Source organism: Liolophura sinensis, chromosome 6 (genome assembly GCF_032854445.1).
Source record: "Liolophura sinensis isolate JHLJ2023 chromosome 6, CUHK_Ljap_v2, whole genome shotgun sequence".
NCBI lineage: Eukaryota > Metazoa > Mollusca > Polyplacophora > Chitonida > Chitonidae > Liolophura > Liolophura sinensis.
In genome coordinates, this window is record NC_088300.1 from 54759309 (window position 1) to 54831397 (window position 72089).

Genomic DNA, 72089 nt, shown 5'->3' on the forward strand with positions numbered 1-72089 from the left:
TATATAGTCTTATGAGAACTTACTTCAACTCGCATAGTCTCCTGAGAACCTTCTTCAACTTGTCTAGTCTCTTGAGAACCTTCTTCAAGGTGTGTAGTCACATGAGGACCCTCGTCAACGTGTGTAGTCTTCTGAGGACCCTCTTCAACTCGTGCAATTCCCCGATGACCCTCTTTAAATTGTGTAATGCCCCGAGGACCCTCTTCGGCGTATGAAGTCTCGTGAGCACCCTCTTTAACTTTCTTGTTTCTGAGTTTCATAATTGCGCTTCGCAGTCCTTCTAACTTTTTGAATCTAGGTTTTCTTTTGACTGGCCTCCACTGATATTTCCTCGAACCGCATCTGTCTTGATGATGGCGTACCTCATTCACTAGTCGACATAGAAGGGCAGGGAACCAAGGGATACGAGCTTCCTCAGAGGGAACACATTTGGCTCTTGGACCAAACTTGTACAGCTTGAAGGTCAGCCTGAGCATCTTATCACACAGCGCCAAGTAGAGTCTGTGGCGAAAAAGCATCGGAATTCATCATCAAATAACACAAATACCTTCCTTCTCCCGACGAGTCATGAATTCATCAATTTTATTTTTACCAAGTCGAGCTATATTTAGTATTTACAAACGCGTATCTTGTTAATATACACAAAAAACACTTGTCTTTCTAACACAACAACAAATGTGTTACCCCAGCACAAACATGTTTTAAACAAATGTGAAATACACATTTTTAAGTTACAAAATAATACTCTGACATAACTTTGTGTTCATACAACATAAGTGTTTTCTGGGCGTATTAAAGCGTGATAACGAATTTGTATGTAAGCCAATAGCGTCTACTCGCTATCTGGCTATTCCGACTATGTCAAAATCTCAAAAAACATGCTTGTCGTATCGGCTTCCATAGTCGCGGTCATATTTTAATCCATTAATCATGCCTCTTCAGTTTGTCATTCACACACAGCACAGCCAAAAACGAAAACTCAAGCCTCTAGAACTTACTGATAGATGTGGGGATCACTTTTCTCAAGGTACTCCCAGACAACCCCCAGACGGTAGACGGAATAAAACTGTAGACCTCTCATCACATTGACAAAGCTGTTGAAATTCCGGATTATCAAGCAAAATTCGGCCACCTGTCCAGCAAAGGAGAGTAAAAGTAATGGCAGGAATGCATCAATACATTCGGGCTCAGCGTTGTAATTCACCTTACATTTGGTATCTAAAGAAGCACTTTCAGAAGCACATAAAGGCTTTAAAATGAACGTTTTTGATGCCAACATTTAAGTTTTTCTGATAAAAAATTCATCCAACTTCACAAAACACTCTCAGTGGCAGTATAACGTGAATGAATCAATCACAATCAAGCAAAAAAAGTGTCACCTGAAAAATGCTAAACTTTAGGTGAAATAAAGTACATCTATATCGTCAGGCATGAATGGCAATTTCAATCAATGACAGAACGAAGTTACTGAAACTTTGCATTGGCCAAAAGAATTCTCCAAGATTTTCACAAACTTCATCATTCCTATATATGCACCTACTGGAGACCGAGAATGGCTGTTCAAGATAATAATCAACATTGCTGTTTTCAATAGATATGCGACGGCATTCCCACGAAAGTCGGACGTCATATCCCCTTCTTTACTATACTAGTACTATATACTACTGAATGATTCTGATTTCATCAAGACGTACATTTCATTAAACGGCATTTGTGTTTTTATTTTACCTTGATGAACAATTTGAGAGTTTCCAAACAGTTCTCATAGCTCGGCTGATCCAGCACTTCGGTGGCCACTAGCCGGGGAACTCGTTTCGCCCAAGCCGCCATCTTCTCTAACGCCAAGCATTCTGTGCTCTGTGTTTAAACATAATACAATATATGAAAACAGGATAAACGTAGATTTCAGTTACATATGTAAATAATGGTAAACTATCATAATATTACAAATGAAATTCTAAGCTTCACGGTCGGGAAGGACATTTATATTGTTGACCATCGATGACTTCACAGGATAACGCACTTTTCTGCCTGTGCGTTTGATTGTTATAAAAATCCAGTGAAGTACATAAATTATTGAGTACTAGTACATATAACAGAGCTATTCTGAGTGTTAAATATTCTTATATTCTGAATTTAGTCTTTTTTAAGTATATTATATATCAGATGGCCATGTCTTCATTTTATAATGCTTTTCTTTTAATACCAAGTGTTAAATTTTCTGAGAAGAAGCAAAGTACGCCGTCACAAGCTTCCGACAGAGAGCAGCTTCAATACGTACATTTGAGAATTCGAGTTTAATTGCAGTCTTATGTTGACGACCTATTTACCTGTATTTATGAAATCTCTGAAATTGCAGACAAGTAAAAACTGTCTGGTGAGAGTGCACATCCAGGAAAGTACACAGCCCAGTGTACAGATAAGATAGTGCCCATGCAGTTAATAACCAGGCAAGTTAAAACACATGATTTTATTGCTGTTAAACTTCATACTTAACTTTTCAAGAATTATACGATGACGGTCAGATCGGTAGCTGGAGAAACCTGGATTGCAAGGCTTTAAACCATCGGCCTTTGCTAAGAAAGTGGCAAATAACTAAGAACTTCCCCACATGTTGCCGACAGATACACGGTATTGATAGAAGACAGCCGGTTAACTAACATTAAAGTTCGCAATCGGCCACATGAGCGTGTGCGACCGCTTTTGTACCCAGGACGACGTGTGGTGGGGTGGGGTGGGGGGTGGAGAAACCGGCCAGCGGGCAGGGGAAACCCACGACCACGCGCAGGCTTCTGGAAAACCTTCCCACTTATCACCGGAGAAGAAGCCAGTATGAGCTGCACTTGAACTCATAGCGACCGCATCGATGAGAGGAACACAGGTAACTTAGAGCGCACGGGTAAGTTAGTGTACAGGTAACTTAGTGCACAGGTAAGTTAGCGCACAGGTAAGTTAGTACACAGGTAAGTTTATGCGCATGTAAATTACTGTACAGATAAGCTATTGCACAAATAAGTGAGCATTTACTCGTATGAAGCTAGGTGCTGAGGACAGTGCCAGCCTGGTCAAGTTACTCTGGGTTAACAGCCACAGAAGGTTCCTGTCCCTCACGCTCAGCTGCATGGCGATGTCACCGGCGAGAAAATTACGCACATCACCAGGTCTGAAATGTGACAAAGGAAATGATGGACCAACAATAGGAAATACCTATGCATAATTATTATACCTCACAGAGCGATTCTCGATTTCCATCGGTCGAGAGATCACATGATCTTGCGCAATATATGATGTAAAACGATCACGCGGGTTAAAGTACAACCAGAAAAGGTACACTGATTTTTCGGTATAATAAAACTATAATTTCGGTATATAATGTGCATGCTGTGGGGTGAGATAACAGAAAATGTCACTTCCTTCAAGCTGATAATTTCTGATACCCCCATCCCACAGCATACACTATCTGTATCAAGTTACACGTTTTCAATACTCTGCTTTAAGTTTGGACAGAATTACAATTTCGCGAGTGCGTATAGACATTAAATTTCAAAGTGTCCTCACCCGATGTACAAAACGTCCTGACGTGAGGTGCCAAAGGCCCTGACCTGATGCACAAAACGTACGGACATAAAGTGCAAAAGGCCCTGACCTGGTGCACAAAACGTACGGACATAAAGTGCAAAAGGCCCTGACCTGATGCACAAAACGTCGTGACTTTATATGCAAACGACCCTGACCTGGTGGACAAAACGTCCTGATCTAATGTGCCAAACGTTCTGACCTGATGTGTGAAACTTCCTTGTGGGTTCCCGTAGGATTCTGCCTTGGTCTTACGCGTTGTCTTTGCACTTCTCCACACTCCGGACATGGTGTCAATGATTCAGTCTCCAGCAGATCAGATTCTATCATTAGCAATGATAACCAAAATGTACATTGATCGTTTATATCATGACTTCTGTAATAACAACAATACCTCACCATCATGTGCCAGATGATACAAATCCTAGGAACACACATTCAAAATGGTTTTCGGCGCGAGGTCATCATGAAACCGACGCAGCTTAATTTAGCTTACAATATTATATCGTTGATAACATTACTTGGTTTTTCCAAATACCACCATATTCATAATAAATCCACCTTGCCGATCACAACGCCTTACCCAGGGCCAGCGCTCGCTCTTTTATTACTCAGTAAATGCATCATGAATATAACTCTTCATGAAAACTGATTTATTTGATTGTTGTTTAATACTGTAATCCAGAATATTTCAATCATACGCGGCGGTCAGTTTTGCGCATCGAAGACAGAATATGTTTGAGTGGGACTTAAGTACCGGAAGAAAACTATTAGGATTTGGCAAGAAACTGTAACACTTGATTTTCACCCACACATCTAACTCAATCTGTATAGCATAGTGCATGATTACCAATCTTTTTTTGAGCTTCATCCAGGAGTTTGTTCAAATCTTCTTCAGCCTCGCTTATTCCATCGTCCCAAATCCATCTGAACATAAAACTCAGTTACAAAAACTTATCTCTACTATACTTTATTTTACATTATTGTCCTCTACTCAAATACATGCCAATAACAGTGAAGTTTACGGGTAAGAGAAAAAGGACAGACTAGAGAAAATTGACCAGAGAAATCCTGTCAGGAAGGTCGTCAATACGTCCATATTGGTGTCAGGCGGATATCTACTCTACATAAGACGACACAGATCCTGCACAACCAGTAGAAAAAGACAGCTCTTGTTTCAAATTTCGTTTTATGATAGACAACGAACATGGTCCATGCACTTGAAAAAGAAATACCCACGTGTATTCGGTATCCCATCCTCCTGAAACTTTTGGGGCTTTATCCTGTCTTTTTCTGTAGTGCAGCATCTGTATAAAAAAACCACAATGCATACCACATGTTAAATGAAGGTTATGTCTGGCTTTACCGCATTTTTAATGCAAGCCTTTTCTTCAAAGCTTTTATCGCTCATAATCCTAAATAGACCTTGAAGATTGAAAACCAACATTATGTATTTGTATTTGTATATTAGTCAACTGGAGTTGCATCGTATTCTTGATTCAGTGCTTTTAAACATAATTATCTCTTGCGGATGTACTTAAATTATCAACAAAAGATTTGGTCGAAAACTTTGAAAGTTTTGCCAGTGAAAGTACATTCAGGATAAAGTGCTTGTGAGATATAGGCCGACTGTGGTTATATGAGAGGTGATTCGGCGATGGATTGACCAGATGTTCAGGAGGACTTAACAGAACGCTCTCAGGAGGGCTAAAAGAAGCACTGGCCTTGTGTGAAGATATTTAAGAAAGACTGACAGTACCGCTTACCTTGCCTCAGGATATTTAGAAGGACTGACAGTTGCACTTACCTTGTGTCAAAATATTCAGGACTGAAAGCAGCACTTATCTTGTGTCAAAATATTCAGGAGGGCTGAATGTAGCACTTATCTTGTGTCAGAATATTCAGAAGGACCGAAAGTAGCACTTACCTTGTGTCAGAATATTCAGGAGAACAAAGCAGCCCTTACCTTGTGTCAGAATATTCAGGAGAACAAAGCAGCCCTTATCTTGTGTCTGAATATTCAGGAGGACCGAAAGTAGCACTTACCTTGTGTCTGAATATTCAGGAGAACAAAGTAGCACTTACCTTGTGTCAGAATATTCAGGAGGACCGAAAGTAGCACTTACATTGTGTTAGAATATTCAGGAGGACTGAATGTAGCACTTATCTTATGTTAGAATATTCAGGAGGACCGAAAGTAGCACTTACCTTGTGTCAGAATATTCAGTAGGACCGAAAGTAGCACTTGCCTTGTGTCTGAATATTCAGGAGGACTGAATGTAGCACTTATCTTGTGTTAGAATATTCAGGAGGACCGAAAGTAGCACTTACCTTGTGTCTGAATATTCAGGAGGACTGAATGTAGCACTTATCTTGTGTCAGAATATTCAGGAGAACAAAGTAGCCCTTACCTTGTGTCAGAATATTCAGGAGGACCGAAAGTAGCACTTACCTTGTATCTGAATATTCAGGAGGACCGAAAGTAGCACTTATCTTGTGTCTGAATATTCAAGAGGACCGAAAGTAGCACTTACCTTGTGTCAGAATATTCAGGAGAACAAAGCAGCCCTTACCTTGTGTGAGAATATTCAGGAGGACCGAAAGTAGCACTTACCTTGTGTCTGAATATTCAGGAGGACTGACAGTTGCACTTATCTTGTGTCAGAATATTCAGGAGGATCGAAAGTAGCACTTACCTTGTGTCTGAATATTCAGGAGGACTGAATGTAGCACTTATCTTGTGTTAGAATATTCAGGAGGACCGAAAGTAGCACTTACCTTGTGTCAGAATATTCAGGTCTGGATAGGCTACACCATGCAGTTGAGACTACTCTAATGCTACTGCACAGTGATTAGTCTCTTCTCGTGATGAATAAGATAGAAAAGCTCGGAATGAAATGATGTCGAATTTAGTCAAGCATTTAGACTATATTCGTACGGAATTTATGGAAGTGAAACATAATGCAAAGAGTCAAGCAATTGTAATAATACACTTTAACAGTTAAATAGCTATAACCGGGAAACTTTTCAAACGTCGTGTGAAGATTGTGACCATGGAAACCTCACCTCTTGTATAATCTTGAGTTCCTTCACACTCAGGTCTCTTCGAGCATAATGACGATCGAATAAGTCGTTGTCATTCGCGAAAAGAACAGATGCCGGCGGCTTCCATAACCAAGGACAAGAGGATGACTTGCGGGGAATTCTGCTCTGATTTCTGTCATCAACCACGGTGGTAGATTTACTTTTCAAAAAACCAACATGGTGTATGGTTTTACATAGGGCTAAAATTTCCTCGTCTTCGCAGAAAGACACCCTCTCCTTAGGCACCACGTACTCCTGAACAACAATCGGGTGTATCTCGTCCAGACACGTGCATATGGTGGTAGACTCATCGCTGAGGTCAGATAACGGCAGTGGGTCAAGCAGTGGCTCTGTCTGAACAGCTGATTCCGTCACCTGACGACACAGGAAGGGATACGTCACGTATTTGCTGATGCATCGTAATTCTCTGCCGTCTTGCCTTCACTTTGTCTGTGTTACTGTGTTTATGGTGCAATTTGGTTGCAGCATGTTTCCACCGGCCCCAGTCGTTTTAGGCGTACACATTTCGTATAAGGTAATGTTTTTTGGTGTCAGTGGTCACAGCCATACGTTTGAGGCGATCATCTATCACCAAGATCCGAATAAACTTCATCGGCAATGTTTTCCTCAACTTCAAACCGGCGTGATCAAGTGGGCCTTGTTTTCCGACCCCCTTATCTCCGTCATTGCTCTCCTTAGCGTCACTCAATGAGTCTGCATCTACTCCTTCTGATATCTGGGCCTCATTTTCTATGTCACTTATAATCAATTCGTTCTTCGTCAGCCCAAGCCAGACCTGACTGACGGGTTTCCCCGATGAGTTTATCTGCAAAAAGCGTCCTTCCACTAGTACTTTGTGTTCTGGTGTATCCAACGTCTTGTATTCGCTGCTCAGCAGACTGTGTAAACTGGGTTTGCTCATCTCTGTCTTGTGTTACTTTTCGCTCACCACGAAATCCTCCATCTCCACGGTGACGTTAACAGTGTCGTCAGAGCACTACGTCACAAATGAGTGTCTAATCGTAACGTTGTACATCTTCCATATGGGGCGTTAGAAACGTCACAGTTCATGTGTGATGAAAACATTTTTCACTATGACGTAAAATGGCTTTTTACTTAAAGTCGAACATTGTCGGCAGCGCCTCGGTATATCATACAAAGTAGAACTTTGTGACGTTATGCAATTCATTTTACTCCGCGAAGGTGACGTTTTGTACAACATGTATAGATCTATACATTCATAGATGTATGAAGACTACCCCTGTAAGCCCAATTTCACAAACTTTTGTAAATCTTTCAAATCCAAATTGATATGCTTTCAAGTTACGGTAAAGTACTCCTGAGACTGGTGTCGCAACCCCTAATGAAATAATATTTCAATAATTGTTGCAACTGCAACCCTTACTGAAATAGTTTTTCATTAGTGGTTGAGACTGCAACCCCTATTGAAGAAAAATTGTTTCAATAAGCACTTTGTTTTACATTTATGACCCTTGTTGAAATAAGTCGACTAGACACCAAGTTATGTTCGTTTGAACATTTTACGTGATAGTACTATGTAAAACTGTAATATTGCTAGGTATATAGGGTGATAAGTATTTTTATACGAATTCTTTTGAAACAGAAAAATATTACAAAGTTGTGCTGTGTAATAGCGATGTCCACATACATGTGGTACCATTTTTAATACTTTTAGATGTGGTATCTTTGTTTCTTGGGTCTCACTTGTTTCTGTCTTTTTAAAGAGTAAACCAGTGAGGTGCATGCGATCAGTGAACAAATTCAATATTCGCCCTTCCATCGTCTGCTCCTTAGCATAGAGTAATTTCCACTTTAATATCCAATGACCTCTAATACCCATTGAATGACTTGCGGTAGATCTTATGCTTTCCAGAGATTCCCACTGCAAATTTGGCCCTCTTCAGATTCGATTATGGATTATCTGTTGCATTCTGTGTAAATAACTATTCTTGATTGTTGATGAGGCGAATCTCTTTAATGATCTCTTCTAATTTGTGAACATCATCAGTGATGACTGTTTATTTGTGCTAATTAAAAGGTGACTTGATAGCAGAAATACTGTACAAACGATGCAAATCCTTTGAACTTCATTGTTAAGTATAAATGAGCATGAGGTTAAAAGGCGTCAATAGCGCTGTGAAATTCAGTTTCTTTAATTCGTTTTATTTGTTCTCAATAAAGTACCCCTTGCTTCAATGCATGCAAAAACTCTCCGACGCATAGAAAGTCAGTCGTTTGATGAGATGACATGGGATTCGTTGCCATTTATCTTGGAGAGCGAACGCTAGTTCTTCTTGGTTGGCTGCAAGGTGTGGCCGTTGTCTTACTCGACGACCCATGATATCCCTAAGGTGTTCTAGGGGGGACATATCTGGGGAACTCGCAGGCCACAGCAAGACGTTGACGTCCAGGGCGTTCTGCACAACTCGAGCTGTATGGGGTCTGGCGTTGTCATGCTGGTACAGGACACCACATGGCTGCTGTTGAAGGAATAACAGGACAACAGGACGTACAATTTCATCCACGTATTGTTGAGCTGTTAGGTTCCCGTAGATTATGGCCAGTTGTGTCCGTTCCTCTCCACACATCCCACCCCACACCATCACGCTGCCGCCACCACCTCCTGGACGCATGATGCAACCGTTAGTTCGCCTCTTCGACGGTGAATTCACTGTCTGCCATCCGCTCGGAACAGGCAGAAACGGCTTTCATCCCTGAAAACAACACGTTGCCAATCACGTCGCACAATTCGAGCCCATCGCAACCTCTAGCAGCGATGTTCGGCTGTCAACAACTACCCTCTGAATGTCGATAGGCCAAAATTCCGAGAGCCACGAGTCTCCTGGACACGGTCTGCCGACTGACCGGGTTAACTAAGGCAATGATTGACGACAACGTCACTGTCAGGAAGTGGTTCCTCAGGTGTAAGGTGCGCAGGTACCCGTATTCTCTGGGCGTTATTACTCTAGGCCTGCCTGTTCTTGGCCTGTCCGATTTCTGCCATGTCCGTCTGTAACGTTGTATCGTTTGACACAGTTACACAAGAGCAGCCGAAGGAACTTGCAATATGGGTATGGGTAGCTCCCATGGACACCATACCCAGGGCCCTCTCACGTTTGTTCTGGAGTCAATCGAGGCATTACTTTGGTCGTTTTTAGTCAGTGTGCAAGTCCAGCACAGTGTGTGCAACGTTTTTACACACTTATTGCAAGTGCAGTTGTGGCCATCAATGGGTCACGTGATTTTTCAACTTTCTTTGTTGTCTTAAAACAAATTCGTGTGGGTGTCTATGGCGCTTGTCGCACATGGGAATATGCTTCGTACAATGTTTTCCTGCAATAATTTGGTATTAATGCGCTGAAAAGGCTGGTTAAATTTAACTCATGGAGTCGTAAAGTTTCTTTTGGCTGTCAGTTTATTTAAGCCACCCCTACCCAAAGCCACTAACGTGTCGTGGAAAAATCATCTACAATTCAAAATATTTGTAGAAAATAAAACGGTTTCTGATATTTTGAACACGCGATATTCTATCAATTAGAGAGATAATGTCTTTGAAACTATAACATTACAAAGGTGTAAAATATTTCAAATGGCGAGTAGAATATGCGCAAAAGTGTCTCATTGAAATAAATCTTCTTTACTTCAATAGGGGTTGCCGTCGCAACTGCAACCCCTAATGAAATAATGGTTACGACTGCAACCCCTATTGAAGTAATTGCTTCAATAGGGGTAACTTATTTCAATAGGGGTTGCGAAAGACGGGTCGTGGTTTTGTGAGAGTGTGCCATGTGCCAGTTGTGGTTTTATGTCCAGAATGTAGCACTTAACGTTCTTTTTTGAAAGGTGTCATATCTTAATGTCCAGAAAACAGCGTAAAGTATACTTAGATACGTGGTGATTTTGTGAAAGTGTCATGGGCTGGCTTTGGCTTTACGTCAAGAATACAACACATACCATACCCTGAACATCTTCTCGAGCCAAGGTATGATAGAGTAGAGTATCTGATTTATTTCACTTGACTGGCGGAGATGTACTCTGAAAGGCGTGGTTTTGTGAAAGTGTTTCAGTTAAAGCTTTACGTCCATAATACAGCTTAAGTTGGTTTTCTACTCCAATAAGCCAGACAGCAGCATAAACAAGTGCATTCATGTACGAGGAAACTATAGGCACACGGCTCGCTTCCACGGTTGTTACAATTTGCTTGGCCGGTATCATAACTTTGCATTAAAGCATCATTTTGTCCATGGACAACATTTACTCAGGAAAGCCATATACGTGTACAGCATAAAGAAAGTTTTCATGTCTAACGCATTTTGTTTTGTTAACGTCGAATAACTTTCACCCGATTTTTGGTGTCTGTGTTAATCTATATTAAGTACAGACTATTGTATGTCCAAGATTGCGTTGGGCTTATATTAAGATTTGTTCTTGACCCGAGATTGCACAAGTTATAGCTACCATTTCCCAAGTTGTTGAATGCCATTGTATCTTTTGATATAATTGGTATTGTCAAGGTAGGACTTACTGGTCGTAGCCGCGTGTATAGTGATATATTTACAGACAATCTTGAACAACCCACGGGGATTTGTTTGTTTAACTGGGATTAGTTCGGTCATAAGACGATCCAGTGCTGGCATATTTATAGTTCTGTCTCAGTGGAACGCTGTGCACGAATTCCTCATGCGTCCACCCAGTCACATTATATGTTGACGTTAAATCTTTTGTATGACTCGATTCAGGATTGAACCCGGGACCCCCGTCAGCCTGTACACATGGGGACAATATAGAATACACATGTATATTCGATCCTGGTACAGTAAACTACGTCATCATATTGTTATACAGAAGTATTGTGGAATAAATGTACATCTGCTGTCTAACACACAATTCAAAGTTCCTGGCTGTCTACCAGGGAGTCAAACTTAACTGATGACGCTATAAAACATACATGCAGTTACTATACATGTACACATAAATATGAAAAATATAACGGATAAGTATAATGATGTGAAAATTATCTGTCAATGCTTTAGTACAAGCAAAATGTCGCTCGGTGTCAAAATGTCGCTTGGTGTCAAAATGTCGTTAGGATTTATGCTCCACGTGACTTTCCTTACAGCAAATCTCGTCGGACGACAAAATGTGTTATTAGGACAGCCTGATGACATTCCTATAGTTTATGACCTCATCCCTCACGGTTTTTTCTATAAACTGATAACTGTAATGCTGTTAGCAAAGAGAAGAAAATTTAATATTTACAGATCGAAGCCTCATTATGACAAACATTAAAAACTTGGGGAAAAAAATCGAACAAATCATATTACAACCGATCTTCTGGTGGTAAAACATGGAATTTTATAACATTTATTTCTTAATAAATTAATATTATCTCGCTCATTAGGGCCAGCCATGTTCGAACACAAGTAATCAAATATTACAAAGTAGCCTTCTACAATATTTTTAAACAGAAAAGATGGTTTCATTTACAAACTTCATGTAAACTATATTTGCTCTATTTACAAGATATAGTCTTATTAAAAGGGCTATTCACGTGAAATGTAACACTAACACCTTAGAAACCGCTGGGACTCTCAAAGACATCATTCCAGTTATACATTCCCAAAAAGATACAGACTTATCTCTCCACAATCTACCTACACACTGTACAACTGAAGCACAGAACAAATGAATGATTTGCGCTGAACGCCTCAGTTTAAGCACTGTTTCTATGTATAATTACCTAATAGTTTGAACGCCAGTTTCATCTATCATTACATACATAAAGCACAGCTTCTATCATTATGTAACAGTTTAAGCACAATCTCTGTCTATTATCATGTAACAGTTTAAGCAGTTCCTGCCCATCATTATGTAACAGTTTAAGCTCAGCTTTTGTCCAATATTATGTAACAGTTTAAGCAGTTTCTGTATATCATTATGTAACAGTTTAAGTACAGCTTTCGTCTAATATTATGTAACAGTTTAAGCAGTCTATCGTTATGTAACAGTCTATGCACAGTTTCTCACTATCATTATGTAACAGATTAAGTGCTGTCTCGGTCTATCATTACACGACAGTTTATTAAGGCATAGTTTCTATCTATCAATTACATAACAGTTTCTGTTTATCACTAAATATGAGATGTTCAGGTCAAAGTGACTGTTAGAAGTGTAAATGAAGGCAGTTGCTATTGGAGGTAATTAAATCTGTCAGCCCGCTGCCCAACACTGTTATAATCTACGGAGAGAGTCCGATTGCGCAATATAGGAGGTCGAGGAGGCTGTTTGCTCTCTAAACGGTCTAATACAGAGGTGGCACTAGGTGTGTCAACAGAGGGCAGACATATCTTTGCTTCAGTGGTACCCATGCAGGCCACAGATGGGCCCATGCAGGCCACAGACGGACTTAAGGACACAGACTCCTTATCTATGTGCTTAGTTCGTCTTAAGGAACCCCCTGAGTGTTCACTTTCACTAGTTCCATGGAGACAACCCATTGGCTTATCATTGGAATCAGTATCTTTCTTATCCTTGCTTGCTGATGAGGAAGTATTTTCAGGGTCGATGGTCCAACTTTCATTCTGCCTGGAAGATGAAACAGAGACTTTCCTGCAACAAATGTAAATTTTTTTTTTCACATTTTAACTTTAATATATTTGAGTGAAATTTTCTTAAAGATAAGATACTACAGCACGATGACCAGCTTTATGGTTATTTTCAAACTAGAAGTTATATGGTCAGGTAGGTGTATACGGATTATGTGTTCCAGGACAGATCACCACACCCACCACACAGATAAGCCAGCATATTCCACGGGATTCTGTTAATATGCTCTTCAGTTTTCTTGTGCTGATGAAAATAAAATGGAAAAGTGATTTATGATTATCAAGTGCTAATTAATTCATACTTTGCTATGGCGTCAGCTTCCTGTTGTGTTGCAGTGAATGCGCCTTCTTCTTCTTCCTGCGTCTTGGAATCATTCTTCTTCTGCGGAAATAACCAGTACAAGTCAAAACCCACAAAAAAAAACTCACCTCCCACAAATACTGCTGCTTAAACTAATACACAAGATTTCCAATATTGTTACAACACTGATAAACAAAGTGAGACAACACATTCTGATGATTAAACCATTTTCTTTAAAATGCACCATCCATAGTCACACTCTTTAATCCGAATTGCGACAATATTCTACTTTTTTTCAAATTTATAATGCTATAGTAGTATTAAATTAGGCCTAAGTTAAAGTGTGAGCCATTTTGCTATATCGATCCCACATGTTTTAGCACTAACATTTCTTTCTTCCAGTTTTAGTTTGGATGCATGCAAAAGACAAAGTCCACTGTTGGCTGCTTTCGTCTGTTTCTGTGGCACATTACTATGGTCCTTGGCTGTGTTTATGTTCTTGCTAGCTTCGTCTCCAGGTACCACTAATATAACAGGCTTGATATCATCTGACTGCAAAAACCAAAAAATAACTTCACTCATCTTGACACTTGAGAAACTTAACTTGTACACTACCAATGACTATAGCGTTCAAGTTTTGGAGCCAATGGTTTGTGGTGCTGGACTTGACAGAGTATAAGTTGCCAAGCCGTTTCATGAAAAGATGATTTAAGTCCTTGACCAATAAGGTCAAATATTTACTTATTTATTTTGTTGTTGCTTAATGCCATACTCAAACATCTTTCACATACTTTGACATTGCTACTGAGTTGTGTAACTGTAAAGAATGCCTCTATTGTAGCTCTTCAGTTAGAAGAAAAAACACATTTATACAACCTCTACTTTAAATGAAAGAGCTGTACAAACTGTGTGGCATTCTATTTGTTTTAGATTTTTTGTGAGGAAATAGCTGTTTTAAACCTCATCATTTTCTACAAAAACCAGCGATTCAGGGCCCACTGAAAGTCACGCCATGTTTTATGCTTGTCCAAAGAAAAGCCTCCTTTCCTACTTTTGAATACTCATTGTGACATCAATGTGCTTAAAGTTTTACAGCTACCATAAGATTAACGTGCATTTCCAGTCTCAGTTATCATGATAATCATGCATTTTAAAGTCTGTGAAATTCTGAAAAGGTTACACATTCACAATTCAAGGAACTGGGTCCAATATTTGCCTCCGAACTGAAGAGCAAAGAAGCAATGATTGGGTAATACTGCCACATAGACATTTTAGGTTGTTGACGCACTATAAATCTCTGCACTGTTCGTTTGCACCTAGTTGAAGTCTATAAGAATTTTTTTGGTTGGATAGAACTGAACACTTTTTTGCCAGTGTAACTTCCTAAACCTCTGGAGGTTATCAAGGAGACAAAATGCTATGACTAAACTAAAATCCAGCAATCACAGTTCAAAAAATGGCGGTCATGCTAGGTTGATTTTTTGATATGTCGTAGAGAAAAGTGCAAGCTACATGTGGTAATATGGCACTGTACCATGCGAAAATTAGGAGGCATATATTTTTGACAAATTTACTACATAAATAGTAAGTAAAATCAAAGGTGCTTGTGTGACCTTTGATTTCTAAGGAGATTTCTAAGCCTTTTGATGTTTAATCATTAAATACTCAAATAAGCACCACTGGCAGAAAAATGAGATGCTTTATTTAACCTTAAATATAGCTCTTGCATTTAAAAGAGCAAAAAGTTTAAATATCAAACAAATACCACTGAAAGGAGTATGCATTTCCTTGCAGGTGCATGCCATAAAAAAATTCTAATATTTACCTCAAGTTGATAAATTATAAATAAAGTCAGCGCCTAAATCCACTGTGAACGACTCCATTTTGCCTAAGAACTAGTCCTGAAGTCTTCCGTGTTTGGAAGAGAATTGCTTTCGGAAACCGCCGAAGTGCAGTTTGTACATTTCCTTCTTCCCAGAAAGTAGCCAACAGTACCGTTTGTTTTCTTTCCTCTTGATGATCGGGAAACCGCAAAGTTGGATGTAGGTTCCGAGTTTACACGAACAAGCCGGCAGTTTTAACGACTCTCATTGGCTGAGAGGTAACACACCCCCAGCTTAAATTACAGGGTGTTAAAGATGGAGGACGCGATGGACTCAGTGATTTATGTCAGCTCTGCCGTTTTCAGGCTTTACTTGTATGGTGAGGAAAGATCGCAACATTATGCAGCAGTCACCATGAGATGTACTCTTTTCAGCCTTTAGTGTCATTTTTTAAAGTTTTCTTCTACTTTAAGGCATAGGTTGCATAAATGTGTTTTTTCTTTTAAGTCATGGGGTCATCTTGCGAGGAAACATACCACTGCAGTCAGTCTTGTGGGTGGAGGCAGAAAAGCCTTATAAGATAGAGGGCAAGGAAAAGTCTCCTCAGGGCTCTTCATGGCTTTGTTCACCGGTAAACTTAATACTGTTATGTACATGTGTGAAACTTTATCCAGATTGGAGTTGATTCTATTAATTATTTAAAGTGTTGAGGCAAATGTTTCTTTAAGTCATTTAATGTTGAACATCATATAACTTCAGTCATCGTGTAAACCTGTAAATGGGTACTTACCACAAACTCCAATTCTGTTGCTGTCCATGGGATGTAATATGGTCCTACATATATCTCTTTCGTATAGACATCTTTCACTGTTCCTGAATATGAAAAGTTCAGAGAGTTCAACATCACGTTAATAAGTAATAGTTACTGCGTGTCTCAGGATATGACACAAAATATAATCTTTATAGGGTGGAAATCTGTAAATCTGTAGTAATGATCAGGAGGGTTGGATGGTTTTGGGTTTCTCCCACCGTTCTCTGCCTGGTTTTCTCCCACCATATTACTGTCCTTTAAGTGAAATATTATTGAGTGCAGCTTAAAACGCATAAAATAATAGATAGATAAATAAATAAATAAGATACACCTAATATCAATCAACAGCAAGGAAGCATTTAATGACATGCACTGTATTTGTAACAGACACTGACAGGATGTATGAAGAGGTTCACCTGAAGGAGCGGAGAAAGCCCCAAAATCGGCTACACTACATCAGATGAACATGATACCAGGTATTTCGAGAATTTAATATGAAACTGGCAAACCATTAAACACAGATATATTAACCTGTATGAAGCAAAAACAGTCCATCACATGTGACTTCATTTTTTCAGCTCACCCTTCTGTACTACAGTCCATCCAGCAGGGTGATTTGTTAGTGAAAAATTCCATGAAATAAACGTGATCGACTCCAACTGTTGTAACATGAACCTGCTGTTTTTTAACGATGTGACACACAAGAATTCAAACTAAAGTGTCGGGTAAACATTGCGACTTTTGTGCCACAGATAAAACATACTTTGTCAAAAATCCACTACAGGCGTTCATTATAAAACCAAACTGGCCAGCTATGAACTACACAACATTGTAGTTGGAAAGTAGGTATGTTCTCACCATAGATTAGGATAATGTCTACCATGGATGAATCTACTGTAAAGGTATCCAAGCCAGCTGTATTCACTAAATATGATGGTTCAAGATGCATCTGAACCTTGTCCTTGGACAGCCCCTAATTAGAGATAGAAAAAAAAGACGTAAACCACCAGGATGACTGATGCAGCCCTGCATATAAGTACAAATATATAAACTTCATTGATAAGAATAGGATGTTCGAGACTGCAGTGAGAATACAAATATGTGGCAAGTTGAGAAGGCTCATTTGTTTGTATTACTATCACCTCTTCACATCAGAAAAATCCTCCTTTAACACCTATATATATGTACATATGTTTTTTGATTGCGGCTCAACTCGATTCTCAAAAATTTTCATTTCTTGGATGGCAATCAGTTTATTGATTGGAGGACGCTGGAGTGCCTGCCCTGCATACCACTGGTAACTTTTCCACAAAATATGCAAAATATGCACACCATATTGGTGAAAGACAAATGTGCTTCAAAAGAACTGCACAGTCGAGGAACACTGACTGTTTCTTGTCACCATTTAAAAGGTTCTAGAGCAGTGAGCGTGAGGGACAGAATTTATATCATCTCTGTTCAACTCTCAATGTAAGCGTACTTGGATCTGCATTGCTGAATGGAATGCAATGCTGAAACCTAACTTAGTCATCACAAAAGATTAGACATGCAACTCTCACTGAAAAGCCACAGCTTTATTTTCAAATTAAAATGACAGCAAGCTAAAAGTAAAAAATGGTCGACATGACGGTATTAAAATCTGTACCTTTTCAGACTTTGAATAATCTATTCAAACCTATTGCACATGAATGGATAAGAGAGCCAGAACAGACATATTATGCAGGAGTGGACCCTTGTATTAGGTGGGCTTACGTAGTAAGCTGGCTGTTCCAGTAGGACACCCGTGGCTATTCTTATAGCACACACTCTCCACAGGCAATACTCCAGGGATGGCTCTTTGTCCTGAAACTCCACAAACGCCTCCAACATGTCAGCCTTACTCACAAAAAATGCCTGTGGTAAGTGAAAAGAAGAAACAAAAGGCACTACATGAAACAGGGTAACAGTACAGAAAGATTACTTTGTATTAACAAGTTTGACACTGTTGTAAGATGGATTATTTATTTATTTATTTATTTGATTGGTGTTTTATGCCGTACTCAAGAATATTTTACTTATACGACGGCGGCCAGCATTATGGTGGGTGGAAACTGTTCAGAGCCCGGGGGAAACCCACGACCATCCGCAGGTTGCTGACAGACCTTCCCACTTACGGCCAGAGAGGAAGCCAACATGAGCTGGACTTGAACTCATAGCGACCGCTGTGTCATCATGCTGCGCTAGCGCGCTAACCAACTGAGCCACGGAGGCTCCTAAGATGGATTAAAATCAACACTTAAAAATGTTTGTACTACAGGCAATTCATATTCTGCTTGTCCTCAGCCCTTACTGTCAAAACTGCCCTTAGTCACAAACATGCACCAGTACTCCTCAATTTTTGTTCCCGGGATTCACATTTCATGCTACCAGAACATGTACGCACCTGACAGATGTTGGGGGTATTTCCAATACATCCTGATGCTGATAACCACAAGAAATCGATACAAATAATGTTTATATGTCAACTAGAACGCTCTAACTTAGTTTCTTATCCCTACCCCAACAGCTATATCTCCTTACTACTTACCATTATACAGAACTACATTACATCAATGGTACATGACATTATTAAATGTATTTATATACAGGCCATGCAGTCTGCTACACTTAACCCTCATGCTTACTTGCCAATCAGTTAGCCCCGATGTTTATGTGCCAGTCAGTTCGTCCTGATGTTTATTTGTCCATCAAGTAATCCTAATGTTTATTTGCCAATCTGGTAGCTTTAACATTTACGTGCAGTCAGTTAAGCGCGGATGTTTACTTGGCTGTCTCTTAGACCTGATATACATTTGCCAATCTGGTAGCTCTGAAGTGTATATGTCAATCTAGTACCCTTCACATGTCAAACTGGTAGCCCTGATGTTTTTATGCCAATCTGGTAACCCTGATATTTATATGTCAATCTGGTAGCCATGACGTTTATACGTCAAACTGGTGGCCCTGATGTTTATATGTCAGTGTGGTAGCCCTAATGTTTCTACGTCAGTCTGGTAGCCCTGATGTTTATTTATTTATTTATTCATTTGACTGCTCTTTCTCACCGTACTGAAGAAAATTCCACTTATATGACTGTGGCTAGCATTATTGTGGGAGGAAACCCACAATCATCCGCAGGTTGCTGCAAGACCTTCCCACTTACGGCCGGAGAGGGAGCCAGCATGAGCTGGACTTGAACTCACAGCGACCGCACTGGTGAGAGGTTTCTGGATCATTAAGCTGCGCTAGTGCGCTAGCCAATCTCCGATGTTTATATGCCAACCTAGTAGCCCTGATGTTTATATGCCAACCTAGTACCCCTGTTGTTTATATGTCAACCTAGTAGCTCTGATGTTTATATGCCAACCTAGTAGCCCTGATGTTTACATGCCAATCTGGTAGCCCTGATGTTTATGTACCAATCTGATAGCCCTGATGTTTATATGCCAATCTGGCAGCCCTAATGTTTATATGCCAACCTGGTAGCCCTGATGTTTACATGACAACCTGGTAGCCCTGATGTTTATATGCCAACCTGGTAGCCCTGATGTTATGTACAAATCTGGTAGCCCTGATGTTTATATGCCAATCTGGCAGCCCTAACGTTTATATGCCAACCTGGTAGCCCTGATGTTTACATGCCAACCTGGTAGCCCTGATGTTTATATGCCAACCTGGTAGCCCTTATGTTTATGTACGAATCTGGAAGCCCTGATGATTATATTCCAATCTGGTAGACCTGATGTTTATGTACCAATCTGGAAACCCTGATGTTTACATGCCAATCTGGTAGCCCTGATGTTTACATGCCAATCTGGTAGCCCTGATGTTTATATATCCATCAGTTAGTCCTGACATATCTATGACTACACCACCAATCTGGTAGCCCTGATGTCTATGTGCAAATCTGATGGCCCTGATTTCTCAATGCAAATCTGCAAAGTCAAATTTCATTACAGTTCTAATCTTAAAATCAACCATTTCTGCAGGGAAAACTGTTTAAGTATTACTGGAATCAAGGTACTTCATACGCTCACCTGAACTGTTGTTTCACACCATATGGTAACATGACGTTCATGGCGAGTCAGAAGGCCAATTTCCCCGAGCACATTTCCTGCAGACAGGTAATCAACATTCATGACGGCAGAGCCTTTATCGGTCACATCTGAGGTCAGATTTTGAGGGGATTCCATCTGCAAACACAACAATTGTTGCTCGATGTGTAGCATCTACATACACACTGTATATGGGGAAAGTGACAGTCGATGACAACCATGCCACATGAACCACAACAAACACAGGAGGTGCACATACAACAAGTACAATGTAGAAGGTAAGATGATTGCCAGTACAGTGAAGCCTCGCCCTAGGATGCCTTGATATCACGTGACCCAAATCTTGTCCCCCCAAAACATGCGGTCTACTTTCATGTGAGAACGGCTGAAACCATAAATGGATCAAAATTTTTCACATATGTTTGAAAGCATATGTAAATAATGCAGCATCATTTGCTTCATTTCCTACAGTTAGTGTCTGATCCATGCGTTATTTGATATTTTATGCTTAAGCTTTTGAACATCACATGAGTGTAATCGAAATGAAATGAATTTTTCTAATGGAATAATGCAAGAGGTTATACCTGGTTACATTTCCTTGCGACTGAGTTGAATTCCAAACGCACATGCGTGTGATGTTGTTGTTGCAGCATTACTTCTGCGTGTTTGGCCTCGTCAGCAATAAGAACACAATTTGCTCACTGTGACAGGCATACCTCATAAAGGGATTAATATAGCTTTAATCAGCTTATTGAATGGCTATAAAACAAGGTGTGAAACTGTAGGGAGTGAGATTTGGCTTACCAGCAAACTGACATGTGAGAGCTGAGATGAGCTCACTCAAACATTTGAGAATGGCTTCCTAATGTTTTCCTCTTTCTTTATTTAATACATTGATTTAGCATGATATACATTAAAATAGAATTTTGAATCTGTGGAATCTAAGTTCCAGGAGTTACTTCTGATACGAGCAGACATGGACGAATTGGATACCAAATGCACTGTAGCTGTTTCTATTTAAAAATGAAGTGGATGAAACTACGTTACTTGAATTCATGCAGCTTGTGGAAATGTTTAACATGCACCCAGTTCTGTAGATCAGCTCGGGCCCGTGATTGGGTGATGCGAGGCTAGCTCCGTAGGATGACTCATAGAACAGTGCTGAGATATTTGTGGTCTGTATGTGAAAACTTGTGTACCGTAGAATACTAGTTGAATCTTCAGGAAACAAAAAATCTCAGGCGTTTAACTTAATAGTAAACTAATTAACAATAACAATGCATCTAAAACTTCGTTCAATGTCAAAATCATAGCCTATAATATAGACTGTACATGTAACCCTATTGTATATACTGGATCCCAAGGTCATTTCATCATAGCGATAGGTAGCCTATAATGCGCTCAGGAACCTGTCCCCCATGCTGGGTGCTATAGTGAGGTGATACTGTAGTAGGTACCTCATTCATGAGTTCTTGTAATCGTTTAATACCGTACCCTAACTAAGCCACAGACAAGGATGTAGATCCCTTCGGTGAAATCTCCTCGCCGCATGATCACATCACCGTAACTAAAGTTCACCATGACAGCTCGCTCCTGAAATAACAAACAAAAAACAATTCATCAATGTAGCTCACATTAAATCAATAAGACAGCACTTCAGGTCATCCCGCATTGAGAGATGGAGTAGGGTAAGAGAGGGTAGGCAGAGGTGGAAGGTAAGGCGAGGGGGCTGTGCATATAATTCTCCTTCGTTTCCTTTTTGATAATGTCAAAAATGATTTGTCAAAACGATGTAACAATGTAATTCACTGGTTTATCCTTCTACTTTAGTACTGAAGCACCATATAGGTCTACTTGTGTGGAACAGCCACAGGAATGTATAACTTGGACACTAGGAAGTATAAGCTAAAGGAAAGTAGATATTTGGGTGCACTGAATAGGTCAATGTGACTGATAATGGAGGCAGATTCAATGGAAATAAGAGGAGGGTGTGTCTCAAATTTTAACAACCAGAACCTCAAAATGGAGTTTTTTTCAGGTCCAGACTGAGTTCATTTATATTTAAAACGCTGACCATAACCTGGTATTGAGTTTAATTCCACTTAAGCGACTGGTAATTTTGTGAACGTGAAAGTATATATGAAGTATATATACAAAGTTTAATTTCATTTGAGGTTCATTTCTGATCATGATTTTACTGTTGACACATATGTGTACATATAGTATTACAAGTATATTAAATTATCCTGGTCATAGATATACATCATTATATCAATGAAAAGAAAGGAACTCACAAAGAGTATATCAAAAGTGAACATGTTTGAAATAGAGATAAGGCTTATCCCATGTAGATTAGAGGTGAAACAGTTATAAACGATGTATGTTTGTTATATTAAAAGAAAGAAAGAAAGAAAGAAATATTAAGTAACAAATAAACAACATGAGCAAAAATCAAAGACAGGACTTATAATGATCAGGGATATATAATAGTTATAAACAGTTATAAAACATCTATGTTCAGTTGTCGGTTATTATATTAAAAGAAAAAAGGAACTGCAGTGTAACAAACATTATATTAAAAGTAAACAAACAACATATGCAAAAAACAAATCTGTTACTCTGAATATACTAAAAGTAATGAACCTGTCTTTTCAGAAAAGCCAAAGGAGCCTCGACTCAGTTCAATGATTAGCTTTGACCTAATTTATATACATTATCTGTAAATACACTTATGCTTCAGGAAGAGGGAAGTAGGTGCATTTTCCAAATCAGTTTACAATGTAACAGTAAAAGGATACATTTTTCATTAACCAAAGTTCCACCAGGCTCTGTCCGGTTTCCTCCTATCATAATGATGGCCGTTGTCGTATAAGTGAAATACTCTTGAGTACGGCGTAAAACACCAATCAAATAAATAAATAAATATCCACCTAAGTTTTCATGGCATTATCTATTTTTCACGGATGCATCCGTTGATGATCGCAGTCAACTGCTCAATGCTACACAAATATTTTCAAATTAAATTGTTTTTATCCAAAAAATTGAGTATTTGTACTAGAAAAACACAAAACTGAGTGTTTATCATTGCATTATTCCACCAAATATCGAGGTCTAAAATCGACATGTATTAATCCCTGCACCCATAAAACTGATGATCCTTGCAAAAGAGAAAAACTTTTGCTGTGAATATGGCCCTAAACACCAATCAATTAACCAAGCATTCTGCAAGTATTGCAAAAACAATACATGTGCATGTACTCTACCGGTTAAAGCCATCAGTGATGTATCTGATGAGGGAGTGCCAGCTGGCTGTGATGTATTTGATGAGGGAATGCCAGCTTGCTGTGATGTATTGATGAGGGAGTATTAACAGCGTACCCTGCTATATCTGATGAGGGAGTGTTAGCTTGCTGCGATGTATTTGATGAGGGAGTGTTAGCGTGCTGTGATGTATTTGATGACGGAATGCCAGCTTGCTGTGATGTATTTGATGAGGGAGTGTTAGCTTGCTGCGATGTATCTGATGAGGGAGTGTTAGCTTGCTGCGATGCATTTGATGAGGGAGTGTTAGCCTGCTGTGATGTATTTGATGAGGGAATGCCAGCTTGCTGTGATGTATTTGATGAGGGAGTATTAACGGCGTACAGTGCTATATCTGATGAGGGAGTGTTAGCTTGCTGCGATGCATTTGATGAGGGAGTGTTAGCGTGCTGTGATGTATTTGATGACGGAATGCCAGCTTGCTGTGATGTATTTGATGAGGGAGTATTAACGGCGTACAGTGCTATATCTGATGAGGGAGTGTTAGCTTGCTGCGATGTATTTGATGAGGGAGTGTTAGCGTGCTGTGATGTATTTGATGACGGAATGCCAGCTTGCTGTGATGTATTTGATGAGGGAGTGTTAGCTTGCTGCGATGTATCTGATGAGGGAGTGTTAGCTTGCTGCGATGCATTTGATGAGGGAGTGTTAGCCTGCTGTGATGTATTTGATGAGGGAATGCCAGCTTGCTGTGATGTATTTGATGAGGGAGTATTAACGGCGTACAGTGCTATATCTGATGAGGGAGTGTTAGCTTGCTGTGATGTATCTGATGAGGGAGTGTTAGCTTGCTGCGATGCATTTGATGAGGGAGTGTTAGCCTGCTGTGATGTATTTGATGAGGGAATGCCAGCTTGCTGTGATGCATTTGATGGGGGAGTATTAATAGCTTACCCTGTTGTATTTGATGAGGGAGTGTTAGCTTGCTGTGATGTATTTGATGAGGGAATGCCAGCTTGCTGTGATGTATTTGATGAGGGAGTGTTAGCTTGCTGCGATGTATTTGATGAGGGAATGCCAGCTTGCTGTGATGCATTTGATGAGGGAACATTAATAGCTTACCCTGTTGTATTTGATGAGGGAGTGTTAGCTTGCTGCGATGTATTTGATGAGGGAATGCTAGCTTGCTGTGATGTATTTGATGAGGGAGTGTTAGCTTGCTGTGATGTATTTGATGAGGGAATGCCAGCTTGCTGTGATGTATTTGATGAGGGAGTATTAATAGCTTACCCTGTTGTATTTGATGAGGGAGTGTTAGCTTGCTGTGATGTATTTGATGAGAGAATGCTAGCTTGCTGTGATGTATTTGATGAGGGAGTATTAATAGCTTACCCTGTTGTATTTGATGAGGGAGTGTTAGCTTGCTGTGATGTATTTGATGAGGGAATGCCAGCTTGCTGTGATGTATTTGATGAGGGAGTATTAATAGCTTACCCTGTTGTATTTGATGAGGGAGTGTTAGCTTGCTGTGATGTATTTGATGAGGGAATGCCAGCTTGCTGTGATGTATTTGATGAGGGAGTGTTAGCCTGCTGTGATGTATTTGATGAGGGAGTGTCAGCTTGCTCTGATGTATTTGATGAGGGAGTATTAATAGCTTACCCTGTTGTATTTGATGAGGGATTGTTAGCTTGCTGTGATGTATTTGATGAGAGAATGCTAGCTTGCTGTGATGTATTTGATGAGGGAGTGTTAGCCTGCTGTGATGTATTTGATAAGGGAATGCCAGCTTGCTGTGATGCATTTGATGAGGGAGTATTAATAGCTTACCCTGTTGTATTTGACGAGGGAGTGTTAGCTTGCTGTGATGTATTTGATGAGGGAATGCCAGCTTACTGTGATGTAATTTATGAGGGAGTGTTAGCTTGCTGTGATGTATTTGATGAGGGAGTGCCAGCTTGCTGTGATGTAATTTATGAGGGAGTGTTAGCTTGCTGTGATGTATTTGATGAGGGAGTGCCAGCTTGCTGTGATGTAATTTATGAGGGAGTATCATTACATGTAGCTTACCCTGGTGTATTTGATAAGGGAGTATCAATACATGTAGCTTACCCTGGTGTATTTGATGAGGGAGTGCCAGCTTACGGTGATGTACTGGATGAGGGAATGCCAGCTTGCTGTGATGTATTTGATGAGGGAGTGCCAGCTTGCTGTGGTGTATTTTATGAGGAAGTATCAATACATGTAGTTTGCCCAGGTGTATTTGATGAGGGAGTGCCAGCTTGCCGTGACGTATCTGATGAGGGAGTGCCAGCTTGCTGTGATGTATTTGATGAGGGAGTGCCAGCTTGCTGTGATGTAATTTATGAGGGAGTATCAATACATGTAGCTTACCCTGGTGTATTTGATAAGGGAGTATCAATACATGTAGCTTACCAGGGTGTATTTGATGAGGGAGTGCCAGCTTACGGTGATGTACTGGATGAGGGAATGCCAGCTTGCTGTGATGTATTTGATGAGGGAGTGCCAGCTTGCTGTGGTGTATTTTATGAGGAAGTATCAATACATGTAGTTTGCCCAGGTGTATTTGGTGAGGGAGTGCCAGCTTGCCGTGACGTATCTGATGAGGGAGTGCCAGCTTGCTGTGATGTATTTTATGAGGGAGTATCAATGCATGTAGCCTACCCGGGTGTATCTGATGAGGGAGTGCCAGCTTGCTGTGATGTATTTGATGAGGGAGTGTTCACTTAGCCTAAAATATTTTATGAGGGAGTATTAATAGCTTACCCTGATGTATTTGATGAGGGTCTCATCCCCCTGCAGCCAGGCGACATTTTTCAGCAGCCTCTCTGGGGGTGGTGGAGTCATAAGTGGTGGGGCTGTGAGTAACCTCTTCATCTTCATCTCAACCATCTGACAACAGATAACAAACTTGTAAGTCAAACCATATTCCTGCCCAACCTGTCTCCTGTTGGCTTTGCAGCATATACAGTGCCTCAGGTTAGCTCTTTCCTGCTTTAAATGAATTTGTACACTTAAGGCAAATAAGAATTCACAAAACTGGCAGCTACTTCATGCCATAACAAAAGTTGAAAAGCTTCAAAGAGCACCTACATGTAACTAGACCACTTTGGCTCCACTTCAAAAAGATTTCATTTTACTGTGCTCAGCATATATCACGTTGTTACTGTCAAAACACACAATGCTGCCATGTGGATCTGTAATCTGAATTTGGTTTCTGTACCTACTGATGTTTACTTACAGTTTCTAGCTCTGTGCTTTCTGTATCATCCAGTATGCCATCTTCGTGCAGTCCTCGTATGGAGTCTCTCAGGGTGTTCAATACTGAGCGTACTGCCTGTCGACTTTTCACGGACATAGCCACATCAGGATGCTGCTTCTGAAGTAAACCTGGCAACATATGACATATTCACAACATCAGGATCGAGGTTCTGAAGTAAACCTGACAACATGACATATTCACAACATCAGGATCGAGGTTCTGAAGTAAACCTGACAACATGACATATTCACAACATCAGGATCGTGGTTCTGAAGTAAACCTGAAAACATGACATATTCACAACATCAGGATCGTGGTTCTGAAGTAAACCTGACAACATGACATATTCACAACATCAGGATCATGGTTCTGAAGTAAACCTGACAACATGACATATTCACAACATCAGGATCGTGGTTCTGAAGTAAACCTGAAAACATGACATATTCACAACATCAGGATCGTGGTTCTGAAGTAAACCTGACAACATGACATATTCACAACATCAGGATCGTGGTTCTGAAGTAAACCTGACAACATGACATATTCACAACATCAGGGTCGTGGTTCTGAAGTAAACCTGACAACATGACATATTCACAACATCAGGATCATGGTTCTGAAGTAAACCTGAAAACATGACATATTCACAACATCAGGATCGTGGTTCTGAAGTAAACCTGAAAACATGACATATTCACAACATCAGGATCGTGGTTCTGAAGTAAACCTGACAACATATGACATATTCACAATATCAGGGTCGTGGTTCTGAAGTAAACCTGAAAACATGACATATTCACAACATCAGGATCGTGGTTCTGAAGTAAACCTGACAACATATGACATATTCACAATATCAGGGTGCTGTTTTATTTATTTATTTGATTGATGTTTTATGCCGTACTCAAGAATATTTCACTTATACGACGGTGGCAGGCATTATGGTGGGAGGAAACCTGGCAGAGCCTGGAGGAAACCCACGACCATCCGCAGGTTACTGGCAGACCTCCCCACCTACGCCCAGAGAGGAAGCCAGAATGAGCTGGACTTGAACTCACAGCAACCGCATTGGTGAGAGTATCCTGGGTCACTAGCGCGCTAACCTACTGAGCCACAGAGGCCATCAGGATGCTGGTTCTGAAATTCACCTGAAAACATAACAGATTCACAACATCAGGGTGCTGCTTCTGAAGTAAAGCTGACAACACAACATATTCACAACATCATGATGATGCTGGTTCTGAAGTAAAGCTGACAACATGACAAATTCACAACATGAGGATGCTGGTTCTGAAATAAACCTGACAACATGACAAATTCACAACATGAGGATGCTGGTTCTGTAATTCACCTGAAAACATAACAGATTCACAACATCAGAGTGCTGCTTCTGAAGTAAAGCTGACAACACAACATATTCACAACATCATGAGGATGCTAGTTCTGAAGTAAAGCTGACAACACAACATATTCACAACATGATGAGGATGCTGGTTCTGAAGTAAAGCTGACAACACAACATATTCACAACATGATGAGGATGTTGGTTCTGAAGTAAACCTGACAACAGGACAAATTCACCACATGAGGATGCTGGTTCTGAAATAAACCTGACAACATGACAAATTCACAACATGAGGATGCTGGTTCTGAAATTCACCTGAAAACATAACAGATTCACAACATCAGAGTGCTGCTTCTGAAGTAAAGCTGACAACACAACATATTCACAACATCATGAGGATGCTGGTTCTGAAGTAAAGCTGACAACAGGACAAATTCACCACATGAGGATGCTGGTTCTGAAATAAACCTGACAACATGACAAATTCACAACATGAGGATGCTGGTTCTGAAATTCACCTGAAAACATAACAGATTCACAACATCAGGGTGCTGGTTCTGAAGTAAAGCTGACAACACAACATATTCACAACATCATGAGGATGCTGGTTCTGAAGTAAAGCTGACAACATGACAAATTCACCACATGAGGATGCTGGTTCTGAAATAAACCTGACACCATGACATATTCACAACCACAGGGTGTTGCTTCTGAAGTACACCTGACAATTATAGAATTACTAGAATCAATTTTCGATATATGGATTTGTGAACACGAGAAAAACAATTAAAATCATCCATGAACCATAATCTGACAAAGATACCATTTTTGGTGGTTAAGCTACCTTAACATAACATACATGTAGTGTTTACATATCTCTAATAGAAAACATCACACACTTTGATGTTGCTATTATGTGTCTGTCAGTTTAATACATGTGAATGACTGGCAGTCGACTTCAAAAACCCCATTTTACAAACATCCATAAAATGGACTCTCATTGTACAGGTAAAAAATTCTTAAGTAATGCACTAAACAGTAATCAAATAAATAAATTCTAGCTATTATGGACCTGCATGAACTAGACTATAAACTTGCCCAGTGTTTTGATGACCTCCAGCTGCCCAATTCTGGACCCATCCATGAGCTGTTTGGCAATCTCGCTATTGTCTATGATGTGGTTGATCAGCTTACTGACCTCCTCCTCCCCAGTCACATATCCACGGCCCACATCGTAGCCGAAGTTCAACCGCTTGTGCACCACATGTTTGATGTAAACTAGCAACAGGGGTAAAACTGGCTGCCGGTAGAAACACAAAAACAACACTTAATGTTACAAACTTGTAACATATGTTTCCATTAACGCAATATATGAAAAAATATACATGTATGAATGCTTGGGGTTTAACCTTTACAATTTTTCAGTCATATATCGAGGATGAGCCATTTGGTGGGTGCGCATAGTGTGTCTTCTTGTGGTAGGGTAAGTCCATGCTGCCAAAGTGCTGCTGCCACTGAATTATCATTCCGAAGACACCACACATGACACCCCACCCGGTTACATTATACTGACCAACCAGCCCTTTTGCCTTGCTCTAACCCCTCAGTGCTGAGCAAGGCAGTAACAAGTACAATTTTTATGACCCAACCTGGGACTGATCCTGAGGTCTCAAGACTTCGAGGCAGCCGCTCTAACCATTAGGCCACCGAAGCGGTGAAAACATATATAACATGATACTTGTAAAATGAGGGATCACAGAGCACAATCTGACTTTTCCACATTCATCAGCACAAATCTGTCACCCATAATTCTAATTACTCATCAGATCACAATCAGAGAAGAGTTAATTGTAATTTAGGGTTTATAGAGAAACACCTGCATGTAACTACAGCAATTCCATGTATATAAAATATATATGAATAAGCACAACTAAAAACTGTGACGCTTGTTTTGCATTTCGTCATCACTCGTGTAAAATGGGTTTTTGCTTTGTCACCTTGTAATACGCACTGTGATATCTGATTAATTATTTCTCAAATGTGACAGCAGCTAATTTCCTCCAGTGAACAAAATTGTTTGTTTCAGCTCCTTTTTCAGAAAGTGATTTACTGTTTGAGTTATTTTAAAATTACATGTAAAATAATCGTGATTGCTTGTAACAGAATTTTTGTAAGCTGTTAATAATTTTCTGGGTACTGTGTATCCCCTGAAGTCTGCCCACCTCTATGAGACGAGCTAAGCGAATAGTCCTGAACAGGCAGAAGCTGTAGAGTATGGTTTTAAATGGCTCCTGGCTGTGTGTCCCGTAAAAAGCCACATGAAGAATCAAGTCAACCACACCCTCCACTATGATAAACACACAAAACTGGTTCCAGCGTGATGAGAAGTAGGACAGTCTCTGATCAATGACCTGTAAACACAAAAACATATGCTCTGGAAACTGGCAAATATATACACATTCAGGTCAACATACACAGAAACAGTACAATGGCTTTTAATCAAATGGCTTTCATCCAAATTCAATTTTGAACATAAATAAATCACAACAATTAAGTTGTTAGGCCCTAACTGGGTTGGTGTATTCTGCTCACTCACACTATGTAGCTACATATACGAACCATGACAGGCTAAACAATCTCTGAGCACCACAAGCCCACCAGCAGTTTACCTGTGGTGAGATTTTGTGATGGTTGTGGAATTTTACAGCTGGCCATTCATCATGCCCACATATCACAGCAGTACAAGCATATACATAATTCTCCACTACCTATAAACAAAAGCTATACTAGAATACATGTGTTAATTAAATGCAAAAAGGCCTGCTGAAGGAGCACTGGAGACAAGCATGTATATGTTACTGAGAGTCCTTAGCCTTGTCAGCCCAGCTGGTGTTGTAATTTATGTTTGTCCCTATTCATTCCTTGATGAGAGCCTACCTTTAGAATGAACTCTGTGATGTACAGAGCCATGATAAAGACAGAGCCTATGGTGATCTTCATCTTGTGTTCTTGCAGTCCCCCATCCCAAAACACCTCGTAGACTTCCAGCACCATTAGACCCATGTCCAGAAGAACCACAATGCACACAGCCATAGTGAAAAACACAGAAACTGTTATTTCATGCAGAACCTGCAGGATCCGATTGTCTTTCACTGGTTGCTCTGGTCTATATGTCCAAATTTTCAATAGTCGCTTCTGAAACCACCCAAAAACAGGGAACATGGACACATAGATATTTGATGCCACATGCGAGCAGTTCACTCACATGACGGTGGTCAATTTTATGGGTTGAGAAACCCAGAGTCTCCAGAGTAAACCACTGACCTTTGTTGAATATCTGACAAATTCGTGTGATGGAGAATTTTCTCCATGTGCATGCCACACTGGTGGATAGCAAGTGATTTTCAACTTTCATGTACAAGACCACCTATGTGGCGCTTACAAGCCTTGTTGGCCACATATTGCCACAAATACCCCAAGAACAGTGGAACTAGGTGCACTATTGGCTTTTCACGCATTATCACGCGAGATTTGTTATATTGGGGGATAGATTGTAAACGTGAATTAGCGAGTCACATGGTCTGTCTGGCTGAGAAAAGCCAACAGTGCGCCACAATGGTACAGTGGGGACAGGGCCGGGAATCTTTGTCCAAAGTTAAAACAAATGAACCACACCTAGTGTGTCAGATTGCATGTTTTAAAAACAAGCATCTGTACCATTTGGTTATTGCATCTCTCTTCCACATGTTCAATTAAACTGAAAGTAACCAGTTATGCTTCTTATAATTATCAGATGTACATATAAATTCTAGAATTTGGAAGTTACATGTACGTGTGCAGCAAAATATAACAGCAAAGAAAATCTTGAAACACTTTTCAAAACAATATGTTGCCTAACAAAATGTGTGCAAGCCTGAAGACGGCCTTACCATTTTGATGATCCAATTTGGCACGCGCCAACTCCCCTTGATATCAGCTACGTCAATAAACCTGAGATCAGAGAACCCTTGTTTACAATTGTTAGTAAACATTCCCAGTATTGATATCATCATAGGAACATATTCCTTATCAAATGAAGTGTAACAACAACTTGTAAAATATAAAAACTTACTAATAAATAATTTGTGTTTAGTATTGTGATGAACTAAAAATCTCATGATATTGTCTTTCCTGCTGCACGCTGTCAAACAACAGCCCCTTATCAAACTGCATATGTGGATTCTTACATCAGAGCCTGATGTTTTCATGAAGCAGGGACAAACATAGGTGTATATTTAGAAGTACCTCAAAGGCTGACTTTTGGTTCTATTTGGACAATGTTGAACAAATGCTCGGATGAATTTATTTATTTCCTGGTTTCCTAGAAATATTTCGCTGATGAAATGTAGGTCAGTTTATGTTTGGAGGAGTGTAACTGACATTTGGCAAGTTGCTGAGGAACATTCAAAAATATTACCTACAGACAGGGACACCATATTGGTGGAAGACACATGGTCTTTAATGTATGATGGTTATAACATAAGCTTATTGTCACAGAGTTTTCTCAAACAGTGAGAGATGGGAATGCACAAATTCTCTGTCCATGGCAGGGATTGAACCGCCAACTTGTGTGTCCTAACCACCACTCCTTGTTCTGACAAACAAGTGTCAATCAACAGTGATCAATGTGAGATTAAGGCATGTGCATGAGCACACCTCACCTGTCCTTATCCTGGGCTACTTCAGCACATTCTTTCAGTTTACGCACAGCTTCTCTAGACAGCATTCCGTTTAGGAACTGGCGTCTGTAGCTCATCTGGAGAAGGCAAGCAAACATGGATTCCATCAAAACAATTGTATTTCCCATTTTGATATTTCAAATTCAATATACATAACAGAAAAAAAAACAGAGATTGCATCAATGTATACTTTCATTAAAACAATTAAGTTTATGACAAGTTCGTAAAGAAAAGTTTCTTCAAGAGAGAAAAAATGAGGTTAATAGCATAATAACACAAAACCAAAAATATCAGGCTCCATTTTCTCTTTGTCTGAAGCAGCCTGCCACTATTCAAAGGCATGGAGATGCTTTTCAACAAGTTTCCAGACATTCATACTTCTGCCCTCCTTCAATGGGCTTCAGACCTGCATACAATCTAATGGTCATAACAAGAATTAAAACTACATGTAACTATGAAATAAACCAATGAGTCGATTTACCTGCGATTACAATTACTGATAGGTTTAACAAGTAGTTGCCACGGATAATAAATGCATGCACCTACAAGAGGCCAACGTTTGAACAAAGCACACTTCACATAAGAAAAGGCCTTGATTTTCAGATCACAGGCTTCGCAGCGTCACAATTTTTTTGAAACACAAAGCGATCAATTCTAAAGCATTTTATACTGATACTGACTATAGTCAAACAAACCAATACGTCATTCAGGTGGATTCAAAAGTGATGGATTTTATTTATCTTTGTGATAACCTTGACACACTGCCATCTCTTTGATGACTTCCAGTTTAGATGGCATTTCTGGTAAGTATTTTTTTCTCTGTGTCAGAGAATAGGTTGTAATTCCATTACAAAATGTAGGAACTGAATGGTGGAACTCACTTACACTAACTTTCCATTTCAGAGCACCTAAAACTCAACAGCAGAACTCTAAAATTTAGTTGTCAGTGAATGATATATGAATGAAGGCTCTTTAAACTTCAGTTAAAGCTGACACATTTTGGGGTTTGGGTTAGCTGTCAAATAAATGTGAGCTACCTTCTCAGCCTTCAGCATGCGTAGGGTTGCTTCTCTCTTCATCTCCTTTAACTCCTTGGGGGTGGGGTTGGGAGGCAAAGAAGTTTTACACTCAGGGCAAGTACTTGCAACACGAATATCACTTGCACCACTCAAGTCAGCCTGGAATGCAAGAGGTTTCAACATAACCTGAATCTTGATTTGTCCAAAATTCATTGTTTTAAAAGAAAATGGGAGTATTGTTGATTCCACAGATTAGCTTAGCATAGTAAAGTAATTGTAGCAACACCTCTGAGAGAAAAGAAGACGATGCACTGTGATTCAATATACAGATTATCTTGAAAGTGGTCAAATATTTACAGAAATACTGTATCCGTCACTGAAGTTGCTATGTACAGCAATAGCATGTGTATAATCTGCTCTTCTGTATTCTTTTCAGGAAACATGCAGTTGGCTTCAAAACACAACACAATTGAAATAAAAAACACACAAAAGATTCTAATAAAACAAATTCGAGAATTATAAGGCATGAAAAATTCTTTTTTTTACACTGGAAAACAGAGTGATGCTTTTACTTTATAACAAAACACTTAGCCATAAGTATGTAAACTATAAACAGCAACTTATACAAAGTTTTCTAAAACAATTATATTCTCCCACATGATGAAAACCAAATCATTTCGTTCCACCACAATGTTGGCTGTTGTCATAAAAGAGAAAATACTCTTAAGTATGGCATAAAACACCAAACAAATAAATAAATGAAGAACACAATGACATAAATTCTTCAGATCTTTTTTAAAGCATAAATTTCAAATGGTCAGCAGATGAGCAGTATGTAATCTAGATATGTATTTTGATTGATTAATGTATTTATTTCATTGGTGTGTTATGCTATACTAAAAAATATTTGACTTATACGACAGTGGCCAGCATAATGGTGGGAAGAAACCGAGCAGAGCCAGGGGGAAAGCCACGACCATCTGCAGGTTGATGACAGACCTTCCCACGTATGGCCAGAGAGGAAACCATCATGAGCTGAACTCACAGAGACCGCATTGGTGAGAAGTTCCTACCTCATTGAGCCGTGCGGGCACACTCAAGATATATTTTGACTGCTTGTGTGTAATATAACAATAAAAAAAAACAATCCTCCTTACATTCTGAGAGATGTTCAAATGTGCTGCAAGGCTACATGTACAAAAACATGTAATTGTGAGAAGATAAGCTGTTAACAAGACTAACCTCTCTGTCTGTGGTTTCATAAGGATCATCAATCTCTGAAGCCTTTTCCACAAACTCCCAGTCAGCATCTGCTAAAAATCTGCAACATACAAACATTTTCATACTTTTACAAGTGTCTTGCCTGTTGCAATGGTTTACAGTATTTCTGTACATTTCTAAGTTAGGCATCTAATGTCTTTCAATGATTATATACATGTATGTCTGTATTTTAAACAGCCAAAGTATTTGGTAATTATATTTCATTATCACCCCCCCCCATAAATTATCACACAATATCAGATTTTTGCAAATTACCTCACTATACCAAGTGTGTAAAAACTGTAACATTAAAACACCATACCAGGTATTAATATCCAACTACACAAGGCATCTGTGTTTGCAGTATCTGTGCTGGCCTTGGAGACACTATGTTACATGTCATCAGCATATGCTGAACATGGCAGAATTGTGACTGGGTAAATACCTGGATGTTTTCAAGATATTAAGACTCTTCTCCCTGCGGTCCTTCAGATGACGTACAGCACTGGCCATGGCCATACGCTTTGGCTGAGACACATCACTCATACCTGAGCCAATACAATAAAATGTATTGTGCACGATTGACATTTTGAGGTCAGGCCACAGAATCATGCAGCAATCTTAGACTTTAGTCAAAATTTCAAATCACTTTAAAATAGTTATTTCTAACATTACAAGGTCAAAATATGGCTTGACGACATAAATTCTGGATAAGTTACTGTAAAACAAATTTCAGTTAAATTTTCAGTTTAATGATTGAAATTTTGACTTAAGTGATCCCTTGGCCAGAGTCACTTGCAAATTGTTCCTTTCACTTCTGGAGCTCATACATTAGCAGTTTAGCAGATTCACTGACATCATCATGCATTTACATCCATAGATCATACATTAAAATGAAGGTCAGAATCATAGACATTTTGTTCTAGTCACATCAGGAGTTCATGCATTATCCGAAGGTTACGCACTGATAAACAATATATTGTTCCAAATTGAAGAGGAGACATACCCAGTAGTTTTAGCAGCAGTTTGATGGTGGTGCCATTGATGAGCAAAGTGAGTACAACAATACCCGAGACTTGGATCAACACCTGGCATGAGATCAAATAGGAAAGAGGAAAAAAGCAATTTTTAATAAAGGACTTTTCACTTTTAGTTTTAATTTATTTATTTACTTAGTACATTATTGTTTACTGCCCTACTCAGGACTTACATGATGGGTGTCAGTTTTATAGGTGAAAGAAACTGCAGAGCCAGGGGGAAATCAGATCTTTGGCAAATTAATTACTGATGAACTTTCCAATATGTGATGTAGAGCTAGGCATGCCATATTAATGGAATACTACACACACATCCAAAAGATGTGTGGTTTACCACTTATTGCAAGCAAAGCCCTACAAGCTGTGAATTTGCTTTACAAAGCAGTATGAATGTACACCTTTTAATTGTGCATCCTAGCGTCTGAAAGGCACTACAAGTGCATTGATCGATCTATAACCACTAAACCACAGTCCGCTCCCTAAATGTAACTGTGTTACAAGAGTTTATCAGACAAGTTAAACACCTAACACAGGCGTTAGGTCCAAATGGTGTTTCTTAATTCGGGCGCTCAATTTGCATGCCATGTTTGAATTAGTTCATGGGCCAAGGCCCAAAATTTCACATATTTGTACCACCCAAGACGGCCAAATCTCCTTGTTATTTTTAAGTTGGTACATGTCTTTAGTTCATGTTTTGATACGATAGCCCTCGTAGATGGGCAGCATTGTATGGGATATGCCCCCCTACATAAACATACTTATTGTTCAATGTGCTAACTCATATATTGCAAACAGTCATACAATAACAGTGCCTTTTGAACCCCTCATCAACTCAGGAACAGAGGGTTTACCTTTAGGAACACTTCCTTAACTAATTCAAGCTAACGTTCTCAAACAGAATAGCAGATTTGCTGATGAAAGATGACATTTTAGCCCTATCTGGGTTGGGAGGAAGATAAACTACAGAAGCCAGAAGGACTTCATCAGCAGTTTTCTTTGCAGTCAGAAAACGACAGAAGACACAAAGTTTATGTTTTATAACATCTTAGAGCATTCTGTCATGGTTGTGTTAACAATTAACTATTGACTTCAAGTCTAAATATCCAAATGGTAAATTCCAAATGGCACGCATGACCCCAAACACCAAAGGAAACTGCAAGACTTTTGATTCTTCCAGCGGGACATTAACACTCTCATTTATCTGTCCGTGGGTGCCATGGATGTTTAATCAACATCTTGATTTGATGTCTTAATTGCATGGTGGCTTTAATTACAGAACCCTGGGTGTTGGCAGTCACTGGTTTGTTGTATAGTCAAGCTGTCTGGATAAAGGAGAAGACTACTCTTCTCTTCCGAAAAACAAAGTAAAGTGATTCATCCAACTCACTCTGAAACATGATTGTTTGTTGACGTTTTGACCTTGATGTTACATGTACATCTGTCAAGAGCAGCACTTTTTGATTTAGAAGAACATTCCTTATAAGAAGAATTTTTCATTGTACATTTTCATTAACTCCTACAGTGTGTTTCTGTTCCTCCTGTGCTACTTCTGGAGGAATTAATGAATGATTATGGATTAACACCGCTATTTCTGGAGGAAGACTCTTCTTTGTGTACATTCTAAAGCTTCTCATGCAGCAACAAGGTCCGTCTTATGTAGGGTAAAGATTCTTTGGTCAAGTTTTTGGTTTGCTGTTCTATGCTGCTATCTTCACCAAGCGCGCTCATCTCTAAAGAGAGTGTTTTACGCCATACTCAAGAATATTTCACTTATATGACGGCGACCAGCATTATGGTGGGAGGAAACCAGACTGAGCCCAGGGGAAACCCACAACCATCCACAGGTTGCTGCAGACCTTCCCACATACGGCCGGAGAGGAAGCCAGCATTAGCTGGACTTGAACTCACAGCGACCGCATTGGTGAGAGACTCCTGGGTCACTACGCTGTGCTAGAGCGCTAACCAACTGAGCCATGGAGGCCCCTAAAGAGATCATGAGTTCTATCAAACAATGTTTGAGTGGAAAGTTCTGGAAGTAGCTGATCCCTAGAAAATCTACAAGTGAAATTAAAGATTAATCACAAGCATCTTTGGATAGTACTATCAAGTCTGTTTCATGGTAAAAATGCTACTAAACTAGCATGTTACATGTTTGAAATCTGTTTGTGTTCAAGTCCTGTTGTCTGATATCCATCGCCCTGTACAAGTATGTCTGTGCATTTTAATGTTGTAGTTTAGCATTCTGCATCTGTCGCGTGGCAAAAGCCCTTTGTGACATCACTGTTCACAATATGATCAGAAAAAAAACACTCAAGCATCCAGTGATTTATAGGCAATTTACTAGATTGTAAAAATTTAATAAAAATAGTATATAGTCTGACATATGCTTCAAAACAGTGTTTTTTTTTTATCTTTTTTTAACTTCAAAGTAGACATTTACACTATGCAAAGAGTATTACAGAATAATTTAGTCCTTAACCTTAGTGTTTGGCTGAAATTTCATTTACTGGTATTCTGGATTGAAAGTACACAAATCTGTTCAAAGGTTTGCTCTGATATTGTAATTTTCAGACTTGTAGATAAGGAACTCACATGAGCATTTACTAACCTGAGCAAATCTACCTTCGCCCACCCTAATAATGGGTGTACATAAAAGAAGTACACAACTGGGCATACAAATATTACATGTAAATGTACAGGTCAACTCAACATTCAGCTATTAGCGTACATGAAATGTAGACAAAATGTGGACGGCTGAAATGTAGACAAAATGTGGAAGTTTCGGTGCTTCAAAAATACAAACCACCCTTTTAAACTGGTCTTATTATATAAATAACTGAGAGTCAATGATATATATTGACATTTTTCTTCCATTTTGTAAATTGCACACTGCCTTATAAGGTGATTTTTTAGTTTTTTTTTGTTTAGAAGCTCCCATTCAAGAAAGGCTATCATGTCTTAATTTACTTCTACTGATCCTATAAACATGTTTGTACCAATTAAGTTTGGCCACCTCAGGTGGTATATGTACCAATATCACGTCTGGCCGATGGACTAAATGTCATAATTGTGGCCAAAATCAAAAAACGCAATAGCAAAGAATTTATGCATTAAATCATATTAAATTGCATATTCTCAACTCCTTATTTATTAGTTACCAGTGACCAATTTTTAAAACGTCAGCATCATCTTAATTTGGCTTTCTTTGGCCATATATTGAATTTGTCAGTATTTTGCCTGCATTTGATGATATGAACAAAAGGCAAGACCTGCAGACCTGCCATCCTTTAAAATGAAACTTACCAGAATGTTCGGAAGCCACAATTCATAATTCAAGTTTCACATTCACATGAACCTAAACAGAATCCAATATCTGATTTTCAGTTTCTAAACCTAATTACATCCTTCAGTTCAAAAACTGCATTTTATGTTTATCTACAGTGCACTGCTCCAGTGCTGGATGACACACAGCACAGACATGATGTGGTGTTATAATGTGTATTTGGTAGTCCTCTGTACCTCACCTTACTCTTGACATGGGGGTGTATATTAGGGTCCTGCAAGACCAGCAGTCCCATGGCTAACCCCACAGCTCCACGTACTCCACTCCATGTCATCACAACCATCTCCTTCACGCTCAGTCCATAGCCAATGTGCCTCAGGATGGGCATAAGTAGACCCAGCACCATGAAACTAGACCATGAGTAAAGTATTACAAATAGCCAATCTGTCTCAGGATGGGCATTAGCAGATCCAGCACCATGAGACTAGACCAGGGGTAAATACTACAAATAGTCAATCTACCTTTAGGATTGGCATACAGTACATGTAAGTAGAATCGAGCAGAAGCAGGAAACTAGAACAGAAATGAAGTACCACAAAAAGCCAATCTATCTGAGGACGGGCATATTAGACTCAGCACCATGGCCCAGTTGTTCAAAAGTGTACTAATTTAGCCGTTAAGCCCAGCATTAACTTTACTCACCCAAGCATACATAATTTAACTTTACTCTGGACTAAACTAAAAGTACCACTAGCTTTGCATTAGGTCAAGACTGGTATTAAGATTTAAGCCTTAGCTTAACTTTTAGTACATCTTTGAACAACCTGCCCCAGGAAACTAGGAGTGCAGTATTATAAATGGCAATGGCAAAAATGTGCCTCAGTATGGGCATACATGTAAGTAGACCCAGAACCCTTACCATAAAACAAAAAGTAAAAGTAGAGCATTACGGATAATCAATGTGCCTCAGGAAGGGCGTAAGTACACCCACCACCATGAAACTAGAACAGGGGCATATACCTAATAACCGGTATGCTTCAAGTTGGGCAGAACTAGCCCTATCACCATGAAACAGGAATGAAGCACCACAGAATTGACGACTGTGATTCCAGATCGAAGGGCATACCATGCACCATGAAACTAGAATAGCAGTATTAAAATATTGCAAAGATAACCACTGTGATTCGATCAGGGTGGGCATGACAGCAGACCCAGCACCATGGGGCCCGTCTTACAAATTAACCTGTCGCAACATGCACCTGACACAAGGTCCATGGAAATTAACGTACGCTGAAGAGATGGTAATTGGTAAACCATGGTAAATTCCCTTTACTGTATTTCTTCAACATTTTTGAACATTTGCAAGGTGTTTATTCACTGATATTCTGAAGGCATCAGTCTTTTACACTTTTTGAGAAGCCCTGAAAATGTCCAATCCAGCCAATGCAGTTGGCAAAATCAAATTAAAAATGTGCACTGAAAGTTGATCTTTCACATGCAAAAAGGTTGAGGACTTAGGGTATTGGTATGTTGCATTGTGAGGGCTTTGAAAGGCAAAAGTAAGAAGAAACTTGAAAGTAAGTTATCAAAAAAAACCAATATACTTCATGGTTATCAGTGGACCTACATATGGCACCAAGAAATTACAGACAAAGAGTGAAGTATTACAAAATAATAACCCATGTGATTCACGAGGATGGCAGAAGACCTAATACCAGGAAATCAGACAGGAATCAGTGATATACCAGTATTATACAATAATACTGAAACCACAATAAAAGATTAACAGAAAATGTGCAGATACTGAGGGGAAAAAAAACACCTCACCAGGTACCTGACAAACCTAAAAATTCAGGCTTACAGCAGCTGCTGCTGTAATATTTATTGATTTATTTGATTGTTGTCTTCTGCCATTGCTCAAGAATATTTCATTTATACAAAAGTGGCCAGTATGGTGGGAGGAAACTGTGGGAAACCCACGAGCATCCACAGGTCAGTGGCAGCTTGACCTTCCCACACACAGCCAAAAAGGGAGCCAAAAACCATGCATGTACATATACACAAAACCCACTGGCATTGTAAACACTGTCTTTCTGGCTCATACTGCTGTAATGCATAATAACTGAAGTTATTTCACATACCGTATAACATTGACACCAAAATAGAGAACAACTCCATAGAAGGCATCCATTTCTTCTATCTCTCCATCATGAATGGCCTTCTCTTGAATCACCAGTCCAACCAGGATAAATATTAGTGTGTTTGCCAGGTATGCCAGCACTTCCCAAAATCTGCTCAACCAATGTAATGAATGAATGAATTCTTGAGGTTTCACATCATACTTAACAATTTTTCAGTCATATATTAAAACACGGAGTCATTAGGAGTGTGTAAATATATCATGTTTTCTACCTTGAGGCAGGATAAGTCATGTCTTCTACCTTGTGGCAGGATGAGTCATGTCTTCTACCTTGTGGCAGGATAAGTCATGTCTTCTACCTTGTGGCAGGATGAGTCATGCTGCAGAAGTGCTGCTGCCACTGAAGTGTCATGCCAACCCACCCAGTCACATTATACTAACACCGGACAAAAAAGTCCTGGTCATTTGCTCTTACCTCTGTGCTGAGCACCAAGCAGGGCAGCAAGAGGTCCATTTTTTTGATATGATCTGACACAGGCTTTGTCTCGATACTCTACCAATGAAATGGCATTGTAAAACTGCTCATTGCCAATCAAATATCAGTGTACAAGTGTCATACGTCAAAACTTAAACTGGTCAGAATACTTTAATAACAATAATGTCACTTGGAAGTACACTGTAATATGCTATACACTTACATTTTTTATTTTTTCCTACATACATGTATCTTTTTTTGGCATGTTTGATATGTTTGTGTATTCTATTACATGGACCATGAGTCTGAAATTAAGTCAGGCATAAAGTACACATGTATCAAAGATTTAATGAATTTTGAGAAGACTCAATAGCCTTAAAGTAGTGAGAGTGTAATACCTGTGCAGAAAGACCTCCACCTCTGGGCTGATATTGGCCTTTCCACCACTGACGACAACGCCCAGGACAACCACAGCTATCACAACCTGAGACTCCTAGAAACACGTCCCCTACAGGGAGACAAGTACAGACACAGTTATCAGTGTAACTCAAAGTATAATTGAGTCTGTTCCATTCCATATAATTGAGTGGCGGTGCCACTGTTAGCATTTACCTTCAATTTATTATTTATTTATAATTAGCTACCCCAGTACATATTGTTAAATTGTTTAGGACCTGTTTACCTATAATAAAGTTTGAAGTCCCATGTGAATTCCTATTCATGGTTTATATTTCAGTTGTTAAATTATCAATAAGACTAGTTTCTCATAAAACTATGTATACTGTATCTGCATTATTTGCAAATACTCTCTGCTAACAGAACAAATTTTAATTTGGACATTTTTCTTAAATTTCATTAAATACAGACTTTTCAAGAACACCTAAATAAATTAACAAGAAGTGTAGTCAGTGAAGTACACACAATCATCTGCGAATTTAACAGCTTTGTATGTAAGAAACTCAGGAATAGTTATTGTTACCTCTTCTATCTATTTCAGTTGGTTGTTTTATAAATCAGAAAACTGATCGGCACAGATATAGTTTAAATAGGAAGTACTTTGCCCTACACATGAAGGCCTGAATGCCAAAAATGGAATCTTTGATTGAAACTGCATGATTTTTAATATATTCACATTGTTGAAACTGGCTAAATGCACTTTATTTCCATAGAAACCAGAAATTTGATCAAAAAATTATGAGAAGACTTCTATTTAAGTGACCTTATCGAAACTTCACAGACAGAGTGACAGATGGACAGACATCGTGCTGACTTTAATCATCTCTTAAATTTAAGACATTATAAGGTCATGTTTTGAATTTTCCAAATTGTGTTTCAAGACTTTTGTGTTTCAAAACCTGTGTGAACGTTCTTTAAAGCATTACATGTGGGTCTAAACTGAACTGAAAGCCAGTTTTCTAACTGGAGAGTATTATTGAATATTATTGCAGAAGTACAACATGAACCACCACATTTCCAATCTTTTTATACTGCAAAGATTCTGAGGCAAATAGTCTATAAATCTCACCTATGTAATATGTAATATAGGTGGACGCCAGAGTGATAGTTATCTCAACCAGTGCATCGTTGAAAATGCGTGACAGCCAGAGTAAAGTCAGTCGCGCCATGACATAGCCAAAAACCGGGCCCCCAATGGATACTTTTAACAAATGTAACACAATCTCTCCTCCTACGTTGGATAAACAGAGGAAAATCAGCTTAGACACAGGTTTGGGCAAAAAACAAGCAACCAGTAACGTTATACTGTGGGCTGAACATTACCATACATATTAGGCGCACTACAATAGCAAAGATCAAGGCTTCAGTTTTTGGCCAGATCACAAAAACATATTATCTGTGATCATTGTTACGGACAACATATTCAGGCTTTTAAATATTCACAAGAAAAAGTAATTTCATTTATACAGAAATGAAAAGTGCAACTGGTAATGAATTATACCTCCCATATAGTCCTTTGGAGAGAGAATCTTTTGAAAGACAGTAAAGAGAACTATGGCTGCTCCATCATTCAGTAGAGATTCACCTTCAATAAGCATGGCCAGCTGCTTAGAGGTACCTGTGTAAGAGTATTACACAGCGTATGCATACATGTAGATTACATTTTGGAATTTAATTATTACATTTATTATTTATATAAAGGTGAAATGTCAAGATTTGACTCAGTTTGATATCACTTTTACTATTACATTGTGATATTTCACAACCACACGCCATTACATACAAAAAGAAACATTTTGTTTTTTGATGTCCCAATCCAAGCTCTGCGAGATGACATTATAATACAAGTTTAATCACGTTTTACATTCCTCTGTCTTGTGGGTCATCATTTGAATCTCTCACTCGAGCTATATTTATGGTATTCATGCAACCTTCACTGTGCAATATTCTCTATAACTTGAACATTAAATAATCATACTAAATTTCACAAAACAAAATGACATCCATGTAAGATTTTAAAGTCCAACACAAACTACTTGAAGGACTGAGGGAAAAGTCTTTCAAAGTTTGCACCTGTTGGAAAACATCATGTCTCTTTGCCATCTTTATTTCATTGTTTGAATTTGTTTATCAGCCAGTATTTCAAATGAAAGAACATTTATCTAGTTGATTGATATTATCTCACATATATTCTTCACTTATACATGTATAAATATTGGTAGTCACTTTCATGGGTTTAGGAAACTGGGGTGCCCAGAGTAAACCAACAGGTTGCCTTCAGCAAATAACTGGTGAATTGTCACCAAATCATAGAGAACAGGAAAATGAAGGCAAGTTTAATCAATTACACCTTTTTTTTTCTCATAAAATAAGAATTACTGATACTCAAATGTCACTATACAGAGGTCAAAATGTTTGGTCATTCATTTGTTTATAAAAATGATGACTTCAAACTGATTCCAGGTCATCACAAAGAGAACTTTATTCCAAGCAAAATTTATAATTCCTGACACATCAATGAATGTTTATTATATTTCATTCACTTTCATGTTACTTCATCAATTATCCTAATGGAATCTGATGTATTTCACATCTGGAAGTTAAATGAGCTTAAATTTTGTTAAAGCCATCACTCTGACAAGCTCAAAATATCAAACATTTGACCTCTGCCTCAATGACTGAAGTAAATTTAAATGTAATTTGAATACAATCACATTTTACAAAGAACATGTACACAGTTAAAATATTTGTCTCACCCAATTCTCGCAGAAGTGACACAACAGCGACAGGGTCTGTTGCGCTGAGAATACAACCAAACATCATGCCGACATTCCATCCCCAGTTATAGTCGCGGAACAGATACACTGCCATTAGGCAAGTCAGAAAGGAGGCAAAGACTGAAAGGGCAAATGAGGGACAAGGCAATTTTAGTAAGATAAAGTAGTTCCTGTCTTCGACAAGCATGCCATTATCATACAGAGTGATAGTGACAGTTTAAAGTAACTGTGAAACTGACCTGCGAACGACATGTGAAGATGATATTTAGAAATATCCTTTATACATAAGTACACTATGTTTTCGCATTACATTACATCAGTACAACAACAGTGTCATCCTCATGCAAATTTTTTTTTCCGTATTTGAAACCAAAACCCACAAAAGACCATATTTGAGAAGATCAATCCATTACACTGATAATGTTAAATTAGTTTTATGCACTCTACATGCATATATATATATATGTATATGTATACCATAGAAAAAACGTGACAAACTCAACTTGTTGATTTAGCTTACTAGTTTCGCCGTATCATGACGGTTCCTAAAAGCTTTTTTCGTATATATATATATATATATATATACATACACACCACCCCATGTTAAAATTGGCGGACTGAACCAACCATGCCACATCACAAAGGAACTTAAATTTGTTTTCGTCATGCCATCTCTCAAATCACACATATTTTAATGAAGGTGTTTAATGGTGAGAATTAAACAATGACTTGTTTATATTCTTTATCACATTAAAGTTAGCTAAACAACACACTCCAAGCTGTTATAGCCCATATCTCACACACGACAGGTACAGTATGTTCCTTATCTACTCCAGGTATAGCCAACATCTGACGGACTATAACAGACAAGCCACACACAGGTACAGTACGTTCCTTATCTACTCCAGGTAAAGCCAACATCTGACGGACTATAACAGACAAGCCACACACAGGTACAGTATGTTCCTTATCTATTCCAGGTATAGTCAACATCTGATGGACTATAACAGACAAGCCACACATAGGTACAGTATGTTCCTTATCTACTCCAGGTATAGCCAACATCTCACGAACTAATAACAAACAAGCCACTCATAGGTACAGTTTCTTACCCAATCCTGGCACAGCCAACAGAAGCACCTGTGAAAAGGACTTGATGAACGTGTGAGCTTCCATGACAAAAGCTGATTCAAAGATGAGGATAGGTAAAAAAATGTGAAGAAGGAGATGAGGGTCCACTTCAGAAATAACAGCATACTGATGTAACGCTTCACTCAACTTCGATATGAATCCAAAGACAATTCCAATAACCAGTAGTAGAACGGTGTAAGGGAGATGAATACGCTTGCCTAATTGAAGTAGGAAAGCTGGAAAGAGAGAAAAAAAAGAAAAAATAAATCGCTTTCACATGGATGGGCAAGTATTCAGATACAAAATAAATGAAGGCCCTCAAAGAGGTGATTGTGATGACAAAATGTAATGAAATGAGTACTGACTTTCAAATGATTGATACAGGTCTATCTTGATATAATGATACTCATCACGTTGTGTTCCTTGAACTGTAGAGTACTGTAATAGTTGTTATGCGTGCTAACAGTATACTGTGATCTGTTTTGATTATCAGATCTAAAAGTACAATATATCAGGAGAGGAATACTCCATGGTTAGAACGTCTAGATGTGTGGTCTGTATGGTTCAGAACAGCAAAAGGTGTATCCTAATGCATGTGATGTGACTATTACTAAAAGTTTCTGAAGCTCAATGTCGGGTCTTCAATACAAACCATGCACCATTGACATATATCATGTACTTTACGTGTCTGCTGCAAATTTTGAGAAGAACATTCAGTACATGTATCTGTAGCTTGTTTTGTTACACTTCATGAACTTCACTGAAGTAATAGTTAGGATCAACTCACATAGTTCATACAGTTCATAGCAAAGGCTTTTCACATGCGTTGAAACTGTATAATTCCAGCATCTGCAAGCTTAATTCATTTCACATTTATTCTTTGAAGGTAATAATCTGCACTGTTTGGCTGGTGAAAACAGTCAGGGTAATTTTTTTCAAATGGGTTTAATTGATAGAAACTCATTTTTCTTGAATTTTTGATGTTAAGAGTCCATAAATAGACAAAAAATCTTATTGAATAGACATATGTAACAGTTACACCTGGAATTAAGAAAGACATCTATCTTAATCTCAGGTTATAGTATGACACATCACAACCTTCTGGGGTGCCAAGACATACACTTCACATATTGTTAATTAACATGTACTTGATGTTCTAGAAATTGAAATACATATTTTTCCTGTAGAGCATTCAGATGAACGCACCAAGTCTACTTTATTACACTGCTGGCCTATGGCCAACAAATAGCAGTGGATCATTTGACTTGGTGAACTACAAGTGTATATACGGACCATTTCAAACTACAGGGCCTACTACCAATCCATACCTGTTACATCAAAGAGTCTTGACTTAGGGCCTATCTGACAAAATCTTTACTTGATTGATTTGTAATGATTACATGTATATTTTTTACGTATTTTACTAGTTTTAGGCTTACAGGTAATGTTTGAATGATATACACATAGCTCAGGCTGTGGGTCTATATATAGCCATAATTTTCTTTGTCTTTTTCCAACATCGGAATGTTAAAGTGAACATAAAGTCAGCCACTAATTCTGAAAATAGTATTCCAGAAATATTCTAAAAATATTTTTAAAATCTGACACCGCTTCAACAAAATAAATAGGAAACAATCGTCAGTACCCAGTGACAATGAGAAAATACAAACAGAAACACCTGGTATCCAACTAAAGTGTATCAGCTCTGTTCCGTGTTCAAAGGGCCAATGTCTCTTTTAGGTTGGCCCTTGGTCAGGACAATGTTCATGGACACAAGCATCATTTTTCAGCAGTTCTGCTCTTTCTCGTCCTGCATGGGTGTAACCATTAGGCCCAGCTGTCTGTATCAACATCAGGGAATTTACCAAACATAGAAGGACTTTATTATTTATAACAGACTCTTTCAGATTTTGGGAAGATATTTTCATAATAAATCTGACTTTGCTAAGGAAAAATAATGCAAAGTCACAGTATTTTTCTACAAGCAATGACCCTCCCAAGGTGGTTTTCTTCCTAGCTCACCTTGACAAGTTACTGCAGTCTCTTGCCCAACATGTACAACATTGTCACACAGGCAGCCGTTCTCAGTTCCCTGCTCATAACTGTGTGGTTCAAATGAACCAATTTAACACTTAAACTAACCACAAAATCAAGTTTACTGCATCGATATCTGTCTATCCACTCTAGGAAACAACACTGACAATTGAGGGCTTAGGGTTTTTCAATGTGACAACCAATTATCACGTGATGCCTTCAGCGCTAGTGATCGGTAAAGTTTACATGAGCTTCTATAACATGGCTACTCGGGAGTGAATTGTCCGTGAGTGCCATATCCCCAATACTGAACTTCATCTTCTCGGCTTTCAAAACTATATACCATTTTTTACATATTTTTCTGTGATACCTGCGCCCTATATCCCTTTTTCAATGTATATTTAGTGGCAGACTTTATATTCACTTTAATTACTCCCTGGTTCGCTGGGTATCGCAGGTGCAAAAAAGCAGGACTTCCTGTGGCCGTGACCTGTTTGTTTAATTTAGTGAGAACTCTTTCATCCTCAATACCTCATTGCGTCCAGCCACAACTGACTTACAGGAACAGCAACAACAATAGCCAAGAATCTCGTCTGTGATCTTTTAATATGGGGTTACGCGTAGATTACAGGGTGGCCAGCGGCCCCAGCGCATCGGCATATATATAACCCACCCTTAAACAGAGGTCTCGGGCTACAACAACAACAATAAACTTCACTTTGGATAAGCCATACAAATTATATCTTATATATATTTTCTCGATACTTTATTGACGAGTTTCCAGTTGCAGAAAACACCGTCTACTCAATGATGTTAATGTATACAAAAATATAAACGACTCACGAACCATACAACCTCTGTACATGTACTAGTCTTTTTATTTCCCGCGGTAAAACTATACTTAGCGTCCATTGAGAGTGACTTCCCTTTGGCAGCGAGCTTTTAGAATGACATTTTATCCACCAGGCTTACGAGCGAAGTATCACTAATGGGGTTTCGCAACTAAACCAAAGGCAAATGACCATACATTTTGAAAACAAAAGAAACCTGCTGGCGCCTCTTACCTCCGATTCCACAACTGCAAAATATGAAGAAGACGGTCGCAACGGATAGGTTGTGAGCAAAGTCATCGCGCCCTTCTTCATGAGTGTGCCCACTATTGTTTGAGCCGGTGCTAGACATTATCTTATTCTTTCATGAACGTAGATAAGTAAAGTGAAAATCTGCTTGTCAATTTCATCGTGGCAGCAGAAGGACGCGACGGTGAAGGTCTTCAATATGCCATTTTTATAGGACCTAGAAGTGTGACCAAAATTCCTTCCACTGCCGGTAACAGATGCACTCATTACGCATATGGACACAGACCCCCATTACAACTTCCGTAATTCTTTGTATTTTAGGGTGTTAAGTCTTTTTTTGCTGCCAGCCTGCCGTTTTGGGTGTACTGGTGTATGCTTGGTATCAAAATGATGGAAATTGTCTAAGCTTTGGGCAGGTATCAGTTATAATGATGAAAGTTTGAAATTTTGGGCGAGAGGACACAAGGAGACAGGTGGTGATGAGGCTGCGAGTGACGTCCCCTTGGCGTTGCTAGGCAGCCCTCCCAGCTGGAAAGGTCCAGATTTTGACGGTCAACTTATGTCAAGATTTTTATGATTTCTTTCTCACAGGCTGGGCCAGGTATGCACCAAAGCTTATTGGCCACGGAATGTTTGGGACTGCGCTACAGAGCTGAACGTTAACATTGTCGCTTATGGAGAACTAATGGGGGTCTGTGGCCATATGGCGGTCTGTAATTTGTTCCAGAGTGACGATTAATTGTGACGTCATGGAGCAAAACACGCTAAAAAAGAACGACGACGTAACTTTTTAAACGTTTTAAAGCCGGGGGCACACGAGGCGGATTTCTTGGCTTTTAGGGACGAACTTAATCGCCTGTGAAATACGCAGATGATATTCGCAACATAGTTGCAGACACACTAAGCAGATTTTTCCGTTAATCGTCGTCAGTAGGTTATGTCATGTGACCTTATAAACACAAACAAAATGTCACAGGTCAACGCAGTTCCGCGTTGATTGGTCAGCTCATTCGTCTCGATCGTCGAAATTCGCTGAACGGACGCACAACCTGGATATAGTGAAATCGCCGGCGTATGTTTTCGCTAGTATCTAACATGTTCGATGCAAGCGAATTTCGAAGCGGACAAAAGCGCCAGCAAATTACGACGACGACGGCAAGGACACGCTAGGCGGATTTTTAGAAATTCGCAAAGTACGCCTGTACGAGCGAAAAAATTCCGTCTAGTGTGTCCCAGGCTTAATGAGCGCCGCTTTTGAACACCGATCAGGCGGGATATCATGAATGCACTCCGCGTTCTCATATAACAAAAAAATCATTCCGAGGTTGTGTCCACCTGGTACAGTTCAACTAGTGTTTATTTGCTACTCTGAATGGATATTCAGTTCAGTGCAGTGGGTATTTAACTGTGTTCCCTTCTTCTGCTAAGAAGAGAGAAGGAACCATAATGGCAGATTTACTGATGAAAAATGACATTGTAACGCTATCTGGGTTGAGAGAGGGGTGAACTACAGGGGCTAGAAGGACTGCATCAGCAGTTTTCTGCCAAAAAACGACAGAAGACATAAAGTTTATGTTTTGTAACATTTTAGGACATTCTATGCTGGTTGTGTTAACAATTAACTGTGACTTTAAGTCAAAATATCCAAATGGTAAATTCCAGAAAACACACAGGCAGTTTTTCCATGACCTCAAACACCAAAGGAAACTGCAAGACTATTGATTCTTCCAGAGAGACATTCATACTCTCATTTATCAGTTGGCCGTCATAGATTCGTGGTATGGTCAAGCTGTCTGGATAAAGGAGAAGATTTCTCTTCTCATCCGAAAAACAAAGTAAAATGATTCATTCAACTCACATTGAAACATGGTTGTTTTGACCTTGAAGTTACATCTGTCAAGCATAGCACTTTTTGAATTAGAAGGAGAACATTCCTTATAAGAAGAGTTTTTCATTGTACCGGTACGTTTTCATTAACTCCTACAGTGTGTTTCTGTTCCTCCTGTGCTACTTCTGAAGGAATTAATGAATGATTATGGATTAACACCGCTATTTCTGAAGGAAGACTCTTCTTTGTGTACATTCTAAAGCTTCTCATGCAGCAACGAGGTCCGTCTTATGTAGGACAAAGATTTGGTCAAGTTTTTGGATTGCTGTTCTAAGTCTACTGCCGTCGGCGCCAAGCTAAGCAAACTGAATAGGAGGCTCGTTTGGGTTAATCGATTAGAGAACAACTGCATCTGCATGATAATCCTTGAGACATCTTTGTCTGTTTACTGCTGGGAGAAAGTGTGCACACAATTTCATCTCTGAAGAGATCTTGATATCTATCAAACAACTTTTTGGGCGGAACGTTCTGAAAGTTGTTGATGTACCCCCTAGAAAGTCTCCAAACGATAGTTACGGGTTAAACACAGGCACCTTTGGATAGTATAGTGAAGTCTTTGTCATGGTGAAAATGCTACTGAACTAGCAGTCATGTTACATGTTCAAAAGGACATGGAACGGTAAGGCGGAGAATCGGCCTCAGAGAGGTACGATAAGAAAGTGCAAATTCAAAGTCCCAGCACAATTCTGTAAAATTTCCAAATCAGAAGTATAAAACTCAAAATATCCATAAAAGTCATATGGCCATATAAGAGATGGTTGCTTAGTAACAACCCACCAAAGATGTACTCAAAATGAAAACGTCAATTTTTCGTTCAAACCAGGCATTGTGTTTTTAATTTACAGTATGAAGATCAACGTAAACCAGAAAAATATCTTTACTTTAATAGGTACTGAAACGTGCCTGTACTTCTACTTGCTGTCAGTGTTTTGCTTTGGTTAGCATTTGTCTTCATATGTTAAACATAAACTTTATAATGTGATCAGTTTTGTTATATCTTGGCAAGTTTAAAATCCGTATTTCTGCCATAGTCTCACATACTCTCATCCTTTATAGTACAGCGGACTAAGGAACTCAGTGTGGAGAACAACTTCAACCTTAGCAAGAGTTCGAAACTCCTTGCTTCTTTTTTTTTTTCTTATTTGGAAACGTACTGATGTGTAGTAAAGATATACACTGCCTTGTATTAAATAAGCGTTATCATGAGTTAGAATAGATAACCTAAGGTATTACGTAACGTGGAGCAACTATGGGCGAATTCATACGTGAATCTTGGTTGAGAGCACATGCGGCCCTCTAGCTATCATTAACATGTTATGCACAGCGGAAGTAAAAGGCTGAAAGTTACATTTGTCACATATTTATTTGGTGCTTTCAGTTTACCTACTGGGAGACTCGAGGACCATGATGACTTCACAAGACAGTGCGACGTTACAATAGGAAATGATACCTTCTAACGGTGTAAATGTCACGCTACAATCCACTCGACAACTGCTTCATAATAAGTCCTGCTTCATAATAGCGCCACCTCACGGATTTAAAAAATATGCCGCCTCTCCATTCAGAACGTCAGATGAATCCAAGTGACGTAGGTATTATGACGTAACAAAGGCATGACGCAATAACAACACGGACGACACAGTTGGTTTCTAGGGAAGATAATACAGTAAACAAGATGAACATTCCATGAGATGGTAGGCCTGTAGGCCTATACAAACAGAACACACATGGTTATTCAGCAACGTGACGAAGACCGCGAAAAAAGGCGATCTTCAAGAGATAAACGGCTAGTTGACAAAAGTGGAATCATGGATGTTCTGCTTCATACCTCTCGAGACTCGACGCCATCTGCCTGGCAAGGCAAGCAATCCAGACAGCGCAGCGAGGGAAGCCGTGGTCAAAGCTCTGTGGGGCACACGAGAACCTCCGGCAGACAAGCATTTGAACTGCCCGATAATAGCATAGGCGATCGTCTGGAAAAACTGAAGAAAATCTTTGAGACCGCAGACGACGACGGCCAAAATGGCCTGAGTATGGACGAATTTCACACGGCGATGAGCTCCACTATTGGACAGAGGTTAAGTCGGCGTGACCTAGAGCTACTGTTCATGAAGGTGGACGCTAACTGTGATGGATCTGTCGACTGGGAGGAATTCGTCACCTATATTCTGTTGGAATTCCAAGAGAAGAGTTTGATGTTAAGAATGCTGAAAGAGACACCTTTTCCAAATGAACGCCGTGAGATTTTCAGCCGACACAGGGACACAATTTTGAGTGTAATTTTTTTCTCTTCTTCGAAGGCTGTAGATTACACTTCGGGGCGTTATGTGACTCTGGCGAAAGACGGAACAGTGAGTTTCTGGTCACTCGAGTTAAAGCTGCAGCATAGCTATCGTGTGGGTCAGAATCGAGAGAGGTTAACACCGGTTTGGATGACCAATATGGTGAGCTTACCTAGCTCCAGCATGATTGCCATAGCCTCCACAGATCGGGACATTATGTTTTATGATCTGGGTGCTAAAAAGTTTTTTAGGAAATACCTAATTAAGGGTCTTGAACATTGTGTGAATTGTATGGATTATTGGGTGGATGTGGCGAATCCCAGACAGGCTGTCCTAGCCTGGGGTGACATGGCAGGGAACGTTTATGCAGTCACATTCCAAAACGTTTCCTCTGGTTGCTTGTTTGGGACATCCCGGACCAAACAGCAGTTGGAGTGTAAGAATGTAACCTTATCAGAACTGCAGCGAGGCCTAGTACCCGGGGTTAAGCTTCACCGGCAGCTTAATATTCATGAGGGGTGGGTAAGTCATGTTCGTTACATCCCCGAACTGGCATCTTGTGTTTCGTCCTGTGCTTCAGAAGGGACTGCCATGTACGTCAGCGACTTCGAAAACAAAAAGTGTGCATATTTCAAAATTCGTAAAGGCCTTCTTTGCTTCGACTACTGTCCGAAGAACAACATCATTGTAACCGGCGGTATGGATTATTACATTAGGGTTTGGAACCCTCACGTTAATGCTAAAGCGATATTCGTTCTGAAAACCCACAGCCAGCCGATCACACACATATTGGTAAATCACGTCAGGGATCACTGTATTAGCTTGGACAGGAGTAAAACGGCCTGCATTCACGATCTGGCAGACCAACAACTATTACAGAAGATAAGCGGGCGGGCTATGAACATGGGCACCGTTCCGGTCACGGCGGTGTTCTTCAATCCTAAACTGCAGTCTCTGATTCTAGCAACGGATCACTTGGCCGTCTTGGAGAAGAAGGAAGAAGAGGAGAGATTCAGTGATGTTCTTAGTCACAACAAGCCAGTTTGTGCAGCCTTGTTCAACCCGGCATTCCAACAGGTTGTCACGGCCTGTGAAGGCTCCGTGGTTAGCGTTTGGGATATAAACACAGGTAAGAAAGGTATGCAGTTTCTTAATGCCCACAAGCGATATCACAACGGCGTAGAATTACCGGTAGAGATCACGGCCATGTCATTTGACGCGGGAGGTAGGCGTCTGATTACCGGGGCTAAAAATGGCACAGTGAAGATGTGGAACTACAACAACGGCTGTTGTATCGTGGATTTTAAAGTTCCTGATGGTAAAGAGATCACAGCGGTTTTTCACACGTCTCATCGGATCTATGTGACCGGCTGGAACCGTCAGGTAGGAGTGTTCATAGAAAGTGGGACGAATAATGACTACAAACCATGGCGGTGTGTACACAGAAACGATGTTTTAACCATGGCTTTTCTTAGTCCAAACATTCTGGCCACAGGTTCTTATGACGGCGACATTGTCGTCTGGTCTCGAGAAACAGGCCAACTTTACTGTAGACTGAATGCCAACGAAAGCCATAAACCTTTGACCGATATCGACTTATTTAAGAAGGAAAGTTTAATATCACTAGAATCAGACGGTACAGCCTCCAGCAGCTCTTCGGTAGAAGATAATTCTGCCCCAACGGGAATTATGGGAAAGAAATTGTTGCGAGCGAAAAAGAAACCAGCTCGAGTCAAATCAGCATCTGCATCCAGATATAACCCTGCGGACGTTTTGAGAAATAAGTTTAGTCATCCACTTTTGCCCGCACTGAACGTGAATTGTGGAAAACTGGTGGTTACAGACGGTGATGAAAGTCGGATCCCTCTTCAGACACGCAAAGGCTATGATAACATATGCAAGTATTACGAAGCTGCAGTTGAATGCATTATTTTTCTTGAAAACCGTGAGAATCACAGACACACAGCTACAGTGGTTGCGAGTGGCGCTGAAGGCTGGGTGCGTTTTTGGTCCACCCACCACAAGGGAGGTCTCCTTGGGCAGTTCCGGGCTAGTCAGAGGAAAGGGGAGAGCGTGAGGGCCCTGGCTACGGACAAAGACAACCAGCTGTTGATGACTGGCGACACAGCAGGCTATCTCAAGATCTGGGACATCTCTGACTTCTGCATCAACAATGACAGCAGCAGCCAGACGGAGGTCTCTGACAACCCCAGCCTGTCTTACATTGAGGGCCTGACCTCCATGCGCTGGAACAGGCCACCCCCGGAGAGTAGTTGCCCCCTCACTACTCTCAAAGAGCCTCCCCTGCGTATCTCGTTCCAGGCACATACCAAAGCCATCCGCCACCTGGAGTGCGTCAACGAGCGCAATATGATCATCACATCAAGCGACGACTGTTCCGTTCGACTTTGGACGTTCTGTGGACGTTACATTGGTACGTTTGGAGAACCCTGGCCGGAATTGCCCGGACGTATAGATCCCAAATCACTGCCTCCCAAGATTCCTGGCGAACTGCGCCGCGTAGCCTCCGCCACCACTCTTAAAGTACTTAACGGGGGTAAACTGCCGCACTGGCGACTTGCCCTGAATATTATCCGATTCCGCGGGGTGGAACAAATAAAGCAGCAGTTTACCCATCTCACAGACCCAGAGGAGCAAAAGCCGGAGCTGAACAAACATGGAACAGAAGCTCGCCTTGGGAAGAGTACGATTCTCGGACAATCCTACAAGAGAACAACACGGCACCGGATGGAACCAGTGTTACCTGAGCTGCGGGAAGTGTATTCAAATGTAAGTAATCATGTTACCGGTGGATGTACATGATAATTTAGCGTGAGTTATATTACTTGAGTTACACGCATACAGCATTCTCAAAGGTATAGATGTTAAATGAGCTTAAAGGACAAGACAGCATCTGGCTAAAAAAAATTCAATCCAAACCAGGATTCTCAAGCTTTCTAAAAAGTATCTCACTTTACTACTGTAATGAGATTTCACCGAATAACATGCAGAACAAAATGTCAGTGCTGCTCAAATGGCTGGTGCGAATCAAGGCAGACATCTTGAGAGTATTATCCAATCAAACACGTTGCTGTCGGATTGCGCGGACTAAGCTGTGACGAAGCCTGTACCCATTCAGTCCATGGAGTGAAATATGAGAACACAGAACTACTGCATAAGACATCATTTTGAGATCGTTTACAACTACTTAGTTACATATAGTGTTGTGGGACAGGTCTGTATCATTTAGAGTCCACCACAGACGTAAAATTAGTTGATTTGCAAGGCGTGTAATATTCATCGCCGGTATCACAAAGTACATGTATGTCCAACAGTAACATACTGTTTCGGCCCAGACCGTATTCATCTTCCCAGTAGACCCTAGGCCTTGAAGAATTTAAATTTTGCTCCTTTATCTTTCTTGCAAACAAGGGATGATTTTTTTCTGGTTTTCTTTTATAAAATACAGCAAAATTATTGAAACGCCGTGTTCAAGCCAAGTTGCTTTCTCCGACGTCCTCGATAACGAGGTTAGCACTGCTCTCATCTTAGAAGCCACCATCTTAAAACTGAATCATAAAATTCAGCGACAGTCGTTGCCTGGATCAGCATCAATGGTACTTAGATTTATTTCCATTTAAATGAGCATGAATTTAGTTGTACAACAATCCTATTGTAATGTTGTAAATATTTAACACGGGTCAAAAATCACCAGCACAACCCTGGAAATAACAAGTTACAAACCAAACCCGGACATGTTCTGTTTTGGGGTTTGAGATAGGGTAGGCGTTAGGGTAGGGTAGACATAGATTCAACTGAAGCTTTAAGTCAGGAGATTCATAAGGTATACCAGACGTAGAGCGGTGCTTCTTGGGGCACTCATCCAGGTTTCCTCCATGCCCCATAAATGTGACGGCCGTTGTGTAAGCAAAAAATTCTTCTATGGCGGAAAATCTCATAAATCAAATACATAAATAAATCTATACTCTGCTGTTTCAGTCAGCTAAATTCAGTTCATCTATATATATATATATATCGCATTCCGTAAGTAGGTGTGAAACTTTGTAGAATAATGACGATTTTCTTGTTTATTGCAGATCGGTGTTTATCACACGTTGCATTTCTCTAACATGACCCCACTGGAGTTCGACACCATGCTCAAAGGACTTTCCAAAGCTCAAGAGGCTCGTCTTGGAGCATCGGGCAAACAACTGAGCCAGTTAACGTGCAGGCATATCGCGGAGAGGACGAAAAATCTGCCCAAGCTATTTCAGCAGTACGAGTCCGTGAAGAGCCGTAGTATGCCAGGTGGAGAGCTAGCCCCGTCGGGCCGAATCAGGGAATCTCTGAGGAAAACCAAAACGGCGTTAGAGGAACAGGAACAACAGAAATATGGACTAAAAGACGTCAAATCCGCAGAGAATAATGTTCTAGCTCTTCGAACAATAACGGAATAATCAATGTATATGTAATTTGTGTGCGTTATCGTTTAACTTTTACCAGCATGATTTGTGAAAACGGGTTTTCAACCAGGATATATCCGTGTAACAGGGAAGTGACTGAAGCGAACATTTAGTTTAATTCCGTCTTTATCGTATCATATGCTTCCTGCTGTCGCTACAGTTTTTGTTCAGCGGTGATAAAGTTTTTGTACCCGGTTCTCAGTATTACTTCATACACACTGGGATAATCGTGTTTCTGTATGGCGTATTCATTTTGCACCTTAAGTCAAGTCAGTGACATGTGGTTTATAGATATGGTTTTTGTAATAAAAAACATTAAAACAAAAACAAAAAACAATGTCGAATATTTTAAATGTTTTTTGTATTAGTGTTGCATTAACCGGTACATGATTGACAAACTGGGCATTTTGCGTGTATATAGAATTCTTGTGTTGTGTAGCCCACTCGCACGCTGTGAACATATGCATTGTCCTGTACCCAGCATACATGGAAGTAGTGTTACCGATTCTCTCATACATATGGAATGAACAGAGTCAATTCATTATATATTACACACGATTCCACATGTGTACACCAACTGTTATGAATACCATGTCTATTTGCATCAACATAGCCAATATGTCAGTAAACTGAAATAACACAGAAATCGCATTTGTTCAGCATGTACATTATATGTGGATCGCTGCAAATGGCCCCTGGGATAGGTTAAGCGTTGTGAAAGCAGATCTCATTGATCGATATAGTTTCCCATAACCTGATTATGCAACAACTTCCAGAGATTCTCACGATGGAAAAAATGACAATAGTAACAGATAAAAAAATACGCGATGGAATACATATTCTGGGCTTTCAGTTCTCTGTACTGATCCAGACCTAGACTGTACACTGTATGGTCAGTGATGTGTAGCTTATTTGTTCCCTTTTCATTCCGATTGCAATGTAATCACTGCATACATACTAAAGTACACAACTCCAATTTCTCTTTATGTAAAGAAAGACTCGTGTTTCAATCATTGTGTTCCTCTACCCATAATACTTAACGCCATCGTATTAATGAAAAATGCTGAAGTATGGCGTTCATGAATAAATAAATAATTAAATAAATGGATAAACAGATCATTGGTTAGTGTATGTCCGAGACAGTAGATTCTGCCTTGTGCCCAATAACGTTTGCGAAAAAATATATGCTTTCATTAACACATGTTAAATTATGAGAGCAATGTTATTTAATGGGAAGTGAATTTGAACAGCAGATAATACAACATCGTTGTTATATTATCTGGTTGAAAAAATTTGATTGGAATGTGCATGACTTTCTGAAGTTAGTCCGAACGATTTGGGGCAATGGGTAGGATAATCGGCAATTGATTTATTGCAAACAATGTAATGACATATATGTACAATGTATCTCTATGTATTGGCAATCACAATGTGTGCCATTTTCACAAAATCTGTGCAGACATGGGTTGTTTTGCCGTGCAAAAACTTTTGCGGCTTAAAATTTTAGGTGATGTTTAGTTAACATCGGCCAGGCACCAGCTGAGTGTGTCGTTGTATCCCAAAGGCTATGGTCATTTATAGATCACTACCCTAGAGCGGAGTGTTGATGAAATGATAACAGATTATGTTTACAGACGAGCAGATGGGCTGTCCTAGAGTTGTCCTACAAAAGCTAATACAGCTCGGCTTTTGAACTTTGGCGATAAAAATTGAGATGTTCACGATAGGAGATTTTGTTAATCATGTTAGTGTCAAAATGATTTTATTTAAACACATATCACTGACGTGTCCAGCGCTAGAGGCAAACTCTAAATTACATGTATGTATGTCTATGCATTGTTGGATGATAAGGAGGGTGGGCCTGGGTTTGCGTTAGAAAAAAAAAACAAAGAAGTGAAAAGAGGCCTTATTTCACCAGTTACGTGTGACCACCGTCGTCGCTGCTCTAGATGTTTGGAGTACTTTTTTTATATAGTATACCTGTATAAGCCAGGATTCTTCTGATGAGCTGAGAGTCCCCAGGTTTGATCCCTGTGCATTGTTTTTATGTAAATATATATTTTATGTGACGAGAATATACGTTATGTTGAGTAAATTTAGGCAGGTGACGTCTAACACATTGCAAATGACATGACTGCATTTTTTTCTGCTTACCTAATTCTGCTTAAGCCATATTGCTAGGGGGTTTGCAAGTTGCTGCTTTTAAAGCATTTACATGTACAGTTAGAATAAAACCATAAATGAGGTAATTTGACAGGGCCGGATTCACTGGTTTCCTGTGATCATTTGCCATGCCATATGCGCCTGTTGGCTAGGTTGTCTTGCTTTGTTCGCCTGTGAAAAGATGATGTCACTAAAGCGAGTCAGGTCCGGCACACATTAGATTTCAGTGCTGAACTGACTGGTCTATTTCAGGATTAATTCGTTACACGTTTACCCTGTGACAGGATACGGAAATATATGGTGTCAGTAACCCATCATATGTTGGGTAATGCGTCATGTATGTGCAATCGTATGCAAATGGTGTGTTGCTTCACAATCAGCACAGCTTAAGTGCTCTGATATTTATAATCTGGGTGGCTCATCCTGGCTTCCTCTCCGGCCGTATGTGGGAAGGTCTCCCAGCAACTTGCGGATGGTCGTGGATTTCTCCCTGGCTCTGCCCGGTTTCCTCCCATCTTAATGCTGGTCGCCGTCGTATAAGTGAAATATTCTTGAGTACGGCACAAAACACCAATCAAATAAATAAATAAATAAATAAATAAAATATGGGTGATCAGTTCAGTCAGTCTAATTCAAAAGCCTGGGAACAAAAACAGTCTAATTCAAAAGCCTGGGAACAAAAACACGGTATAGATGCTTTCTAAGTTGTGGGATAAAAGTATTTTCTTTGATTAGGGTTTGATGCCGTGTAGAATACTTCAGGTATACGACGGCGTTTAGTGGTTTATGGGATGAGCTAACCAGACAACTCATGAAAAACACATCCGCCCTTTGTGAGATACCTGACAAATTCTCCTTATTTAAGGTTGCATGCGACTGGACCTTCAGCTGGAGGTGGACTTCTTTTATATGGGCAGATCTAACATTAGTGAAAACAGCCAGCGAGCTAGGACATCGGAAACATGATGAAACACAAAACATGATTAACATATCGTTCGTCTCCCGCATGATACTGGTGGGGAAAAGCAAGATAGGTTCAAAGGGCCAAATCGATATCATAATGCACAGCTGCCTTAATAATTCACAATTATGTACAATCATTTATATAATTCTGTTAATTTATCAAACGCAGATTCCAAAATATCTACTACGCTGGTCCACGAAATGCAGGTTCAAACCCGGCTGTGGGCAGTGGCTTTCTAGATGCCCCCGCTCTCAGTGTTCAACTTTGTGGCAAGCAGTGGGTGGTGCATGCTTGTGGGATAATGGGCCATTTTATACAGTAGTTAGAGACGTCTCACCAGGGAGTAACTTATAATTGTCAATTAATGATAGATGGTTTGCGTATAGAGCACTCGATATCCCTGCACCGTTCAAACTGACTGCCATCGCGCAAGAGAAAAAAAAAATCAGCATGGCGTTAAACGGCAATGAAGTTATTAAGGAATCTTGAAACATTAATAGCAAATTTTATATGTCGGTTTCCACTATAGCTGACAATAGTCAGGGGCCATGACATGACTTAGGCCTATCTGCTAGATAACAGAGTATGCTATATATGTAGGCATCATATGTAGACCGGGCCAGGTTAGTTATACACACTGTCGTATACATAGGGAGAGAGAGAAAGTTTCATATACGAACCCGTAAATATTTGTATATAGCAACTGTTTAGCGTTTGACCGAGACTACATTACGTACATGCAGCAAACAGCATCAGCTCATGTAGATGCAAAAACTGCCCAGTGAGCAGATGTATACACGAACATTTGCAAGAGTGGTCTTTTTTGGATATATTTGTTTTATATTTCTCATTAGAACGTATCCGAAAGTGCCTACCAGAAGACCATTTCAGAAGCTGGGTAAGGTATAGTCAATCAGACTGTTAAAAATACATAAGATGAATCGAGTTTTTGTTCAAATATGTCTGAGCCTAAGGGAATATCTTATAATTACATCCTGCAGTGAAACTGAGATACTGAAACCAGTTATCAGAGATCAAACTGGGTTAGCTGTTATGTCTTTTTTTTCAAGGCCACGGAATAGCAAAAGAGCTGAGCGTTTAATTAAATAAATAATACGAACAATATGTTGTGTATTTGAAAACTGTGATACAATTACTGTGAGGAAAACAGAGTAATGATATAGGTATTGAGTCAAAGGCGTAGTTCCCATAGGCAAATGTGTAGCTGCAGGGTATAAAAACATACCACTCATCGTGTGATTACATTTGTTGATAACTTTTTGATATCGACATATACAAGACTGGAAGTCACTCCGGTAACTTGAATCGCTTCCATTATACACGGTACCAGCGTATATACATGTATATGCTATGGAGACGCAAGCTTGAAATCACGCTGGTTTATAGGTAGACATTTAAATGCCTTCTTAAAAAAATTGTGCCTACATTATAGGGAAAGAAGAACATTGCCATACGTATAAATATCGATATAACACAAAGCCGATGTAAGGCCTCTTTATTCAGTGGAATCGTTATATGATATCTGTAATGTGCATGGTGAATGCGTGTATATACCACAACATATACGTTATACTTATAAATCACTTGATTTAAGGGTACATGATTATATGTAGTATATAATATAAACTTGAAAAGTAGGGTATAGCTCAACATTTTTTATAGGACCTATAAGCTTAGATTTATGCATAGTACAGGAAAGCTATATTAACAGTGCTTTACATGACACATTATGACACAGGATGTGGATGTTGTCTGCATGGCTTCAAACCCATGCAGTGACAAGAACGGCAAATAAAGACGTAGCAATCCATATAATATAATTACGGTATATATATATATATATATATATATATATATATATATATATATATATATATATATATATATATATATATATATATATATATATATATATATATATATATGAGTAAAGGTAAGACGTGTTCTTGTATTTTGATAGCCGTTCTAATAGAAGTATGGACAGTTAAATGTATGATATGTTTCTCATTACACGGTCCAAAACATATTAATGAAATAGTTTCATACGTTTTTTATCTCACCACAGTGTCATATTTGGGCCACACGCAATTTGTGCGAAATATAAGTATCCTCAGCATATTCATAAGGCAAGTGTACTTTTTGCTGGACGGGCACACTGGTTGGTGATAGGCCTATATATATTCATTTTTCAAGCTTTAATGTAAACATCCTACACAATGATACACAAATGGCTGTATATAGCTGGAATTTCATGGAGCTACGGTTGCGGTTCTGTGTATAGCTGATTCATATACACTTTTGTAGACGACATCAAGCGTGATTTCGCAAAAGCCGCACGTGACATGTCGCAAAACTCCTATGTCGTATTTCTCTCAGGCCCATCGTTAAGTGAATGGATCACATTAAAGATAAGATGTGTTGGTGAAAAAAATCCACATTTTAACATGTGTGGGCTTCAAAGCGATGATTGTTATCTAAGATCAAATTGATCTAATTTGTTATTTCATGGTACGAACACGATGACAACCGCGTGCCCCAGTGATGTTGTCAAACTGTCCACCCCCTAACAGTGAATCTCAGTCATGTGTATATACATTCTATACTGTGTGCCAGGAAACTCTGAATGTCCCAGGTTTGGCTTATAGTACGTTAAGCCGACATTTTTCGAACAATGTAGCGATTAACATAAAGTAAGACAAGACTGGACCATCCCCTATCTAGTTTAAGGAAGGTGCCTTTGTACTAACGGTAATCGCAGAATAGCCAACAAATATATTGTAGTATGCATGGTGTAATGTCTGGTGTCGTGTCGAGTGTCATGTCCACTGTCCTATCGAGTGCACTGTGTGCTTTACGTACATCGTGTGGCATCTGTAAAACCTTATGTTAATAGAACAAAACATATTTATACAGGGAAAAAAGTAATGCAGCACTCGTATATAAATGAAAATGTAAAAAAAAAATCCATATATTTTACACTACGATTTCATTTGTCAAAAAGTGATATTCACAACCTGTAAATATCAGACTATAAGCACGTCAGTGGACAAAAGCAAAGGAGAGATCAGTTAGAGAAAAAAAACAGAGTCGAGTTTAAAAGGAAACACTGCCAGTTGGCTACGCCTCGAACCAGAGACTGAAAAACTGTCCAATTATTTCTCATTCCACATAATACGATACCAAATAGCGTGGCAGAGTGTAGTCTCCAAAATTCTCTCCTCCGACAGTTCTCTGCTGTGGCTCTGGCAGGCTAGACCGATTCTTGCTCCTGTTGATCACTGTAGATATAAAGACACTGGAACTGGAACACTTTTGACAGTGAAGCTAAAACAGAGTGGAATGAAGTGACATAATTTACTTTTATCTGAAACATCGATTCAACTTCTCACCTACAATTCCTAAACTCAACCACCCTATCTGGTAACGTAAGTATCTAAAGCATGAAGAGGAATGTATTAATTTATTTAATTTGATTGGTGTTTTGTGCCGTACTCAAGAATATTTCACTTATACGACGGCGGTCAGCATTATGGTGGGTGGAAACCGGGCAGAGCCCGGGGGAAACCCACCACCATCCGCAGGTTGCTGACAGACCTTCCCACGTACGGCCGGAGAGGAAGAGGAATGTAAGTGTTGTAAATAATCTTACTTGTTGGTATATGGGCCTATACTGAATCTGATTGTGGTATACTTGTTGTTTGGTCTGCCTATTTTTTAATTCAGTTGAAACGGTTTGCACAAATGGAAAAAAAAGAGATAAAATTGCATCTACAGGTCTGAATGTTTTCTTAAATTCAGACGTGGAGCAAAGATCCTGCTTTGTTCTTTGACAACAATACGGCTCAGATGGATAATGCCCTTCCTCGGTGCACGTGACCAACAAACCCTTTACCAATGAGGTCGCTGTTTCGACTGTGGTGTTAGGTCAGGAAGATTGTTAGGGACCTGACGAAGGTCGGTTGATTATCTTAAGATATTAGTTCATAACTGGAGTACACAAGTATCAAATCAAAAAATTCCCCGTTACGTTACAGGCCTTTCCGCGATTTGTTTACTTTTACTTCCAAGATCTAGTCTCTCACACTCGTGAGACTATCGGGGATGTCGAATACGACTTACTCGCAGCAGGACAACATCCCAGTCTCCTTGGCAATTTGTTAGGGTTTAAACAATATACTGTGCAGCCAATCAATCAACCAAACAAATGTTACTCTCACTTGAGAGGTTTAATGAGGTTATCTTTTGTAATAAAGTGCTGTATATAATTCATCACTGCTCCACGGTGTGACGAATGGTTACATCAGACTTCGTTGTCACTGGCGTCTCGTTGTCGGCCTGGATGTATTGTCGTATTTACCCGTGACGTGATACATTATTGTCAAGTTGTTTGTAGTGTGAACTTTCTAAATATACCTGTACATGTTTTTTTGGACGCTTGATACACACCAGTATAATACCTTGAGTGTTGTAACAATGTGGCAAGTATAGACACATTGTTAAAACTGAAAGTTTATGTATGACTTGGATTATAATGTTAAATCTATCAATGTGACAGAGGTGAAGGAGGGAAAACATTTTTAAGACAAGTCAGATTAATGGTTTCTAAACTGAATTGTTGTAATCTGACGCCTTCAGATTACAATTTTTAAAGTCTAACATTATATTACAAATTGCAAACAATCATTACGCGCCGTAATATGTTGTCACTCACATTTTACATCCTTTAGCATGCTGCATTTTTAACACTTATAATGTTGACGTTTTAACATTTGCCTTTTAAGAGTATAGGAACATCTACTCCTTAAAGGAACTGAAACTTTCAAATTTTGTTTTGTGGAATACTTCTGAAAAAAAATAATAAATTGCTTGTATAATATACATATGTAACATTGTATTATATTACATTTTGTATTTCATAAAGTGTTCAATTTCTAGCACATTACATAGAGTTAAGATAACATTATAATGTCTTCCACTCCTTTACTGCAGCCAACATTGTGTATTTTACATTATCAAAGTTATTTAGTTTTAAAGTGTATGGGCCTGAATCCAAGGCTACAAAAGGAACGTTAATTTTAGCGGGATGTCGCAGCTTTATATGGGGACTTTTTGCGAAGAAGTTCACAACCCTCATCTGAAAATAGACAGGTTGACAACTTTTTTCACATATTTTTTTTTGAAAGCTATCATGCATCTTCTATCAAAATGTTGTCTGTTTTAGTCATAATTTCTAACTGTTCCATATTTTTGAAAAAGTCCTATATTTGTACCTATTTCTTGGCTTGGTACATCTAATTGGAAGTAATGATAGTCTTGCCTAGTACTATGATTAATCACCAAAATTGTTTTATAGGGTTAGGTTCAACCTCTGCCAAACCAACAAAATAAAAGCCACATCACAAATTAAAACACTTTTTGCTGGACGGGATGAGATATATGCCGGTGACAAAAGTACATGTATGCAAGGGCATATATATGACAGTAAAAACAAAATGAAAAAACATTACTGAAGAAAATATAATGATAAGTTGAGAAACCAGTTTTCTTTTCTTCTTTTTTAAAAGAAAAAAAGTATTATAATTTATGGGATCACAGACTTTGTGGGGAAAACATTCTGCAGTTTTGTCTGAAAACACCCACATTCACCACCACCCACAACCATCATTTTGAATTCTGTAGATATAATAGTTTTCTGGCTTAGTGGCTCTACATAATCAGGCTTATACCTTTATTTCCTGCATGCAGTCACATGACCACTACCAACTTTAGTTTCAACTCTGTGTGTGTCCTTACGTGTCAATTCGGAAACCTTTTGCCCGGGCATATCCATGCCCAGACATGTTCGTAGGGGTTGTTTTCTATATCAACAGTTAACTTCTGAAGCTATGATGATATGTTAAGGATTGTTCCCATAATTGGGTATATAAGAGCAATCCAGAGGATATTAAAAACTAATCCTCCATGTAAGATTAGGAACCATACAAAAATAGCATTATATAAGAAAAGACGAGGTTGGTGTTTTAAATGTTAACGTGCTGTAATCCTAGTAAGATGGGATAATCTGATTTCTGTCGGATTTATTATACTGGCCATATGGTTTACAATGCCCGTTCATGTCAGTACATGTTTATAATTCTCATCTGGGTCCTTTAATACATAAACCCGACCAATATTTTATTACACATTCTCGAGCACGGCCTAAAATGCTGTTCACATAAATTAATTTTAAATTTGATTCTCTGGAGCTTCGACTTCGTCGAGGGAGCTGTGCCTCCAGCCTTAATCAACTGTTAGCACTCTACGACTGTATCTGTGTCTAAATAGGGTGTTCAATAATTTCTAAGTAAGTGTATAGAATATAAGCGTCATGTCCGACATTCGTATACAATTCGTAGTCCGTAAAGGGCGTTCCAAGTCGATGATCGCAAGATCCATTTCCAAAACAACGTTTAACACTAGCTCCCAAAGACAAAGGTATGTAACAAATTATACAAATAGGAAATAAAGCCGGTAACACACAAGAGAGAAGCGGTCATCAGTTTTCAATGATGCCGGGCAGACAGTGCATATTCCAGGCCTGAATTCCATATCAAAGTTCAAATTCGTTGTCCATGAATGAGTTCAAGGTCAAATAACAATTAAACGTCTGGATAACACGGCGTTCTCATTGGCCGGAACCCAGAAACTCTGCCGTCTGTACCAGGCTATAGCTAGTGATTAGAGCCTACAGCAGACGTCGTATAGCCCTTGCGAGCTCGTCATATCGCACAAACTCGGCCGTGACAAATCAGCAATGCGGGACAGTCGAGCAGGGGATGTATGTACAGCCGTGGGAGCATTGTGGTCTGTTGTGTGTTCTGGCCTCTATTGATATAACCAGGGATCGTCAACACAGACAAACAGCTCAGTTGTACGCAGGTCGTAAGGGATCGTTACGTGTGGGTCTCTCAGTCCTACCTGAGACCTAGAACAGGCTGGCCAGAGTGAGCAGCAGGACAATGATGTACCGTCACTTACGGGCATGAGAGAATTGTGAGGGCGGTTTTTCGTCGAGAGACGTCAACATGAGGCCACCTTCTCTCAGGTCTGTGTTAGGACTTGTGGCCGGCGTCTTTCTCTTTCTTCAGGTTGGTCTGATTATGAGGAACGGTTGTGATGTGGGTAAGTACACTATTCTATACCTTGGCGAAACCCAAGACCGCTGTGACCATTCCAGCTGATAACTCCAGATCACGGTTGACGAGATCGATATCGAGTTAGTTACGAACGCGAAAGGCCATGTTTGCCAGATTCCTGTTGCCATGGATACGACATATAGTTTTGGTCAGCAGTCAAGGGTGTAATGACAAAGTGGTATATCGGAATCCGTGCAGTATCGCGTGACCAATGTGATATACCAGGGCTGCACAGTGCTTGAAACTCCTTGAAAGTGCTTGAAAAACACAATTTCATTTTCAATTACTTGAAAGTGCTTAAAAAAGACAAATACTCCTGGAAACTCCTTGAAAATCTAAGTTTGTGCCGAACTTAAATATTGTCTACTGACCGCTGAGTCTGTACATCGGGAGCTCGCTGATAATTCTCCCACATTCAGCGCTTCCGCTGGCGCTCGCCATTGTCGCTAATTTTGAACAATTTTTTGAAATAAAATTTTCAAATTTTGCGATAAAATTTGAAAAACTGCGAATGTTTTTGGACAAATTTATTTACTTAAGAAAAATACAAACGTTATACAAAATCTACCACGAGAGTTTTCTGGGGGTTTTAGCAGATTTTCGCAATTTTTCTGATGAAAGTAATCCACTTACTGTACTTTCATTTCAAACGGCCTCATCTCGGCGAAACATCAACAACAACACAGTGGTATGGCGATTACTTGACAGAAATCTACAATGGGGGTTCGGCATTGTTGCAAATTGACTTACATTAAATAACGCTTAAAATTATTTTTGTGAAATAACGAATGAGAATGGTGGCATTTTGGGGCATGCCTTTCATCGACAATTGTAAAAAAAAAAAAAAGGGGAAATTATCAAGGAAATAAATCAAGGCACAGTTATACCAGTAAATGAAGTTACCTCCCATGAAAAATTTAAACTTTTCCACTTAATAAACTATTTTTTTTGGATCCAAAGTAAATTAAATATTTCAGAATATGTGCCGTTACATAAATGTGTACGCCGTCTGGTTTTCTCTTGTTATGCTGTGTTACTCCAGTGTACTGATCATAATGTTGCATTTAAATAAACTGAATTTACAAATTTATTTTGTAACAAATTTTTCTGATAGAGGAAATTACATTTTACTAGGATCCTACAGATAGGTTGAAAAAAGGATTGATTTTTTTTTTCTAAACACAAGAACATGCTGCCAAGCAGTGGTTCATTATTTTGAGGGCAATTGTTCTAAATGTAACGTTTGATAAACTCCAGATATAGCTGGAAGAGACCAAACTGTTTCTAGCAGCTACACCAAGGCAGATAAAAAGGAATTACAGAAGAAAACCAGCAAGAGTCATGGCCTCAAAGGAAGTATGGCTAAAGAAAAATAGTATTTACTACAAAATCTGATGAGTGGCTAAAGTGACTTACTTAAAAAAATACTGACCCAGAGGAAGCCCTGCACAGTGGTATATGGCGTTCATTTTTTTACTGAGCCAAGGCTGGGTCATAGAATGTGTCGCATTACAGAGGTGAAGGGCAGATATTTCCTACAAAGGCAAGCGTACTATTCAATATGCATGCATGCAAATTAAAGTATCTATAATTCAGACTTAAAATATAGTCTATAATTTGCACCATGGTATGTTTAAACTAACCTTGAAAATGACAAAAAACTCGTGGAAAACTCCTTGAATTCCATTTTCACATACCTGTACGAACCGTGTATACTGTCTGTGTCAACTTAATATATATTGTATATAATGCATACATGCATGTACAGCCAAACATGCTGGCTGAAATACTATCTACTGTATTAACTATTGTTAGCATCGAATGGCAAGCAAGCAAAATCTTGTTACATTAACCTTGAGCAACATTCATCTACACATTAAAGTATTACTGGAGAATTTCAAATATGATAAGTATAGCGGCAGTGGTTTATGGGCCCTTGGTTAAGGTGATTGGCCTTCAGAGAACATGTCACAGTGACAAGACATTTCATTTGTCCTCATTTATTCAAGTCACACATCCTTTTGTTTGTGGACAGTGTATGTGGCCTTTGGTATTTCGTGAAACTGGTTTCCAGAAACACTTTCTTTCCAGCAACATGTCATGAAAAACCTTGTTGTACACTTACTAGTTTAAAACAAAAAAAAAAAAAAAAACAACTCTAGGCCAAATGTATCAATAAATCATCTCAAAGAAGTGTACTATTTGTTTTTGTGATTTCGCATAACTGAAAACCAAAAGTGTCGCCATGTTATCAGGATCGAGTGTAGTTTCTATAGCCTGAAAACGCAGATGTTTCTGTTGACGTCACGACGTTCACTATGGCATCATCTAGAGAAATAAATTCCATTGTGAACCTTACACATTAAACCTCTACTTCCTTTATAGGATTATAGGTGGAAACAGAAACCAGGAAACTTACATTGCACAGGTACAGTGCTTGCGACAAGCAGAGTACACATACACAATCTATGTGACAAGTGCTGAACTAATGGTCTTCGATAGGCCACAGTTCTCACATGGGCACTGGGATCAAGTGATGTCACTCTCTGTGATGTTACTTGAGATGCATTGTCTTTGAAGCATTGTCCTATACATTATGTTTTCATCTTTCATGTAGATTTGTAAGTGAACAAATGAGTTTTCTGGACAGGTGACATGTTGAGAAGGGGCAGCCTCTCCTATAAGTTGTATAGTGGTAATTAGTAGCGTATTACTCATGCAAGGGAAAAATAATCAATTCAACTTCCAACCGAGTTGCCATTGCGCGGGAAAAAGCACCCATTGTTTTGAGCATGCTGTTCATTTTTCAATGTCTGATTCCAATCATGCTCCAGTACAAAGGGCTGTGCGGACAGCTACATTCTTTATATCCACGTGAAGAGTTAGTGACATGGATGTAGAGAATATGGGTTCAGATTCAGAAAATGAATTTAATCTCTGTCTTTGAAAAATGGGATGTCTACTCCCAGTAGAATTCTACTTAAAGATTATGACCTTTTGTCTTAAAACTAAGAAAAAATTTAAAACAAGAACAACCATAATTGCATTTCTAATATAGCCTGACATTAATTACAAGGCTTGATATGCTGACTGACAAGACAAAGTAGATCATCTGAGAGTCTTGTATTACACCTCTGACAGCCTAGCTGCTGCCAGACCTGCTTATATCCCCTAGGGCGTCAATTATAATCAATTACATGTAGTTTGTTCTGAAGTGTGTGCTTTACAAAACTGCACAGGTGTGAATTAACAGAAGGGAAAGTTAAACTTCATTATTTTAAGTTATTTCAATTTGAAAAAACTGGTCTGTTGTATATTTCTTCGGGCGATATACTCGTGCATGATCTTGGGGACCAGTTAAATTGTTAACTGCACAATAATGTTCATCATCTTCCTTGAAAATAGTAGATATAAATAACTTTAACAATAGCCGGTATGACTGATTTTTATTGATTAGGTCTTGGTCGACAGGTCGAGACTTTTGTTTGGAGTTTTGCTGTTTTCGTTGGCACATGACCCATCAACGCTGATGTGATGT

The 72089-nt window shown here is 39.3% G+C and overlaps 3 protein-coding genes across 4 annotated transcripts in view; 2 read left to right on the plus strand and 1 right to left on the minus strand.

Annotated features, from left to right (window-relative positions):
• Positions 1-11954: 11954 nt before the first annotated feature.
• LOC135468408 (sperm-specific sodium:proton exchanger-like) lies at positions 11955-49829 on the minus strand. The gene is given in 28 exon segments (XM_064746654.1): positions 11955-13266; positions 13589-13668; positions 13975-14139; positions 16201-16283; positions 17080-17194; positions 17974-18114; positions 20277-20432; positions 21789-21887; positions 26343-26468; positions 26818-26966; positions 29285-29486; positions 30409-30597; positions 31124-31381; positions 32116-32176; positions 32887-32981; positions 33942-34082; positions 35166-35244; positions 35629-35731; positions 36190-36271; positions 39745-39913; positions 41645-41794; positions 42517-42599; positions 42601-42626; positions 43644-43805; positions 44076-44192; positions 45331-45471; positions 46464-46718; positions 49581-49829. Coding segments are annotated over 28 exon segments (3942 nt in total). The 5' UTR covers positions 49699-49829; the 3' UTR covers positions 11955-12869.
• A 3462-nt stretch (positions 49830-53291) lies between these two features.
• On the plus strand, positions 53292-58445 carry LOC135467361 (WD repeat-containing protein on Y chromosome-like). The gene is made up of 2 exons (XM_064745132.1): positions 53292-56555; positions 57863-58445. The coding sequence occupies exons 1-2, from the start codon at positions 53292-53294 to the stop codon at positions 58220-58222; spliced, it is 3624 nt and encodes a 1207-aa protein (XP_064601202.1). The 3' UTR covers positions 58223-58445.
• Positions 58446-68163: 9718 nt separating this feature from the next.
• LOC135467734 (alpha-1,6-mannosyl-glycoprotein 4-beta-N-acetylglucosaminyltransferase-like) overlaps positions 68164-72089 on the plus strand; it is a 20252-nt gene continuing 16326 nt past the window's right edge. For both annotated transcript variants that reach the window (XM_064745559.1, XM_064745560.1), the window contains exon 1: positions 68164-68537. In XM_064745559.1, coding sequence (XP_064601629.1) covers positions 68441-68537 — 97 coding nt within the window. In that variant the 5' untranslated portion in view covers positions 68164-68440. The remainder of the gene's footprint in view (positions 68538-72089) is intronic.

Excerpts from the sequence above, each read along its gene's own strand:
- LOC135467361 (XM_064745132.1), top strand. The coding sequence starts at position 53,292 with ATGGATGTTCTGCTTCATACCTCTCGAGACTCGACGCCATCTGCCTGG. Across the intron at positions 56,556-57,862 it reads TGCGGGAAGTGTATTCAAAT|ATCGGTGTTTATCACACGTT; the intron begins GTAAGTAATCAT and ends TGTTTATTGCAG.